We start from the raw sequence: 72,089 nt of genomic DNA on the forward strand, positions 1-72,089 counted from the left end.
GACCCTTAACGGCCAAGCATCTCCTTATTTACCCTACCTTAACTCTCAACTGTACTGCTACTGCCACCGAAACTTCACAGCCATTCTAGCCACAGACTTCCTGGCTGCCCATTGTGTTTCAAAGTGTTTGACTTTATTACTTATGCAGGGGTTGCCATTACATACAGCGCTTAGCGTAAGTGAGTATACCCCCTGTAGTCTCAGTACGTTATATAAACAGAGCTCAGCATAAGTGAGTACACCCCCTGTATTCTCAGTACGTTATATATACATCGCTCAGCGTAAGTGATTACACCCCCTGTAGTCTCAGTACGTTATATATACATCGCTCAGCGTAAGTGATTACACCCCCTGTAGTCTCAGTACGTTATACATACACCGTTCAGTGTGAGTACACCCCCCTGTATTCTCAGTATGTTATATATATAGCGCTCAGCGTAAGTGATTACACCCCCCCTGTATTCTCAGTATGTTATATATACAGCGCTCAGCGTGAGTAGACCCCCTGTATTCTCAGTACGTTATACATACACCGTTCAGTGTGAGTGAGTACACCCCCTGTATTCTCAGTATGTTATATATACAGCGCTCAGCGTGAGTGATTACACCCCCCCTGTATTCTCAGTATGTTATATATACAGCGCTCAGCGTGAGTAGACCCCCTGTATTCTCAGTACGTTATATATATAGCGCTCAGCGTAAGTGATTACATCCCCCCTGTATTCTCAGTATGTTATATATACAGCGCTCAGCGTGAGTGATTACACCCCCCTGTATTCTCAGTACGTTATACATACACCGTTCAGTGTGAGTACACCCCCTGTATTCTCAGTATGTTATATATACAGCGCTCAGCGTGAGTAGACCCCCTGTATTCTCAGTACGTTATATATATAGCGCTCAGCGTAAGTGATTACATCCCCCCTGTATTCTCAGTATGTTATATATACATCGCTCAGCGTGAGTAGACCCCCTGTATTCTCAGTACGTTATACACACACCGTTCAGTGTGAGTACACCCCCCTGTATTCTCAGTATGTTCTATATATAGCGCTCAGCGTAAGTGATTACACCCCCCCTGTATTCTCAGTACGTTATATATACAGCGCTCAGAATAAGTGAGTTCACCCCTCTGTATTCTCAGTAAGTTATACATACAGAGGTCAGCGTAAATGAGTACACCCTTCTGTATACTCAGTACGTTATATATGCTGGATGCTTCCTTCTGTCCGAAGCCGGGATGGGTTGCGCCTGTGCAGTGAGGCGCCGGAGTCAGCACGTGTGCAAACCGCACTACGGCGCCATTTTATTGAAGACGCTGTATATACGAATTTGCACAGTGTCTTTAAAAAATGGAGCAGGATAGCGCTGTATGCGCACATGCTTACTCCAGCGCCATTAATAAAATTAAAAATGTACCAATAAAATGCTCGCCACCCGGGCGTAGAACAGGTTCAATAGCTAGTTCTGATATATTGACACTATGTCTGTATTTTGAATATAGGGGTAATCTCTTTGTAGTATTTACACTGTGTCAAATATTTATTTTACCAGGTGTACCCACCTTTTCTTCATCTGTACCCCCCATCTTGTGATATTCTTTGTTATACTGATTGAATAATTTTTATGATTTATAAATAAAGATATTTTTAGACCTAATTAAGAAGTTCCTTTTTGTGGTTGTGTTGTAATTATATGATTTGCATGAATTTATTTGCAGCAAATACATTTTTTTGGTAGGATACTCCTCTCTCTGCCTATAAGCCTTAGTTTTTCCAAACTGAACAATCCCAAGTTTGATAACCTGACTTAGTATTGCATTTTGCTCATTCCCTTAAAGGGTGTGTCCATTACTAGGACAACCCCTTGTCACCCCCCATGCTTGGCCTCGATAAAATAAAAAAACACATATACTCACCTCCAGTGCTGGCGCTGTTCCCGCGGTGTCTGCACCCCTGGGCTCTTGTACAGTGTTGGGACATGTGACTACAGTGCCCAGGTCCCCGCCTTCGTATGAATTAAACATGAAGAGGAAGTCAGAGATCACCTGCAGCCCGAACTTCCTCTTCATGTTCAATTCGACAGCAGGTGGGGACCGTGACGCCAGTGCTGATTGGGCACCGGCATCAGATGTCACAACACTGCATGAGAGCCCAGGTGAGAGCGAGTGCCGACACCGCGGGAACAGCGCCAGCAGGGGAGGTGAGTATATGTGTTTTTATTTTATTGAGGCCAAGCATGAAGTATGAGAAGGGCTTGTCCTAGTAGTGGACAACCCCTTTAATAATCTTGCATTATGTCAATTATGACGGTCTTATAAACTGTACACAGTGCAGTTCATCTTAATAACAAATAACAAAGTTGTTATTCTTCATGGGATGGAATATTATCAAATCAGCATTTCTGTCACTTTTTTGCATTTTAAATTTTACATTTTATGCTATCAACCATGTGGCACAAATTAAGTGTTACAATTATTAGGTGGGTAAGTACAAATAATTTGATACTAATTTTTTTTTATTCATATTTCATTAGTTTTGTAAAATAAATACAATCTTTGAAATAAAAAAATATTTGTTTTTGATGTGCCATGCTATGACAGCCATATGTTTTACAATTTTCTATCAGCTGTATGAAGGCTTATTTTTTGTTTGGCAAGATGTAATTTTCATTAGTATCCTTTTATGGTACATATAACTTTTTGATCATTTTCATGACACTCTTTGGGAGGCAAAATGAACAAAAAAACAACAATTCTAGATTTTTCATTAACTTTTATGCACCTTTTTTTCACGTATAATTATCTTTATTCTGCTGGCTGGTATGATTACACTGACGTCAAATTTACATACAGTAGTTTTCTTTTCTGTGAGTGTTGATAGGGTGACAGAGAAAGCACTTTTCCTGTCTTAATTCCTCACATGAAATTTTGTGACTATTGGCTGGAATTTTGGGAGTTCAGCTTCTGAGATCATAGCTGGCTCCAGGCCCAGCACATGCAGCAGCAGCAGCTGGAATGGTGCAGGGTCAACTCTTGTGTCTTTGCCATCCGATAACATCACCTGTCATGTGATCGCGGCGCACCGATGGATTGTTATGACAGCCAGAGGTCTACTGATGACCCCGTATCTATCATTATGATCCGCCTGTAATTTCTACTATACATAGCACAGGCGATTATACTATCACAGTTTCAAGTCACCTAAGGAGACTATTAAATAAAGTAAAAAAAAAAAAAAGTTTTTAAAAATCTGAAAAAAGAAAAAAAAAAGCACAAAAGTTCAAATCAACCCCCTTTTGCCCAATTGAAAATAAAACAATATGATTCCCCAGGTCAGTACGAGTACGCAGATACCAAACATATATGGTTTATTTTTTATTTAAGTGATGAAAAAAAATGAAAAAATTCCGAAATTTGTATGAAAAAAAGTTTCACGAGCCGGTATTAATAGGAGAATTGTCATAACAAGCATGGGGGTCTTCTGCAAATCCCAGGCTGTCATGAGAACCCATCGGCATCCCGCGATCACGTGACAGGGGCATTGATGGGCGGCCGGAATGACACACTTCCGGATGACGCAAGTTAAATCCCGCTGTCAGAAATTGACAGCAGAATTCAACTGGTTAACAGCCGAGGGTACATCAGATTAAATCAGCTGTCATATGGGGGGAAAGATGAGGGCTCAGTGCATCAAAGTAAGGGACATGACATAGGATGTAAATAGATGTCCTATGTCATGAAGGGGTTAAGGTTTTTGTTCCGTCATCAGTCATGAAATTCCGGAGTTCAACTTCGGTGCGTTGGCAGATATTATGCCAAGGCACTGAACATGGGACCATGGGAAACGGCATGTAAGCCACTGCACAATACCACCCACCCTCACTGACCTGCGGCTCCCATACTGCTTCCCATGTGCAGTGCTGGTGCAGATACATTGACGACCTTTTTATTATTGGGCATTATCACTGCATGCATATACTGTGATTGCAAAGTTTAAAAACAGCCTGTTTCTTACTGTATCTACAATTTATTTGAGGGTTGATATATAATAAAAATAAGATCCTGGCTCACGCTGATAGGATTCACGTCCTCTATTGTATACATTTACAACAAAGTCATACTGGTGGCATGTAAAAGTTTTGGCACCCTTGGTCGAAATTACTGTTATTGTGAACAGTTAAGCAAGTTGAAGATGAAATGATCTCTAAAAGGGCTAAAACTAAAGATGACACATTTTTTTTATTTTAGGCAAAAAAAATATATTTTTAATCTTTTACATTTTAAAGACACATTTCCTTTGTATTTTCGGCAAAAAATATATATACAGTACATACCAAAAGTTTGGACACACCTTCTCATTTAAAGATTTTTTCTGTATTTTCATGACTTTGAAAATTGTACATTCACATTGAAGGCAGCAAAACTATGAATTAACACATGTGGAATTATATACTTAACAAAAAAGTGTGAAACAACTGAAAATATGTCTTATATTCTAGGTTCTTCAAAGTAGCCACCTTTTGCTTTGATGACTGCTTTGCACACTCTTGGCATTCTCTTGATGAGCTTCAAGGGGTAGTCACCGGAAATGGTCTTCACTTCACAGGTGTGCCCTGTCAGGTTTAATAAGTGCTTCACGGTGGGAACCAGGCATGTAGAGTCCATCCGTTCACCTTTTCTGCGTCGCACAAAAGATCTCAAATTTGGACTCATCAGACCAAAGCACAGATTTCCACTGGTCTAATGTCAATTCCTTGTGTTCTTTAGCCCAAACAAGTCTCTTTTGCTTGTTGCCTGTCCTTAGCAATGGTTTCCTAGCAGTTATTTTACCATGAAGGCCTGCTGCACAAAGTCTCCTCTTAACAGTTGTTGTAGAGATGTGTCTGCTGCTAGAACTCTGTGTGGCATTGACCTTGTCGCTAATCTGAGCTGCTGTTAACCTGCGATTTCTGAGGCTGGTGACTCGGATAAACTTATCCTCAGAAGCAGAGGTGACTCTTGGTCTTCCTTTCCTGGGGCGGTCCTCATGTGAGCCAGTTTCTTTGTAGCCCTTGATGGTTTTTGCAACTGCACTTGGGGACACTTTCAAAGTTTGTCCAATTTTTCAGACTGACTGACCTTCATTTCTTAAAGTAATGATGGCCACTCGTTTTTCTTTACTTAGCTGCTTTTTTCTTGCCATAATACAAATTCTAACAGTCTATTCAGTAGAACTATCAGCTGTGTATCCACCTGACTTCTGCACAACACAACTGATGGTCCCAACCCCATTTAGAAGGCAAGAAATCCCACTTATTAAACCTGACAGGGCACACCTGTGAAGTGAAAACCATTTCCGGTGACTACCTCTTGAAGCTCATCAAGAGAATGCCAAGAGTGTGCAAAGCAGTCATCAAAGCAAAAGGTGGCTACTTTGAAGAACCTAAAATATAAGACATATTACCAGTTGTTTCACACTTTTTTGTTAAGTATATAATTCCACATGTGTTAATTCATAGTTTTGATGCCTTCAGTGTGAATGTACAATTTTCATAGTCATGAAAATACAGAAAAATCTTTAAATGAGAAGGTGTGTCCAAACTTTTGGCCTGTACTGTAGATTAGGACAGAGGACATTATTCCAGGATGGGGGACATCATTACAGGATGTAGATTAGGACAGAGGACATTATTACAAGATGGGGGACATCATTACAAGATGTAGACTAGGACAGAGGACATTATTACAGGATGGGGGACATCATAACAAGATGTAGATTAGGACAGAGGACATGATTACAGGATGGGGAACATTATAGGATGGAGGTCGGGTAGGAGGACATTATTACCGGATGGGGTACATCATTACAGGATGTAGATTAGGACAGAGGACATTACTACAGGATGGGGGACATCATTACAGGATGTAGATTAGGACAGAGGACATTATTACAGGATGGGGAACATTATAGAATGGAGGTCGGGTAGGAGGACATTATTACCGGATGGGGTACATCATTACAGGATGTAGATTAGGACAGAGGACATTATTCCAGGATGGGGGACATCATTACAGGATGTAGATTAGGGCAGAGGACATTATTACAGGATGGGGGACATCATTACAGGATGTAGATTAGGACAGAGGACATTATTACAGTATGGGGGACATCATTACAGGATGTAGATTAGGACAGAGGACATTATTCCAGGATGGGGGACATCATTACAGGATGTGGATAGGACAGAGGACATTATTATCGGATGGGGTACATCATTACAGGATGTAGATTAGGACAGAGGACATTATTACAGGATGGGGGACATCATTACAAGATGTAGATTAGGACAGAGGACATTATTACAGGATGGGGGACATCATTACAGGATGTGGATAGGACAGAGGACATTATTATCGGATGGGGTACATCATTACAGGATGTAGATTAGGACAGAGGACATTATTACAGGATGGGGGACATCATTACAAGATGTAGATTAGGACAGAGGACATTATTACAGGATGGGGAACATTATAGGATGGAGGTCGGGTAGGAGGACATTATTACCGGATGGGGTACATCATTACAGTATGTAGATTAGGACAGAGGACATTACTACAGGATGGGGGACATCATTACAGGATGTGGATAGGACAGAGGACATTATTATCGGATGGGGTACATCATTACAGGATGTAGATTAGGACAGAGGACATTATTACAGGATGGGGGACATCATTACAGGATGTAGATTAGGACAGAGGACATTATTACAAGATGGGGGACATCATTACAAGATGTAGACTAGGACAGAGGACATTATTACAGGATGGGGGACATCATAACAAGATGTAGATTAGGACAGAGGACATTATTACAGGATGGGGAACATTATAGGATGGAGGTCGGGTAGGAGGACATTATTACCAGATGGGGTACATCATTACAGGATGTAGATTAGGACAGAGGACATTATTACAGGATGGGGGACATCATTACAGGATGTGGATAGGACAGAGGACATTATTATCGGATGGGGTACATCATTACAGGATGTAGATTAGGACAGAGGACATTTTTACAGGATGGGGGACATCATTACAAGATGTAGACTAGGACAGAGGACATTATTACAGGATGGGGGACATCATTACAGGATGTAGATTAGGACAGAGGACATTATTACAGGATGGGGGACATCATTACAGGATGTAAATTAAGACAGAGGACATTATTACTGGATGGGGGACATCATTACAAGATGTAGATTAGGACAGAGGACATTATTACAGGATGGGGGACATCATTACAGGATGTGGATAGGACAGAGGACATTATTACAGGATGGAGGACATCATAACAGGATGTAGATTGGACAGAGGACATTATTACAGGATGGGCGACATTACTACAAGATAAGGGCCAGGATGGTAGACATTAATACAGGATGGAGGACATTATTACAATATGGGGACAAGAATAGAGGTCATTTTTACAGAATAGGGGATACTATTACAATATGGGAAACATTATTACAGGATGGGGGACATTATTGTGGCACAGACAGCCACCTGTTCCCTGCATTGCAATAGCCATACATGCCACTAGACAATCAGAGGCCAGCAACTGGCACGCCTGATGTCACTGCCATGCACCATTCGTTTCATTCCCCCTTGCACCTGCTATGGACAAGAGAGAGGAGGCTGTTTGTCATGAGAGAGGGGACAGGTGAGAAAAAAAATATATATATTTTTATTTTAAATGTATGTGAAGAGTGCCAGTATGGGACATTAATACAGGGTAGGGAGCATCATTTCACAATGGGGGGCATTTATACAGAATGGGGGACATTATTATAGGATGGAGGACAGGTGTGGAACATTATAATAGGATGCAGTACATTATACAGGATAGGGGCCAGGATGAGAGGCACTATTTCAGGATGGGTGCCAGGATGGGGGACATTATTACAGGTTGGGGGCCAAGATAGGCGACATTGTTTCAGGATGGAGGCCAGGATTGAGGGCATTATTACAGGATGAGGGAATACAGGATGAGGGCCAGGATAGAGGATATTATTACAAGATGGGGACATTATTACAGGATGGGGGACATTATTACGGGTTGGAGGCCAGGATGGTAGACATTACTAAATGATGGGGGCCAGATCAGAGGACATTATTACAAGATGGGGGACAGGATGGTAGACATTATTAGAGTATAGGAGACATTATTACAGGATGGGAGCCAGAATGGAGGATATTATTATTACAGGGTGGGGGTCATTATTACAAGATGGGAGACATTATTACTGGATTCTAGCCATGACAGGGGACATTATTAGAATAATAATGTCAGGATGGGGGACATTATTACAGTATAGGGGCCAGAAAGGGGAACGTTATTACAGGAGGGGGTCCAGGACAGATGACATTATTACAGGATGGGAGGCAGGATAGGGGACATTATTACAGTACAGGGGCCAGAAAGGGAATGTTATTACAGGATGGGGGCCAGGACAGAGGACATTATTATATGATTGGGGCCAGGATGTGGATCATTATAATAGGATGCAGTACATTATAGTCATAGTGGATTTTGTTCAGTAACAGGATGATTGGTAAATTAAGACACTATGTTGTAATAATATATGGTCATTGTGTGGAGGTATTTATCCCTTTATGTGGTTTATTATTGGTATATTACTTTTGGAATAGCAGACTTGTTTAGTAACAATATTGTATTTGTTTATTGGTAACTGTATGACTGCTATTCAGAAGTATTACATAGAAAATTATCTCATTACAGGAAGAGGATAGGATGGATGACATTTTTTATAAGAAGGTTTCAAGATGGGGGACATTATAATAGTGAGGGGGTGCAAGATGGGGGACATTATTACAGGAAGGGACCAGAATGATGGACATTATTAAAAGGGGCCCAAGACAAGGAACATTATTACAGAAAGGGGGCCATGATGGGGGACATTATTAGAGGATATGGGCCATTACTGCAGGATATGGGCAATGACAGGGGACATTACTACATGGTGGGGGCTAGAATAGGGGACATTATTACAGGTTGGGGGCCAGGATGGAGGACGCTATTTCAGGATGGGGGGTAGAGTGGAGGACAATATTACAGGATGGGTGGCAGGATGGAGGACTCTATTACTGGAAGGCGGCATACTAGTGCACATTATTACAGGATGGGGCCAAGGTAGGGAACATCATTACAGGAATGTGGTCAGGACAAGGGACATTATTACTGGATGCGGACATTATTACAGGATGAGGGACATTCATTACAGGTTGGAGGCCAAGATGGTAGCCATTATTAGAGGATGTGGACCATTATTACAGGATGGAAGATAGGACAGTGGACATTATTACAGGATGAAAGACATTATTTCAGGATGAGGGGACAAAACAAAGGACATTATTACAGTTGGGGACGTTATTACAGGACGATTGAGCTGTGTTTTTGGATAATTCACTGCCAACATCAACCCCAAGCCCCATCACCCTGACTGCCAAAACACGAGGACACCGAGAAGAGCCAGAATTGGAGCATCTCATGTGATGTGCCAATTCTGGGGCGGCTGCAGGCTGGTATTTTTAGGTAAGGAAGGGCCTAATAACCATGTAGTTTCCCAGCCTGATTATCTATCTATCTATATCTTTGCATATCTTTAACACATAATAGTCATTTCTATTCTGTATTCTATTCCGGTATGTATCAGACGCACGGCACACGGATGTCATCTGTGTGCTGTACGTGTTTACATGGTCCCATGGATTTTTATTAGTCCTCGTCATCCATGCTGTCGGAAAAAAACCTGATATGTCTATGTGTGGGTAACACGGCCACATGTGAAGGAGGCCTAACGCTGTACACTTTATTAGTTTTACAGTGATTACCCTTTATTTGTAAAGTTTCGTACATAAATAAAAACTGCACAATCTCATCCCAATGTCATGGCTCCTGGGGCCCACGTAAAATGCCATCGGAGTGGTTTCTATAAATTAGGACACACTGATCTTCTGGCACCTGAACACGGCATAGACTCAAAAGCAACAATCACATTCTTTCATAAGTGAAACATTGTTTTATATCATAGTTGAAGTAATAATCCAGCATGTTAAAAAGAATATTTTATTAAATTAAAGACCATATAAAACAAAAGTAACAAACATTACTACAAAAAACATCAAAAAACGAATGATCATATAGGAAACAAGTACTAACATTCACGTATAACACAGCGATCAACAAGCAGGTGATCCTGTGCCTAAACGTCCTGCTTTCTATGTCTGGCAGACATTTTCACTGAGTTTTATTTCTTTTTTTTTTTTAATGCCATATACAGAATACAAACACCCAGTAATAAACGATTGCCCCCTACTAAGCCCCCTACTATAGTGAGTCCTGAGCATTTACTAGATGCTCATTACTGCACAAAAGAAATCTCTAAGCTGTACAGTGAAATACTAAGTGGCAAACAATGGCAGCTAATAACCAGTGCTCGTCTATGGAGAGACAATAGGTTGTGTTCCTAAATCACATTCAAAATGGAAGAAAGATTTTGATTTCCTTTCTAATTTTTATTTGTTTTAATCAGCGGACACCTCGGTTCTCTCTTCAGGCTTCAGCTTCTTGTCTAGTAAAATCCCACATCGTTTCTAGTTTATCCAGAGCTAGATTATCTGTTGCCAAAGTAAAGGAATTTCACTGAATTTACAAATACTTACAATATATGAATGTGTATGGAGCTGTCAGATTCCCCTTTAAATTGTAATCTTCTCAATCATACGGGACACCTTACACAATATTGTACTTTGTGCATTTATATTAGGGTACAATCCCACGGGACCATTCTGCGGTGGAAAATCTGCTGCTAAAGTTGCAGTGGTAAACACCACGGTGGATTTTGCAGATTTTCCACACATTTCACCACTTGCATTGCACTTGTCATGCTGCAAATTTGAAATTCACAGCATTGATCTTAGGCCACGTTCACATGTTCAGTATTTGGTCAGTATTTTACATCAGTATTTGTAGCCAAAACCAGGAGTGGAACAATCAGAGGAAAAGTATAATAGAAACACGTCACCACTTCTGTATTTATCACCCACTCCTGGTTTTGGCTTATAAATACTGATGAAAAAACTGACCAAATACTGAATGTGTGAATGTGGCCTTACACTGGAGATTTCCCCTTCAGTACATTATTGAGATTTAGGGGAACCTGTCACAATGAAAATGCAGTCTAAGCTACAGGCACCATGCTATATACCAGGGGGGGCTGAGCAGACTGATGTATAGTTTTGTGAGAAAAGATTTGGTATAACCTGTGTTTTAATCATTTAAAGGGAACCAGTCACATGAAAACCTGCAGCTATGGGGTTAATCTGCAACTTAATAGCATTTTGAACCAGCACGGCACCCGCACTTAGACCCCCCCTGCCAGGAGGAAATTAATTTTATTCCTCCCGGTAGCGTTCCGGTTTCAGTCACGGGGGCTGCACCAGAGCTGATTCAGTCACTGCTCTGTGTATAGAGAGTGGCAGCTGTAACCGCTCCCCCGGCACTGACTGACAGCAGGATCAGCATTAGACCCCGCTGTCAGTCAGTGCCAGGGGCACGGTTACAGCCGCCACTCTCAATATACAGAGCGGTGACTGAACCCGCAGCGGTACTGCCCGTGACTGAAACTGGAATGCTACCGGAAGGAATAAAGTTCATTTCCTCCTGGCAGTGGGGGTCTAAGTGCGGGGCCGAGCAGGTTCAAAACACTATTAACCTGCAGACTAATCCCCCATGTGCAAATTAATAGTGTTTTTTCAAGTGACAGGTTCCCTTTAATCCTCTGTTCTTCATTGGATTTTCGGTCTAGTGGGCGGTCCGATCAGTGACTGACAGCTTTCTTTGTATAACTGTGCATGTAGAGGCAGCTGTCAGTCACTACTAGGCCCGCGCACTGGACCGAAAATTTCAGAAACAGCAGAGATTTAACTGAATAAATCACAGGTTATACTGAGACTTTACTCACTAAACTATGTGTCCATCTACTCCTCTCCCCCTGCTCTATTACATGATGGCAGCAGATTGGACGACATTTTCATGGTGACAGGTCCACTTTAAGCCCCCATTAACATTACAAAGCTGTCAGCAGAACAATGGTTTGTTCGCTCATTTAGCCGGCAGCTATCTCGTCTGACTCTCCCATACTCAGGATTCTTGTTTTGCTAGGCGCTCCTGTGTTCTCTATGAGAAAGGGGTAACATTTCTCCTTGTGGAGAGTGTCATGCCAGGCCTGGCATGCCAATGTGAGGAGACTTTTAAGCCTCGCAATGCTCCTCTGGGAAATTAAATATGCAAGTTGCCTCTTCAGAGAGGAAGAAGACAAGAACTCTACCGCCACCCACTGGAAGTAGCAATATTAAAGTGACTTTTAGGATTGCTGCTTCCAATAGGTGGCAGTAGAGTTCTAGTCTTCTTAATCTCTCAAGAGGCAACTTGCATATTTAAACTCTATGAGAAAGTCGCAGCCTGACTCATCTGGCAGAGGCTTATCTCCACGAGAACAGTAAGAGGGACGTGTTAGCTCCTTATCTCCCCCGACATCATTTGTCATGGGACGCCATACACATTAGACCAAACCCATTAAGAATGGACAATGTTAGTCCAATGTGAACCGGGGCCCTTAGTGAAATCTTATTTACTGTAATACATGGTGGGAGATGCTAGGAAACCATCATAATCTTTACAAAAATAAAAAATATTAAAGGACCACAATCTAGATACTTACAGTTTTCAGACCCGGTCTATCCCCCTGCACCGATGCTGCCACCTGCCATTTACAGTTCTCTCACTACATAGTAATAGCGGGTGATATACGGGCACTGTGTTGGCAATGGTAGAAACTGGCAGAACATTACTGGGTGCATCTCAGGGAAAAGGGGACCCCGCTTCCAGTACAGCTCCATCTACACCATAAGACCACAAGTAATATTAACACTGTTCTGCATTACTGCCACACACAAGAGAAATGTAAAGGAGACGTATAACAATGGCAGACGGTTTGATTCATTGTACATTTCAGAAGTTAATGTGAATATAGTGGATTATTTACATGTAGCAGAGCGCAATTTGTCATCTGTTTTATTCACTTGGTTAAGACTTGTAATTCTATGGACAATCAGCAATAAAACACTGCGATATGATGAAGAAATGGCGACCCACAACAAACTCAGCTCTGCTACACCATACCAGTAATCTGACGCACAGCACAGTTAGACGCTGTTAAATTCGCTTTAGTCGATAACTGACTGATTGTAAATCAACATTTCATTGAAATAGGAATCTCAAGTGTCAATTTATCTATGTCCCTAAATAATACCTTGTTACAGTGCAATCAACGCCACATTAAAGAAATGGCAATAAAAAGGACCGGCACATTTTAAGACCAATATTATGAAAAGGTTAGAAGATGCCCTTTACATAATGTTAGCACAAGCTGCATCCAGCATCATGTTGTGCCATGAGCAGGGATGCACTGCCATCTGCTGGACCATGGGAGGCATTACAATTCACTAACCAGAAATGATTACTGCACAGCCCAGCTGCCATCATTCATCTGGTCACTGTGGCTGTTTCATATTCAACAATATAAAGAATTGGACAATAATAGTCAGCAGTCAAATCACAGAAACAATTAAATACAAAATAATTTCAGCATTCTTCTAGACCCAGCTGAGGACCAATTCGTGGATTCTCCCTGTCATCCAGGCGGATCATCCAGGCGGATGAGGCGTCTCCTCAGTGAGACCTACTCCCGCCCCAGATCCGGTAAAACTGTAGTTCCAGCAGGGGCTCTGTACAATAATACCTCTTGTAGGATGACTACCCAGGAGGAAGCAGCCGGTGTGATGTATCTGCACCCAGCCATCGTAATGGACTTTCAGAACAGCCGACCATTACTGGCCGAAATGTGAACAAATCACGGCCAAGGCGTCTCTGCACTGCAGCCTCTGAAGAGTGTGCACCAGGTGCAGGAGCGTACACGGCAGGTCAGAGGACAGATGAGCGTGCAATGCCTGAAATCCTGCCATTCCCTCCACAAGATGTGGCTGAACCCCCAGAGCAATTCCAATATCCCGGAAATCTTTGGCTCCAGGAGTCACAGCGTCCAGTTTTTGTGCAAGTAACAGAAGCAAAGACTCTGGAATTTGAGAGATGGAAAGACCTGGTGGAAAAGGAAATAACATTACTTGTTAGAGCCAGGCAAGAACGCTTCAGACACTAACAGTCATGATCATCACTTTATTTACTGATTTGTGTCGATTCATATCATCCATTAGTTTTAGGCCACGTTCAGTATTCGGTCAGTATTTACATCAGTATGTGTAAGCCAAAACCAGGAGAGGAACAATCAGAGAAAACGTATAATAGAAACACGTCACCACTTCTGGATTTATCACCCACTCCTGGTTTTGTCTTACAAATACTGATGTAAAATACTGACCAAATACTGAACGTGTGAACGTGGCCTATAATTGATGAAAGTAAAGCTTTGAAGTGTCCGATTTCCTTGACAGTGGGGGCTAAATAGGCAGGACAATCATTTCATAGAGACCGGAAGATGTATGTAGGTCCAAGTATAGGTCACCTTTTTTTTGTACTAGACGGCACCTTATATGTTATATTACATGTGATGTACCTAGATCACGCTGATTGTCATACTCCCGCTGCTTAACTCCACATTAGAGCCTTTTTGGCCATATATGTATTGTGTATTTCACAGATTGTGAGGCCCTCAGCTTCATCATTTCATTTTAAATGGCTGCATGATTTTAAGACTTATTTGATATAGCGTCCCATCCCCTGATGACGCCGCACATGCGGTGAAACACGTTGGGGAGACGTGTGGCTTAAACACAACTTGTCCTATTCTACTATACAAATGGTGGCACCCTCGAGTTCATCAAATTAATCAATATAGGTGGCTACTAAAAAAAAACACAATAATTGTAGGCAGATTAGGGACAATATTTTAAATACTCTTTAACTATAAATAATAAATGTTTTATGGCCCGAAAGAGAGGGATTTCTATATGGGGGTTCTTCCCTTTTTGTCAATTTTGTTTGATACATGTCAGACTCATAACCAATAAAATAATTTATTAATTTCTATCTATCGCATTGTGTGAGGCCTGATTCATGAAGGTTATTTTGCATAAGAATTTGCTCAAAAACGAAGAGAACGAGGAGTCAAACAAATTGATAATAACCAAATGACACAATGTAAGGCAATTGATCCAAGATAAGACCACCAGAAAACAACAGGTGACAGCAAAGATTGGAAAGAGGTACATATTTATAATCCTGAAAAGTGCCTGTAATAAAGTGCATGGAGATTACAATATGGAATACAAGTGGATCATGTCTCTCCATCAGTATTCTAGAGGTAATGTAGAATAGAAGTGCTCCATGCCCTTACAGTATATCAGCATTTTAGGCGGCCATATCCATCATGCGTTTCCCAATTACAACCTGCCAGTGGTTGTATCCGTATCGCTGTATCATATCGTATTGTTGGTAATCACAGTCACATTATTGTTCATATGTTTTTGACTTATTTTGTTTTTCTCACTCATTGAATATTTTAATCCATTCATGGCTTCAGTTTCACTTACACTTGCTTGTCACTTACATATTCCACTGGTAGCGCTTTAATATTGACAGGATCATGGTCAACATTGTGATAATGGTGCGGCAGTTGTCTAAGATCCGATCATATGATCAGATTGGTGCACTACTTAACATAGCACAGGAATAATCCTAACTGCCCCCTGAAGAAGCTATACATGCGAAACGCGCATTTGGACTAGTGGCAAGTGAGACTTTTGCAAGGCCATCTTAAATACTGACATAAAGGCATGGTGCTCTTGTATTGTAAATTACCTTTATAATAGATACACTTGTATTCTATATTGTAATCTCCATGCACTTTAATACAGGCACTTTTGTGGATGTCTTTATAAATATGTACCTCTTTCTCAATTTCTGCTGTCACCTGTTGTTTCCTGGTGGTCGTATCTTTGATAAATTCTGTATATCAGACAATAGGATACATATATTTTCTATTACTGAAAACTTCCCTGATGGTGCAAATATGAAAAAGGGTCAATATCAATAAGGGGGTCAATATTACCCTGAGATAAAGTGCACTGGAGAGCTTTATACAGAGGTAATATTGGGAGCTTACAGTCAGGTTCAGTTACCTTTTGTTAGTGTTTCTCTGCAGCAATCACATTATGCACACAACTCTGCTACATGAACAGTGCAAATACATACAACTCGACAGCACCTACATCACTGCTGTATGCACATACATACACACCCACAATAATGTATATACAGTGCCTTGAAAAAGCATTCGCACTGCTGCAAGTTGCGGCGCAATTTGGATGCCACTTGCGCTTTCAAGTGTATGGGTGCATGGAAAACATCGGACTGCACTCGGATGACATCCAAGTGCAGCCTGGTTTCCCCAGACTCACACAATGGAAAAGATAGAGAAATTTTGTTTTCCATCTTCTCCTCCCCTGTGCTACGATACTCTTATCCGAGAGAATCAGATCACACTAAGCTGACACTCTGATCAATCTCAAATCAGTGTGTCATTACCATAATCGATCCGATTCACCTACATTAGATAATCTACGCTGGTGCAAGTGAGCCCTAAATCACAGGATTTATCCAGGATTACACACAGTCTTCTGTTCTGAGTAAATGAGACACTTTCAGGTTCGTATTCACACTTCCACCAGAGTGTCTTCTCAGGGTATTAGGAAGAAGTTGTAATGGCGAAACGGAGTCGGGTGGATGGTCACCTCACCGCCAGTATTTTTATGTGCTATGTATCAAGTATTCATCTTGGGAGTATAGTAAAAGTCTTTTTGCGATCGTGTAATTCCATGAAGCGTCACTATTAGAGGACGTGTCCCCCTTTTATCTTATTTTCTGTTAGGTGAGATGGGGGGTGAGTGCAATGTGGGTAAAGAAAAGACTTGATATCTGTTTGCAGACACTGGTGGGAGTGTGAATATGATCGGAAATTGTCTTTGTAAATCTACTAATTAATTTTAACTATTAAGTGGCAGCTAGCCCACCCAATTCCATACAACTCAGTATATTGTTTGGACTGCAATATCAATAAAATCAATCAGTAGCGCTACAAAAAGCCAAAGTGTAGCCCAAGCCTTAAAGAATTGTCAAACTAACACACAAAGGGTTCGCTCTCACTTGTGATTAAATCGGACGAACGCAATCCGATAATAAAATCGGATTGCATTCGGACCAATTTAGTCCTATGATGGTGTGTTCAGTGGCGTTTTTTTTTTTCCAGCTCCGATCGGATTGCGATAGGGCTGAAAAAAATTCGCAGCATTCTGCGATTGCATGATGGATTCGGATCACACGCACCCATATAATCTATGGGTGCATGTGAAACATCGCACTGCACTCGGATATCACCCGAGTGCAGTGCGATTCCCGCCGATGCCAGCAACAGAGGAGATGGAGAAATTACTTTCTCCGTCCCCTCCGCAGCTGTGGTGGGATTCTCTCTGTGCGAGAGGCTCCGACTTGCAGCAGAGCAGAGTGTCATTAGCATATCGCATCCGATGCCATACGCTAGTGGGACCCCGGCCTAATTGAGGAATACACATGTTGGGCTGTCACCTTTAATTAACTCATTTAACACTTACCTAAAGTGGTAGTATTCAAGCAAGACATGAGATCATCACTTGTCTATGAAAAGAAAGAAATGAAAAAAAGTTTTAAATATTTATTTTATCAGAAAATATTGTTACAAATCCACATTTGACACATTAAATATTTATTCAAATATGTCATTACTTTAGAATTACAAGAAAGACTCCATGCATTTATAACTTATAGTTAGGATATCACCATATTTTGGGCCTTACGGATGATTTATCAACATTTGTAGAAAGGGAAAGTAGAGTAGTTGCTCATTGCGTCCCCTTAGATTACATCCTTTGGCCTCATTCAGTCGTCAGAGTATCATGTATGTGTTCATGTCTATATTATACAGCTCAAACCCACTTCAGTCTGTGGTGCAGTTCACATGTCTAGGCTTTTTTTTTGGACCGTGTATACACACAAAAAATCCTGAGGGCATGCCTGATCAGAGTCTGACAGCAAATCCGCAACATGTCATCTTCTCTTGCGGCTACGCTGAATTTTATGTGTGGATTTTTCCCATACACTTGTATTAGATTCAGAAAGTATGCAAGTAAAAAACACACATGCATTTGTAGTGTATTTCCACGGCGGAAACGTATCAAATAACGCATGTAATCCGTACATGATTATGCCAAAATTTTTTTGTCAAAGCCAAATACCAGGAAGTATCAAAACAAAGGATCTTTGTTTAAAACATGACACCAACAAGAGAAAAAAAACTGGAGCATCAAAAATGCAATAAAAACACATGTAAAAAAAATCACTCAATCTGATCTAAGCTAAAGGCACTGAGATAGCTCGAAGAAGTCCACTCTGTCTTACAGATATAATACTTGAGATACCAGGAGTGCTGAGGTAAGAAGAGGCTGCTCACACTGCTGTCCAACCCTGTCTTACAGATATAATACTGGATATACCAGGAGTGCTGAGGTAAGAAGAGGCTGCTCACACTGCTGTCCACACTCTCTATTTGATCTAATACTCAAGATACCAGGAGTATTGAGGTAGGAAAGGGCTGCTCACACTGCTGTCCATCCTGTCTATCTGATCTAAGACTTGTGCTGAGGTAAGAAGAGGCTGCTCACACTGCTGTCCACCCTGTCTTACAGATATAATACTGGATATACCAGGAGTGCTGAGGTAAGAAGAGGCTGCTCACACTGCTGTCCACCCTGTCTTACAGATATAATACTGGATATACCAGGAGTGCTGAGGTAAGAAGAGGCTGCTCACACTGCTGTCCACCCTGTCTTACAGATATAATGCTGGATATACCAGAAGTGCTGAGGTAAGAAGAGGCTGCTCACATTGCTGTCCACCCTGTCTTACAGATATAATGCTGGATATACCAGGAGTGCTGAGGTAAGAAGAGGCTGCTCACATTGCTGTCCACCCTGTCTTACAGATATAATACTGGATATACCAGGAGTGCTGAGGTAAGAAGAGGCTGCTCACACTGCTGTCCACCCTGTCTTACAGATATAATGCTGGATATACCAGGAGTGCGGAGGTAAGAAGAGGCTGCTCACATTGCTGTCCACCCTGTCTTACAGATATAATACTGGATATACCAGGAGTGCTGAGGTAAGAAGAGGCTGCTCACACTGCTGTCCACACTCTCTATTTGATCTAATACTCAAGATACCAGGAGTATTGAGGTAGGAAAGGGCTGCTCACACTGCTGTCCATCCTGTCTATCTGATCTAAGACTTGTGCTGAGGTAAGAAGAGGCTGCTCACACTGCTGTCCACCCTGTCTTACAGATATAATACTGGATATACCAGGAGTGCTGAGGTAAGAAGAGGCTGCTCACACTGCTGTCCACCCTGTCTTACAGATATAATACTGGATATACCAGGAGTGCTGAGGTAAGAAGAGGCTGCTCACACTGCTGTCCACCCTGTCTTACAGATATAATGCTGGATATACCAGAAGTGCTGAGGTAAGAAGAGGCTGCTCACATTGCTGTCCACCCTGTCTTACAGATATAATACTTGATATACCAGGAGTGCTGAGGTAAGAAGAGGCTGCTCACACTGCTGTCCACCCTGTCTTACAGATATAATGCTGGATATACCAGGAGTGCGGAGGTAAGAAGAGGCTGCTCACATTGCTGTCCACCCTGTCTTACAGATATAATACTGGATATACCAGGAGTGCTGAGGTAAGAAGAGGCTGCTCACACTGCTGTCCACCCTGTCTTACAGATATAATGCTGGATATACCAGGAGTGCTGAGGTAAGAAGAGGCTGCTCACATTGCTGTCCACCCTGTCTTACAGATATAATACTGGATATACCAGGAGTGCTGAGGTAAGAAGAGGCTGCTCACACTGCTGTCCACCCTGTCTTACAGATATAATGCTGGATATACCAGGAGTGCGGAGGTAAGAAGAGGCTGCTCACATTGCTGTCCACCCTGTCTTACAGATATAATACTGGATATACCAGGAGTGCTGAGGTAAGAAGAGGCTGCTCACACTGCTGTCCACCCTGTCTTACAGATATAATACTGGATATACCAGGAGTGCTGAGGTAAGAAGAGGCTGCTCACATTGCTGTCCACCCTGTCTTACAGATATAATACTAGATATACCAGGAGTGCTGAGGTAAGAAGAGGCTGCTCACATTGCTGTCCACCCTGTCTTACAGATATAATACTGGATATACCAGGAGTGCTGAGGTAAGAAGAGGCTGCTCACACTGCTGTCCACCCTGTCTTACAGATATAATACTGGATATACCAGGAGTGCTGAGGTAAGAAGAGGCTGCTCACACAGCCTTCCACCCTGTCTTACAGATATAATACTGGATATACCAGGAGTGCTGAGGTAAGAAGAGGCTGCTCACACTGCTGTCCACCCTGTCTTACAGATATAATACTGGATATACCAGGAGTGTTGAGGTAGGAAAGGGCTGCTCACACTGCTGTCCACCCTGTCTTACAGATATAATACTGGATATACCAGGAGTGTTGAGGTAGGAAAGGGCTGCTCACACTGCTGTCCATCCTGTCTATCTGATCTAAGACTTGTGCTGAGGTAAGAAGAGGCTGCTCACACTGCTGTCCACCCTGTCTATCTGATCTAATACTGGAGATATCAGGAGTGCTGAGGTAAGAAGAGGCTGCTGACACTGCTCTCCACATTGTTTTATGAATATAATACTAGAGATGCCAGGGGTGCTGAGATAAGAAGAGGCTGATCATACTGCTGTCCAAACTGTCTTTTTGATATAAAACTGCAGATAACAGGAGTGCTGAGGTAAGAAGAGTCTGCTCACATTGCTGTTCACGCTGTATTTTGGGATAGTAAATTTCTGCTGTGAGCAGGAAACAGCATGGTATGGGTTATTTCCAGGTCACATGAGATGAGCTTCCTACTACACATGCTCGACAGGCACCTGTCCTATTAGCATGCTTAGGAAGCCTTTGCAGGTGTTTTTTGTTAATTATTCTAATTTACTGAGATAATGACTTTTGTGTTTTCATTGGCTGTAAGCCATAATCATCAACATTAACCGAAATAAACACTTGAAATAGATCACTCTGCTTGTAATAACTCTATATGATATGTGAGCTTTACTTTTTATACTGAAGAACTAAAATAAATTAACTTTTTGATGATATTCTAATTTAGTGAGATGCACCAGTACTTACAAATTCAGGTTATGAACAAATCTATTGAACCCTTCTAGTCTATAACCCAGGGACTACCTGTACCTACAGTAATATGCACTAAAGTTCAGCTTGAAACACTCCTGGTATATACATCTGATGTTCCCATTGGCCAAGTATATGCCAACAAAGAGTGCTCCTTTGTCATACTTTAGGTATGTGATCATCAAGTCACCTTTGTCTCAAAGGTACTGACCTCCACAATTGGCTGTGAGGCTGTTAGTTCAGGTCAGAAGATCTGCAGTTGAACCAGACACTGCGACCATAACATGGACTATAAAATAAGGTTGTGTGAATGCCCCTTTATCCAACATAAGAATTTCATACAGAATAATACAAAATCTGTTACACTGGACTAATCTAGGATTTCTCACAGCAGTCCAATACTCCAGAAGACTTTAAGGGGTTTTCTTTTTTTTCAGGAAACAAACTCTTTACTTATCCTCCCTCGGTCCAGTGCTAAGTGTCTGCCGCTGCTTCCTGTGTCTGTTATTGTCACACCAACAGCGCTGCAGCTAATCAGTGAGGTCAGCTGCTCTAAGTGACTCATATCTTACCTCATCCTGGGCACTTGTGCTGGATGTGGCGGGTGGGGTACAGGAACAGGTTTGCTGGCTCATGCTCATTCTTGAGTGAGACTGATTGGGGTCTTCTGAGGAGAAGTTCTCTAAATCCAGCTCGGTGCATTCAACTGGTGCATGAGACCAGTGCTGCTTCTCTGATGCACAGGAATGAGTCTGGGCTGGAAGCGGCTCTACCACACCTTGGTTGGACTCCGCAGAAGCTCCACAGCCAGAGAAGCAGTCACTGCAACCTGAGTTTCGGATCAATGGTTGAGTCTCCGATACACTTCGGGAATAGTGAGACTTCACAGGTGGAGGAGGTATGGCATAAATCTCCACGGATGGTGGCAGGGAACATGACGCGGTGGAAACAGTGCAGGGGTTTGAGGTATTGCTCTTTGATATCACATTTACTTCTTCTACTTGCCCTGCTATGAAACACATTAAAACATTTTTAAAATCTTTACAATAAATTTCCATTTCCTCTCTTGTATTACTGCTAAAAGATCAAATTCATTTCATACTCTAGATGGGGCCTCTGCACATTTAAAGGGAACCTGTCAGGTCTGATAATGCTATTAGCCTGTAGATATAGGGTCAATCTATAGGTTATGAAGGTGCATGGCCGCTGAACTGAAAGTGCGGCACCTGAGAGAAAAAATTATTTCTCCCATGACCCGCCAGCTTTCAGTCATGGAGGCATGCCCAGAGTTACAGTCACAGCACTGACTGACAGTCGGCTCTACAGTGCAGGTGGCTGTCAGTCAGTGTTGGTGCGTGCTCACATCCGCCATTCTCATTGCAATCAGCTGTGACTGTTATTCCTCCGTACACGCCTCCATGACTGAAAGCCAGGAGAAATAATGTTCATTTTCTCCCAGGGGCTGCACTTTCAGTACTGCGGCCGGGGCACCTTCATAACGCCTGCAGATTAACCAATTTAAAAGTTGCCCGTATCTCTGGACCTGTATGGAGGATTTACAAAGAAAGAAAAAAAAAAAAAATCAAGGGAGCAACAGGTATAAAATAAGAGTAAAAACTGTCAGCTTCTGACCTGGTAACAGGTCCTCTTTAGAGAGGTTTTGTTGTATGCTGTTTATTGCAAAAGAGCCCCAGCCACATAGGGTTTAGCTGCAATAACGAAGACAAATGTAATAATATGTTTAGTAAAAAGAAAAAATAACACATTTTTGTAATTTCTCAAACCGCCTTTTGCTGACTGATGTTGCAGATAGATCATTCCATTCTAACTCCCCCACCTCCCAAAATGTAAAGGGGTTGTCTCATCCCAAACAATGGGGATCAATGGGGATAAGAATAACTTCTTTTATTCGACAACCCTATTACACAGATGTGATAGCTAACACTATAGTAGACCACAGAGTCCAAAACACATTGCGGAGAAGTCAATTCTGCCTTTCTCATGTAGTATATGACGTGTAGTGCAGTTGTGAAGACCTCAGAAATGCTTGGAATGGGCAAGAGAAAAGTGAAAGCCTCACCTAGTACTTGTCCAGAAATGCCAGCTGTTCCAAAACAGCATGGGGGGATTTGTTCACTAGGGCTGTGTGCACACTCCCCTCGCCCTTCATCCAACTGACCAGGTTGCCCTACAAAATCCTGTGACCTTCGGAAAGCTGCAAAATAATATGCTGAACAGTGTAAGTTTACTCAGGTCATGACATCTTTTACAAGGTTACAATTGTTCAATGCAAAAAAGGATACCCAAAAGAAAGTACTAGTAACAAAGAGGTCATTTTATGGAGATAAAGACCATAACTCAGAGCCACGTTATTGTATGTAATCCATATGTATAATAAGATGCGTTATGGCCATGATTGCAGCAGGGAAATAGGTAGGGAGGACAATGTGAGGGGCTTAAGAAGGACACACAGATTCACACAAAACCAGAGTCTATCATCTGAGCACAAGCCGACCTCGTCACCAGCTGACCTTGTCTGCTACATGTCCTCTACTAGATATCTACATCCGTGCTGGCCCAAACAATGACACAACGCTATTCAAATATGTATATATATATACATACATACACACACGCGCGCATACATATATACACACATACAGTTGAAACCAGATATTTCCATACACTATATAAAAAGACACAGATCCATGTTTTTCTCAATATCTGACATGAATTCAGAATAAACCTTTCCAGTTTAGAATAATGAGAGAGAGAGAATGTTTTAAGGCATTTTTATTACTTACTGCAAAGTCAAAAGTTTACATACACTAAGATTACTATGCCTTTAAACAATTCTGGACTGACCATATGAAGATGTCATGTGTTTGGAAGCTTCTGGCTTTTTTGGCAACATCTGAGTTAATTACAGACACACCTGTGGATGTATTTTAATGCACACCTGAAACACTCTGCTTCTTTGTGCAGCATCATGGGAAAGTCTAAAGAAATCAGCCAAGATATCAGGAAGAGAATTGTGGACTAGCACAAGTCTGGCTCATCCTTGGGTACAATTTCAGGATACCTAAAGGTGCCTCATTCATCTGTACAAACAATTATATGCAAGTACAAACAAGATGAGAATGTCCAGCCATCATACCACTCAGGAAGGAGACGGGTTCTGTGTCCCAGAGATGAGCATGCTTTGGTCCGACAAGTGCATATCAACCCAAGGACAAAAGCAAAAGACCTTGTGAAGATGATGGTGGAAGCTGATAAGATTGTATCAATAACCACAGTGAAACGAGTACTGTATCAACATGGGCTGAAAGGCCACTCTGCCAGGAAGAAGCCATTACTTCAAAAGAAACATAAAAAGCCAGTTAATGTTTGCAAATGCACACAGGAACAAAGTACTTAATTTTTGGAGAAATGTCCTGTGGTCTGATGAAACTAAAATTTAACTTTTTGGGCATAATGACCATCGTTACATTTTGAGGAAAAAGAGAGAAGCTTGGAAGCCTAAGAACACCATCCCAACTGTGAAACACGGGGGGTGGAAGCATCATGTTGTGGGGTTGTTTTGCTGCAGGAGGGACTGGTGCACTACACAAAATACATACGCATCTCACTAAATTAGAATATCATCAAAAAGTTAATTTATTTCGGTTCTTCAATGCAAAAAGTGAAACTCATATTATATAGAGTCATTACAAACAGAGTGATCTATTTCAAGTGTTTATTTCTGTTAATGATTATGGCTTACAGCCAATGAAAACACAAAAGTCATTATCTCAGTAAATTAGAATACTTTATAACACCAGCTTGAAAATTTATTTTAAAATCCGAAATGTTGGCCCACTAAAATGTATGTTTAGTAAATTCCCTCAATACTTGAATCAATTACTGCATGAATGCGGCGTGGCATGGAGGTGATCAGCCTGTGGCACTGCTGAGGTGTTATGGAAGCCCAGGTTGCTTTGATAGCAGCCTTCAGCTCGTCTGCATTGTTGGGTCTGGTGTCTCTCATCTTCCTCTTGTCAAAACCCATTGATTCTCTATAATAGATTCTCTATGGTGTTAAGGTCAGGCAAGTTTATTGGCCAATCAATTATTGTGGAGCCTACTGAAACAGACTAAGGGACCTTTTTAATGCTTTGGAAGCCTTTGCATGTATTTTTTGTTAATTATTTTGATTTACTGAGATAATGACTTCTGTGTTTTCATTGGCTGTAAGCCATAATCATCAACATTAACAGAAATAAACACTTGAAACAGATCACTTTGTTTGTAATGACTCTATAGAATATATGAGTTTCACTTTTTGTATTAAAGAACTGAAATAAATTAACTTTTTGATGATATTCTAATTTAGTGAGATGCACCTGTAGATGGCATAATGAGGAAAGAAGATTATGGGGCAATACTGAAGAAACATCTCAAGACATCAGCCAGGAAGTTAAAGCTTGGGCGGAAATGGGTCTTCCAAATGGACAATGACCCGAAGCATACTGCCAAAATGGTAACAAAGTGGCTTAACACTAGAACTACTGATGGAGTCATTTTGACTCCTTTCGTTTTTTATTTCTCTTCTGTGACTACATTGTTCAGAATTCCGGCTTGAAACTCGGTGACTTTTCCTCAAATATGATGTGAAAAAAGATTTTGTGAGAATAAATAATTTTGGTGAAAAATTTGCGCGTTTTTTTCAAAATTTACCAAGAACTACTGAAGGGAGTCATTTTGACTCCCTACTATATTTTGAGGTCCTTTTGTCACTAAATGTTGCTATAAAGTTTTGTGCATAATTTTTTCACTCTGTCTTATTTACCCTGATGTTCATATAGATGTAGTTCAATTTACATGTCAACTTTTCACATTTTCCTTGTGTTTTACCTGCTTGTATTACTGTGTAATGCTGAACAAAATAGCTTGTTTACTCTAGGCTCTTATCTTATGCTAATGAAGGGTGGTGTTTTTCTAAGGTCCTAGCAGGAGACAGTATTCTGGATAGTAACTTTACTTTCAGTTCAGCTGAAGAGACAAAGAGAACAGACGCAGACATACGAGCTCTGAAGACTCATACAGGTATGAATTGTTATGAAATAGTTTAGCTGTCTGTCAACTGATTCAGCCCACCTACTTTTGAAGGTGGCAGAACAGTTATTATTTCTTTTAGTTTTCATTTCATTTCTATTTTTCAGCAGGGAACTATATAGAATTATGGAATTTGTGAGGAATATGGAGAGAAGACGTTTGATAAAGCCTCAGGATATTCTGGCTACTTTGTAATCCATACCGGAGGATGAATCGGAATCCGAATTGCAGGAACATGTATTTGATTCTGACAGTGATGAAGATTTCATTCCTCAGAACATATCAAGTGAATCTGAAGACTCAGAAGGAACAAATCCAGAAGGTAAGTAGTTATGTGTATTTATTTGTTCTTCCACACACTGAGTTAGGGCCTGTGCACACTAGCAGAATTCTGGCTGAATAGCCATCTGGATATTCTTGCCGCAATACAGGCCGTACCTGCCCGCTCATGCCTGAAGCTCCGCTCCAAACCCCGGGCTGGAGCCGCTGTCAGGGAAAGAGCAGCGCTTGCTTACGCGCTAGCACGGCTCCGTCCCAGACAGCGGCTCCAGCCCGGGGTTCGGAGCGGAGCTTCAGGTATGAAACTCCACTCTGTACCTGAGCGGGCAGGTACGGGCCGGATTGTGGTGAGAATATCCGGTCGGATATTCCGCCGCTAATCCAGCCAGTGTGCACGGACCCTTACAAAACAAAAATTCTAAATATTCATCAACTTTTTTACAGATATTCCAAGCACATCAACTGGGGATCGGGCTCATGCAGTTATGTTGCCTCGTGACCATCCTCCTGGTCGTGGACAGAAAAAATCAGCAAAACGTCCCAGAAATGAAAGAACAACAGATAACGATGGCGGCGAAGGTAATGCAACAACAAACACCAGAGAAGGCGAATCTGAAGGAATACTAGTTTCAGCAGATGGTATTCAATGGAAACCTGTTGAAATTGGAGAACACTTGCCTGCTAGGCGTGACAGCCAAAATATTCTTCGAGAAGCACCTGGCCCTACAGGATACGCCAGAAGAAATATCATTATCGATAGTCCTTTGAGCGCATGGCGTTTATTTTTTGATTCATATATATTGACACATATAAAGAACTGTACGCTTGCAGAAGCATGCAGGAACAATAATTTACAGTTTACTCTATCTGATGAGGAGCTAGATGCATTCATTGCGATATTCTATGCTCGTGGAATATCTGGCACGAACCGTCACTCGATTAGCAGTATTTGGTGTAATGACTGGGGAATACCGTTTTGCAAAGCGACAATGTCTAGGGACCGCTTTGTTGAAATTATGAGGTTTCTCAGATTTGATGAGAAATCTACTCGATCGGAGAGACTGCAAACGGACAAGTTTGCTCTATTTTCTACTGTGTGGGACAGGTTTATTGAAAATTGTATTGCGTGTTACAAACCTGGCCCATACATAACAGTGGATGAGCAACTTTTCCCAAGCAAAACTAGGTGTCCATTCACGCAGTACATGCCTTCCAAACCAGATAAATATGGCCACAAATATTGGCTAGCTGTTGATAAGAGGAGCAAATATCTGGCAAATGGCTTCCCTTATCTAGGCAAAGATGACACACGCCGTGCTGAGGACCGTTTAGCTGACCATGTGGTAATGAAGTTATTGGATCCGTTTTTGAAAAAAGGTCGCAATGTTACAACCGATAATTATTTTACTTCAGTAAAATTAGCTAAACAGCTAAAAAGCAAAGGAACAACCATCGTGGGAACACTGAACAAGATAAGGCGAGAAGTGCCTAAAGAAATAAAATCCATGAAAGAGGAATTGTACAACACTAAAGTGTTTAGAAATGAAGACAATTTTACACTTACAGTATATCAAGGAAAGCCCAACAAAAATGTTGTCATTTTGAGTTCCGTCCATCCAGATGTTGTTGTTGCGTCTGATTCCGCTAAAAAAACTCCAGAAACGGTAAAGTTTTACAATGAAACAAAATATGGAGTAGATGTAGTGGATCAGATGGCACGGAAATATACCACACGAACATGCACAAGGAGATGGCCTGTTCATGCATTTGAAAATGCCTTAGACTTTGCGGGTATAAATGCATGGATAATATTCAAGGAGATTACCCACCAAAAAATGTCACGCAAGGCATTTTTGCAAACGCTTGTGAGAGAGTTGAGTGGTCCTTATGTCACAGATAGGGAAAAGGGTTCCACGTCCCAAGTTTCTACATGCTCAGAAGTGATGGTTCAAACAAAATTTTGCCAGATCAAAGAAAAGTGCAAGAAAAATAGATCTGTCGGAAATTGTAAGACTTGTGGTAAGTCTTTGTGTGGGCAATGTACTGCCATAAATCAAAGGCAATGCCTAAAATGCGAAACACCAAATGTTTAGAAGGTGAATTCTGCGCCATATTTTCATTTTTATGCTCCTCCACCTACATTTTCTCTGCTTTTTGTTCTTCAGTTGTTGTTTATATGTGTGCACTTGAATAAAAAAAAATGTTTGAAAAACGTCTATTATAATTATTGTTATTTTCTGTAGAAAAATAAGAAAAGCAGAAAAAAAACAATCAAAAGCATTACTGTTGGATCTCACAATAATAATACATTACAAAAAATATAATTATTAATAAATAACCACAAATGAAACTCTAAAAATAAACGAAAACAAGCAAGGAGTCAAAATGACTCCTTTCAGTAGTTCTAGGCGGGGTCACGAGTCCAGTAGTCCTAGTGTTAAGGATAACAAAGTCAATGTTTTGGAGTGGCCATCACAAAGCCCTGATCTCAATCCTATTGAAAATTTATGGGCAAAGCTGAAAAGGCAGGTGCAAGCAAGGCGACCTACAAACCTGGATCTGTTACACCCGTTTTGTCAGGAGGAATGGACCCAAATTCCGACCAACTATTGTGAGAAGCTTGTGGAAGGATATCCCAAAAGTTTGACCCAAGTCATTCAGTTTAAGGGCAATGGTACCAAATACTAATGAAATGTATGTAAACTTTTGACTTTGCAGTAAGTAATAAAAATGCCTTAAAACATTCTCTCTCTCTCATTATTCTGGCATTTGGCAAATATTAAAAATTATGGTAATCCTAATTGACCGAAAACGAGAAAGGTTTATTCTGATTTCATGTCAGATATTGAGAAAAACCTGCATATGTGTCTTTTTATATTGTGTATGTAAACTTCTGGTTTTCACTGTATATACAAACATACATATATATATATATACTGCTCAAAAAAATAAAGGGAACACTTAAACAACAGAACATAACTCCAAGTAAATCAAACTTCTGTGAAATCAAATTGTCAACTTGGGAAGCAACACTGATTGACAATCAATTTCACATGCTGTTGTGCAAATGGAATAGACAATAGATGGAAATTATTGGCAATTATCAAGACACCCTCAATAAAGGAGTGGTTCTGCAGGTGGGGACCACAGGCCACATCTCAGTACCAATGCTTTCTGGCTGATGTTTTGGTCACTTTTGAATGTTGGTTGTGCTTTCACACTCGTGGTAGCATGAGATGGACTCTACAACCCACAGAAGTTGCTTATGTAGTGCAGCTCATCCAGGATGGCACATCAATGCGAGCTGTGGCAAGAAGGTTTGCTGTGTCTGTCAGCGTAGTGTCCAGAGGCTGGAGGCGCTACCAGGAGACAGACCAGTACACCAGGAGACGTGGAGGGGGCCGTAAGAGGGCAACAACCTAGCAGCAGGACCGCTACCTCTGCCTTTGTGCAAGGAGGAACAGGAGGAGCACTGCCAGAGCCCCGCAAAATGACCTCCAGCAGACCACAAATGTGCATGTGTCTGCACAAACGTTTAGAAACCGACTCCATGAGGGTGGTATGAGGGCCCGACGTCCACAGATGGGGGTTGTGCTCACAGCCCAACACCGTGCAGGACGCTTGGCATTTGCCACAGAACACCAGGATTGGAAAAGTCGCCACTGGCACCCTGTGCTCTTCACAGATGAAAGCAGGTTCACACTGAGCACGTGTGACAGACGTGACAGAGTCTGGAGACACCGCGGAGAGTGATCTGCTGCCTGCAACATCCTTCAGCATGACCGCTTTGGCAGTGGGTCAGTAATGGTGTGGGGTGGCATTTCTTTGGAGGGCTGCACAGCCCTCCATGTGCTCGCCAGAGGTAGCCTGACTGCCATTAGGTACTGAGATGAGATCCTCAGACCCCTTGTGAGACCATATGCTGGTGCCGTTGGCCCTGGATTCCTCCTAATGCTGGACAATGCCAGACCTCATGTGGCTTGAGTGTGTCAGCAGTTCCTGCAAGATGAAGGCATTGAAACTATGGACTGGCCCGCCCGTTCCCCAGACCTGAATCCGATTGATCACATCTGGGACATCATGTCTCGCTCCATCCACCAACGTCACATTGCATCACAGACTGTCCAGGAGTTGGTGGATGCTTTAGTCCAGGTCTGGGAGGAGATCCCACAGAAGACCATCCGCAACCTCATCAGGAGCATGTCCAGGCGTTGTAGGGAGGTCATACAGGCACGTGGAGGCCACACACAATACTGAGCCTCATTTTGACTTGTTTTAAGGACATTACATCAAAGTTGGATCAGTCTCTAGTGTGTTTTTCCACTTTAATTTTGGGGGTGACTCCAAATCCAGGCCTCCATTGGTTAATAAATTTGATTTTCATTGATTATTTTTGTGTGATTTTCTTGTCAGCACATTCAACTTTGTATAGAACAAAGTATTCAATGAGAATATTTCATTCATTCAGATCTAGGATGTGTTATTTGAGTGTTCACTTTATTTTTTTGAGCAGTGTATATTATATATATATATATATATATATATATATATATATATATATATATTATATATACACACACACACACACATATATACACACAAACACACGCTCATATAAATATATTTGCATTTCAGCTCAGCGGGTGAGAAGGTCAGCTTGTGCTTAGTTGACAGACTCTGGTACAGTGAGATTTCAAGGTTCAGCAACACATTGTATGGGTTTGTGTGAATATTATATATATATATATATATATATATATATATATATATATATATATCCTAGATGTATGTACTGTTACAGAGCTAACGCAGGGGGCTGGTCCCAGGAACAGGATGGGCCCCATATACCTATCATGTCACTCCTCCTACTCCATTTGTTTTTCATCATTGTTTATTCTTTTGATGTAATTACTTGTTTGTTATATTTCGTAATATGTTGGCAGAATATGTTGGAGCTATAAAAATATGAAATATCATTCTAATATCAATATTTAGATTTCACACACACTAAATATACTTTTTTTTACTGTATAACTGATTAGTGCACGTTTTAGGGACAGGCTGTCTTTCTTTGGTTAACAAGTAGCACAAATATAATAAGGATGCAAATTTCTGAAAGTGGAATCATAAAAGAAGTGTTTTTAAAAAGTGTTTCAACAATGTCTCTTCTCATTTTGTATAGCCAGGCATCTACCAAATATTATGGCTTTTTCTGTACAGTTTGATACTGCTGTAGGGCATGCCAAAGATTATTTGCCATCATGCCATAATCATGTATGAAAGTCTATTTACTTTTCTAATGTGTGAAAGCATCAACACTTCATAACAGGCCTATGGGGATTTAGGTGTGTAAGCACTGTGCCTTTTTGCTAGTTATAGAGTCCTATTAGAGGTTTTTATGTCCTACCACAGACTGACTGATAACCTTGATTAATGCAGCTTAAATGTGAACAGTGACTGGCGAGCAATATTTTGGTACGCAGAAACAACTCCACTAGAACATCGCACAAAACATAATAATATAACTTACCGCGGTGGAACTGACTTTTCAAGAAGCGTCCACAACAAATGACTGAGAAGGTCACCAAAGTAACCAAAATTAATGACAGGGCCACCATTATAACAGCCACGAGAAGTATAGGATCCCGAGGAGGAGGGGTAGTACTGGTAGTACTGATAGGCTGCCCTGGCCCAGACTTAGGATAACCTGAAATATTACAAATGATTCAGACGTCAGTCTTATAATGTAATCCCACGATTAGTCCATTATACATAGATAGAGTACTTACACTGACTCTCTGTACGAGGAGTGTGAGCTGTACATGGGAAGCACTCAAGCTCACGAAATCCACCAATCCGGGTTTTACTATAAAACCTGAAAAAAAAAATGAAATTAGGTCTAAAAGGTGTAATCCATACTCAAATGTGAGCTTTCTAAACATCACCACATTTTTGATGTACAAGCCACAGTGGCGGACCATGCAGCTGCTCTGGGTCCCCTGGGTGGGGGGATCCAGACCTTTTTTACAGCTGGGTTACCCGGCTAAAAAAAAATTAGTTACTAAAGCTATAAACTCTGATTGCTGGCAGGTCCTCAGTTTCTATCTGACAAAGGACAGTGTTCCAAGTGTCGGCACTTAAAAAGAGCAGTGTGTGGATGCATCTAGCAATACTTACTGATTAAAGGACATTAATCTACAATTTTTTCAATAGGGTAACCCTTGTAATAATATCTCATTTTCTATTAATATTGAAACCGAATCGGAAAAAGAGCGGTAATTCCCGGGCGTGCCTGAGCAGTGGAATCGGAGATCTGCGCAGGCGCGCGTCATGGTACCCTACACGTCATCTACTTACATACAGTTAAAACAGGCGGCGTTTAAAGGACCAGGGTGGCTTTGAAAGGACCGGGGCGGCACTGATCACAATCTCGAAACACCCATCGGACCAGACCACACAATTTACATGCAGTGCGTGACAAGTATAAAACACTTTTTCTGAGGTATGCAGGGCACGTCTAAGGATGTAAAGGGGTTGCAGGAACCCCATTCTTATGATCTTAAAGGTGATGGGCAGGGTTTATAAGTGACAAAACTGGTGACAGGATCCCTTTAAAGGTGATTTGCTGGAAATACAGGGAGGTATAATATCTACAAAATAGACTTAGTTGATATTTTCAAATTCTGAAATTAATGTGTAAATTTTTACTTAGTTCAATGTAAGTAGTAAAAGTAGTGGTGGCTGCAAGTTCTGCAAGCAGCCAAGTTGTCCAAACTTATCTTCCTGTTCGGATATGGCGACTGACTAAGCTGGGACAGCACCATTTAACTCCTATGGTAGGGATTTGGAGCTCAGTAAAAAAAACAAAAACAGTGCTCTTATCCTTTTATAATGTATTACAAAATTAGCAAAAAACGTAAAAAAAACAAGGAGCCGAAAGCAGAACGATAATTAAAATGTATGAAAAGTGATCCTTACCCTGGCAGACAATCTCCACAGATAGCGTTAGACAGTAAGGAGCAGTTCGCTTTCAGACTGCGGTTAATTACTGCACAATTGAGGCAGCGCAGGCAGTGGTGATGTCCTCGCTCTTCTTTGTATCTCCCTGGTCTACAAGGCAAACACTGACTTTCTCTCCCACTGCCGCAGTCCTACAAGTAGACAGGCAAACAGTAATACACGTGAGAGTGCCGCAATACACGTGAGAGTGCCGCAATACACGTGAGAGTGCCGCAATACACGTGAGAGTGCCGCAATACACGTGAGAGTGCAGCAATACGTGTGAGAGTGCAGCAATACATGTGAGAGTGCAGCAATACATGTGAGAGTGCAGCAATAAAAGTGTGAGTGCAGGAATACGTGTGAGAGTGGAGGAATACATGTGAGAGTGCAGCAATACATGTAAGTGAGAGTTAAATATTTATTTAGGTTGAAAACAGAAGCCGTACATCCATCAAGTTCAACCTTTCTCCACTAGAATTATTTATAATGCCATTTGTTGTGAGTAAAGCATCTAATTTTTTTTAAATGCTGTTATAAATCTGCCATTACTACCACTTGAGGTAGGGCATTCCACTGCGCTAACTGTAAAGAATCCTTTCTTGTCTACATGCCTTTCTTCCACAGGTAATGGAATGTCCCGTGGTTCTTTGCAAAGTATTTGGCTACTACTTTGTATAGCCACAACATGCATTTCTACATGTAAATGATATCCCCTCTGAGGTGTTGTTTTTCTAAGCTAAACAAGCCCAACTTTTTCAACCTCTCATCATATGAGAGGCCTTCCATCCCTTGTAAAAATCTAGTTGCCCGCCTTTGAACTCACTTTAACATCTCAACATCATTTTTAAAATGTGGAGCCCAAAACTGGATCCCATATTCCAGATGTGGCCTCATAAGTGATTTACAGAGAGTTAATAAAACATTTGGATCGTGAGACTTTATTTTTTTTTATATACCCTATTATCTTGTTTGCTTTTGCAGCTGCTGCTTGACATTGAGTATTGCTGCTCAGCTTACTTGTAACCAGAATACCCAAGTCCTTCTCCTGTTCTGTAGTCCCGAGTATAATCCCAATTAATGTGTATGCAGCAATAGGATTGCTCCATCTGTGGTGTATCACTACATTTTTCAACATTAAACCTCATCGGCCAAGTGTTTGCCCAAGCAGACATCTTATCCAGATCATTTTGTAATATTACACAATCTCTCTCAGTTTTAATTATCCTATATAGTTTTGTGTCATCAGCAAATACTGATAATATACTCTCAATTGAATCCAGAAGGTCGTTAAAAAAACAGATTAAAAAGAATTGGTTCTAACATAGATCCTCGTGGTCCCTCACTGCTCCTTGTACAGATCCTTGTGGTCCCCACTGCTCCTTGTACAGATCCTTGTGGTCCCCACTGCTCCTTGTACAAATCCTCGTGGTCCCCACTGCTCCTTGTACAAATCCTCGTGGTCCCCACTGCTCCTTGTACAGATCCTCGTGGTCCCCACTGCTCCTTGTACAGATCCTCGTGGTCCCCACTGCTCCTTGTACAGATCCTCGTGGTCCCCACTGCTCCTTGTACAGATCCTCGTGGTCCCCAATGCTCCTTGTACAGATCCTCGTGGTCCCCAATGCTCCTTGTACAGATCCTCGTGGTCCCCAATGCTCCTTGTACAGATCCTCGTGGTCTCCAATGCTCCTTGTACAGATCCTCGTGGTCCCCACTGCTCCCTGTACAGATCCTCGTGGTCCCCACTGCTCCCTGTACACATCCTCGTGGTCCCCACTGCTCCTTGTACACATCCTCATGGTCCCCACTGCTCCTTGTACACATCCTCGTGGTCCCTACTGCTCCTTGTACAAATCCTCGTGGTCCGCACTGCTACTTGTACACATCCTCGTGGTCCCCACTGCTCCTTGTACACATCCTCGTGGTCCCCACTGCTCCTTGTACACATCCTCGTGGTCCCCACTGCTCCTTGTACACATCCTCGTGGTCCCCACTGCTCCTTGTACACATCCTTGTGGTCCCCACTGCTCCTTGTACACATCCTTGTGGTCCCCACTGCTCCTTGTACACATCCTTGTGGTCCCCACTGCTCCTTGTACACATCCTTGTGGTCCCCACTGCTCCTTGTACAGATCCTTGTGGTCCTCACTGCTCCTTGTACAGATCCTTGTGGTCCCCACTGCTCCTTGTACAGATCCTTGTGGTCCTCACTGCTCCTTGTACAGATCTTTGTGGTCCCCATTGCTCCTTGTACAGATCTTTGTGGTCCCCACTGCTCCTTGTACAGATCTGTGTGGTCCCCACTGCTTCTTGTACAGATCCTTGTGGTCCCCACTGCTCCTTGCACAGATCCTTGTGGTCCCCACTGCTCATTGTACAGATCCTTGTGGTCCCCACTGCTCCTTGTACAGATCATTGTGGTCCCCATTGCTCCTTGTACAGATCATTGTGGTCACCATTGCTCCTTGTACAGATCTTGGTGGTCCCCATTGCTCCTTGTACAGATCTTGGTGGTCCCCACTGCTCCTTGTACAAATCTGTGTGGTCCTCACTGCTCCTTGTACACATCTTTGTGGTCCTCACTGCTCATTGTACAGATTCTTGTGGTCCTCAATGCTGACTTCATCCCATTTAGAGAATGTAGCATTTACAACTGTTTATTTCCTGTCCCTTAACCAGTTTTTTACCCATCTACATACAGTGCCCCCTAGTCCCTGCTTCTGGAGCCTCAGTATAAGGCTGTTATGGACACATCTGATGTATGTACAAGGCACTTTCCTGGTCTGGCGCATACAACAAGAATCTCTGCAACCTCCATCTGAAAAGAGACTTTGATAGTCTTTCAATAAGATACAAGTATCTACTGTACATGCACGTGGTCTACAGAATCCTTACCTCAGAAAGCTCATAACCTGCTCCACATTGCTTGCATGGGACACATTTTCCTTGGTCATTCTCAAATTCACCTTCCATACAGTCTGCGGCTTCTGAAGTGACCATGTACAGCTGTAATAAAACAAGAAATAGGTTGTACCTTTAGTGTCTAGTCTGCCAACTCAAGCAAGTCTGAATTTATCCTCAAGATGTAACCACCCATGGTAACTCAGAACAGGGTCAATGGTGACTCAGAAAAAAATAGGTTGATTGCTGGGACCCCATACTGTAGATGATTTAAAGGGACCCTGTCAGCACAGAATGACTGTTCAAACTAAGTCCCGCCGCTAGTGCTCAACAGCGGGGCCAATCATTTACACATGTGGTCAAAATTGTTGGTACCCCTCGTTTAATGAAAGAAAAACCCACAATGGTCACAGAAATAACTTGAATCTGTCAAAAGTAATATTAAATTAAAAATCTATGAAAATGAACAAATGAAAGTCAGACATTGCTTTTCAACCCTGATTCCACAGAATTTAAAAAAAAATTAAACTCATGAAATAAGACAGAAATGATGGTACCCCTGAAAATAATGTGACAAAGGGGACATGTTAAATCAAGTTGTGTCCACTAATTAGCATCACAGGTGTGAATCTTGTAATCAGTCAGTGGGCCTGTATATAGGGCTACAGATACTCCATGTGCTGTTTGGTGACATGATGTGTACCACACTCAACATGGACCAGAGGAAGCAAAGGAAAGAGTTGTCTCAGGAGATTAGAAAGAAAATTATAGACAAGCATGTTAAAGGTAAAGGTTATAAGACCATCTCCAAGCAGCTTGATGTTCCTGTGACTACAGTTGCACATATTATTCAGAAATAAGATCCATGGGACTGTAGCCAACCTCCCTGGACGTGGCTGCAGGAGGAAAATTGATGACAAATCAAAGAGACGGAAAATAAAAATGGTAACAAAAGAGCCCAGGAAAACTTCTAAAGAGATTAAAGGTGAACTTCAAGCTCAAGGAACATCAGTGTCAGATCGCACCATCCGTCGTTGTTTGATCCAAAGTGGACTTCATGGGAGACGACCAAGGAGAACACCATTGTTGAAAAAAATCATAAAAAGCCAGACTGGAATTTGCCAAACTACATGTTGACAAGCCACAAAGCTTCTGGGAGAATGTCCTATGGACAGATGAGACAAAAATGGAAGTTTTTGGCAAGGCACATCAGCTCTATGTTCACAGACGGAAAAATGAAGCATATCAAGAAAAGAACACTGTTCCTACTGTGAAACATGGCGGAGGCTCTGTTATGTTCTGGGGCTGCTTTGCTGCATCTGACACAGGGTGTCTTGAATCTGTGCAGGGTACAATGAAATATCAAGACTATCAAGGGATTCTAGAGAGAAATGTGCTGCCCAGTGTCAGAAATTTTGGTTTCAGTCGCAGTTGATGGGTCTTGCAACAGGATAATGACCCAAAACACACAGCTAAAAACACCCAAGAATGGCTAAGAGGAAAACATTGGACTATTCTGAAGTGGCCTTCTATGAGCCCTGACCTAAATCCTATTGAGCATCTTTGGAAAGAGCTGAAACATGCCGTCTGGAAAAGGCAACCTACAAACACGAGACAACTGGAGCAGTTTGCTCATGAGGAGTGGGCCAAAATACCTGTCTAGAGGTGCAGAAGTCTCATTGACAGTTACAGGAATCGTTTGATTGCAGTGATTGCCTCAAAAGGTTGTTCAACAAAATATTAAGTTAAGAAGAACCATCATTTCTGTCCAGGCCTACTTCAGGAGTTGATTTTTTTTTTTAAATTCTGTGGAAGCAGGGCTGAAAAGCAATGACTGACTTTCATTTGTTCATTTTCATTTTGTAAATATTTTCCCAGCAATATGCGCTCCTGAAGGATAATGATGGAACTCAATATTTGGATTCGAAGATAATTTTTATTTCAAACTAGAATACAACCGGTTTCGACTTCTTTGAGCCTTCCTCAGGTATAATATCATGCATATAAACAGATCTATCTAAACACATTTTATAGGAGATATCCCTGCTTGTTATTTTGGGTGGGGACTGAAACATCTATTTTTTAGACACACCCAGATACTCAGATATGCAGGATTTTGCACTCTGAGGAATCTAACAAAACCCATATACTAAATGACTTTTATGCACATTTTTTCCCCTTCCCCTTTAGAAAAGAAAAAACTTTCTGTGTGAAAATTTTTTGTGCAAAAAAATTTTTTCAGAGAAAAAAAGGAAAAGGAAGGGAAGAAAAAGAGGGAAAAAAAGGGAAGGGGGAAAAACTTAATTTATTATTACTTTTGTCAGATTCAAGTTATTTCTGTGACCATTGTGGGTTTTTCTTTCATTAAACGAGGGGTACCAACAATTTTGACCACATGTGTATATTCACCTTCCCGCTTGCTTGTTTTCCTTCTACCTCCACTCCCCTCGTCTTTGATTGACAGCTCTGTCTTCATAGAGCCAGAGAAGGGTGGAGATAGATGGAAACCAAGCAGGATGGAAAAGATTGGCTCCACCATGAAGGACCGAGCACCTGGACTTGGCCTGAACAGTCATATTCTACTCTACATATTCTTAGATCTAGAGTGGCCACTGTGTTCTCACTGAAACCACAAGACAGACGTGAAGATAGCATCAGAAATCTCAAGTTCAGCCAGCAGAGCCAATACTTTGGTAATGCTAGTAGCCACCATGACCCCCCCGTGTCAGAAGCAGCTGCCCTATCAGTTTTCTGTACCTATATGGGTATTACTTAAAGGGGTTGACTCATTTTCATGAAAAGGTAAAATTGGAAATGACTTGTACAAACAACCAACTTTGCAATCCACCTCTTATTAAAATTTCTCTCTGTTCTCAAGATTGGGCAGGATTTGTAATTCTGTTGTGTATAGCTTATTTCCTAGTTCACCAGCCAACCTGCGGTCTCAAAAGGGCGGGTCTCCTAGGCGAGGCGAGGGCGCCACTTGCAGGCAGTTGGCTTTAGCTCCTGAAAGCGCCACTCTGAAGCTGGTCAGATCACTAGGTCCGGCCAGTATCCGCGCCTTTGCACTTTGCTGCACTCCAGAAAAAGAGAAGATGAGACAACGCATTTAAGCGTGGGTGGGACATGGGAGCCACATTTAAGATTCAGGTCTGTATTAGGGCTAGGTTTTGATATCATAATCTCATAGATTGGAGACTGTTCACATACGTAGACCATCCATACCTGAAAGATGAGAAGAATAAAGATCAGCTGATAGAAATGGGCCATGTTCCAGGGGTATAAGGATTTGAAGAGCCAGACGGGAACTCAGCAGAGAAAATCCACGATGATCTCTGTCTAAATCTGTAAATATCAAAGAACACTATATAGAAAAACGTTCCACATAATTCCAATCTCTTCACCCCTTACACATAAAGCTGACTTCAAAGGGGGATTCCAATCTGAGTAAGTGATAACATTTCGCAATGATATGATCGCTGGGTGACTTACCTCTGGGACGCCCACTGACACTGAGAATAAAGGGGCTATAGAGTAGCTTCAGCGCAGCTTCCCCTTCCAAATTTATACTTTGCACATGGGTGTTGCTGGCCACCCACTGCAGTGTGGCTCCATACAAGTGAATGCCGGATGGTCAGGAGCGCTGCAATGCAGGGATGAGGCTGATGTTGTTCCCACTGAAATTGTGGTTTTGATGGACTTTCAAGGGAACCTGTCATCAAGATTTACACTAGGAGTCATTAGGATCACTCTATCAGCCTCCTTATACCCTCCTTAACCCCTTTACCCCCGAGGATGGTTTGCACGTTAATGACCAGGCCAATTTTTACAATTCTGACCACTGTCACTTTATGAGGTAATTACTCTGGAACGCTTCAACGGATCCCCCTGATTCTGAGACTGTTTTTTCGTGACATATTGTACTTCATGATTGTGGTAAAATTTCTTCGATATCACTTGCGTTTATTTGTGAAAAAAAACGGAAATTTGACGAGAATTTTTAAAATTTAGCAATTTTCAAAATTTGAATTTTTATGCCCTTAAATTAGAGAGATATGTCACACAAAAGAGTTAATAAATAACATTTCCCTCATGTCTACTTTACATCAGCACAATTTTGGAGCCAAAATTTTTTTTTGTTAGGGAGCTATAAGGGTTAAAAGTTGACCAGCGATTTCTCATTTTTCCAACAAAATTTACAAAACCATTTTTTTAGGGACCACATCATATCTGAAGTGACTTTGAGGGGCCTTTATGATAGGAAATACCCAAAAGTAACACTATTCTAAAAACTGCACCCCTCAAGGTGCTCAAAACCACATTCAAGAACTTTATTAACCCTTCAGGTGCGTCACGGGAATTTTTGGAATGTGGAAGAAAAAAATTAACATTTAACTTTTTTCACAAAAATGTTACTTTAGACCCAATTTTTTTTATTTTCGCAGGGGTAACAGGAAAAAATGGACCCCAAAATTTGTTGTGCAATTTCCCCTGGGCACGCAGATACCCCATATGTGGGGAAAAAAACACTGTTTGGGCGCACAGCAGGGCTCGGAAGGGAAGGAGCGCCATTTGACTTTTTGATTGTAAAATTTGCTTGAATAACTAGCGGACGCCATGTTGCGTTTGGAGAGCCCCTGTGTGCCCAAACATTGGAGCTCCCCCACAAGTGACCCCATTTTGGAAACTAGACCACCCAAGGCACCTATCTAGATGCATAGTGAGTACTTGGAACCCCTAGGTGCTTCCCAAATTGATTCGTAAAAATGAAAAAGTGTTTTTTTTTTCAGTTTTTCATTTTTACGAATCAATTTGTGAAGCACCTAGGGGTTCCAAGTGCTCACTATGCATCTAGATAGGTGCCTTGGGGAGTCTAGTTTCCAAAATGGGGTCACTTGTGGGGGAGCTCTAATGTTTGGGCACACAGGGACTCTCCAAATGCAACATGGTGTCCGCTAACAAATTGAATGGAAAATCGGCTCAAATTGTTAGCGGACACCATGTTGTGTTTGGAGAGACCCTGTGTGCCCAAACATTGGAGCTCCCCCACAAGTGACCCCATTTTGGAAACTAGACCCCCCAAGGCACCTATCTAGATGCATAGCGAGCACTTGGAACCCCCAGGGGCTTCACAAATTGATTCATAAAAATGACAATCAGCTGACACCCGGCGGCGATCGCGCCCGCACAACCTGTGTGCGGGCGAAATCGCCAGGGCGTACTAATACGTATCAGGTCCATAAGTCCCAGGGCAGATACGTATTAGTACGCCTTGGGTCAGAAAGGGGTTAAAGGGGTTTTCCCATGGCCAAAAGTTCATTTTAATCAATAAATCTTGGATTAGTAATAATTTCCACAATTGGATGTGTTTAAATAAAATGTTCCTGTGCTGAGATAATCTTATAAATGTGCCCCTGCTGTGTACTGTGTAATGGCTGTGTCTAACCATGCAGGAACATGGTCTGATCATACCACAGCTCCTGAGAAAGGATGGTTGAGGGGGGGGGTAAAAACCTATACAGACAGGACAGCAGGGGATCACAGCTGATTCTTTTTGTGAGGTAAAACATTTTCCTGCCTGTTTTCAAACAATGTTTTACCTCCAAGAAAGAATCAGCTGTGATCTCGAGCTGTCCTGTCTGTATACTCTTTTGCTTCCTGTGGTATGATCAGACCACGTTCCCGTATGGTCAGACACAGCAATTACACAGTAGGGACATTTATAAGATTATCTTAGCACAGGGACATTTTTTTTAAACACATCCAATTGTGGAACTTATTATTATTCCAAGATCTATTAATTAAAATTAACTTTTGTTCATGGGAAAATCCCTTTAATGATGTATTTATTAGACTTAGACACTAAATTTAAGTGTTTAAAAATCAAAGTTTAATTGCATCTGCTGTACCTGCCTGTGGTCACCAGACTAGTCCAGGACTGCTGTCAATCAATGCCACTGCATGGGGGGAGCACGCCACAGCAAAGTGACTGACATCCCACTCGTGTGCAGAGAGAGCTGGAGAAAAAAAAACAAACTATCTCTCTTCTGATCCTCCGTCCCCGAAACACATAATTGCAAAGGGTCTATACTTATGCCACCTTAGCACTCAGAATTTGCAGCAGCAATATACAACTCTGAACAACTTTTGGTAGTATATACAAGTATAAGGTTATGTTCACACATCATGTTTTTTTTTGCGTCACAAATCTGCAGCGCAACTTTATCTTCAGGGGGCATTTTATTCAGTGTTTTTCTTGCAGTTTTGGTGCTTTTTTGATGCGTTTTTTCAGCGCTTTTTTCACTGTCTCTCTGTCTCTATTTATGAATGTACATCAAGTTCTGTCTAAAAAAAGAACCCTATTCCATTTTGCCAACAAAATGTTTCTACTTTTCCTTACACCTACATCATTATTATAGGTAACCTGTTATTTCTCACCGTACACACCGAAATGTCGCAGCCATTGTGAGAACAGATGATAATATTCAATCTTAAAGTGACACAGGGATTGTACCTGTAACATATCCTAATCCAGGGCTTTCTGGTTGCTGGGTCTCAATGTTCTGGGTTCACAAGTGTAGGCAGCGGAAAGCCAAGAAAGAGGTGAAAGGACTGCAATGGATATGTTTTAAAAGTTTGTGTAGGCGACGCAGGCTATGTACTAATTCTATACTGCCAAAGGCTTTATAATCTTATTACTAAATATCTGGATATCTATGGACATTTATAAATGGTCTAGAACAATTCACCCAAAATGATGCTAAATACTAGTTTTCATCCTAGACTGTCTAAGGCTGTGTGCCCACGATGCGTTTTTTAAGCATTTCCGCAGCAGCAATTCCGCTGCAGAAACACTTAAAAAGTGCATGATATAAGGCCTGCAATGTTCCCCAATGATAATCCGCATGTGTTGTGCACATGCTGCGGAAATTTCCGCTGCGGATTATTGTGGAAAAAAACGCAGCACTACCAATTATTTTGCGTAAACGCAGCGTTTTCGCCACCATTGACTTGCATTAGAACGCATGGATTACTCATCACTGGATTTGCAGGTGCGGATACCATGCGTTTCAATGTGCGGATGGTACCCGGGTCTAGAGGACAGGAGACTCTACTCCAGACCAGGGTACCATAGAAAACTGTAAAAAACAGAATAAAATAAAAAATAAATGTTATATTTACCTTCTGATGGCCCCCGGTCTCCTTGTCTTCTCTTGTCGGCAGCTCGCGGTAGACTAAAGGACCTGCGTTGATGTCATTTAGTCATGTGACGGCAGGTCCTTCAGTGTACCGCGGGCTGCCAGCAAGCCAGGAAGGAGCAAAGCAAGACTTCGGGGGCCATCAGAAGGCAAGTATAGATTTATTTTTTTATTTTTTACCATTCTTTACGGTCACACTATATAAATCCATGCATGGATTTATATAGTGTGACCAAGTTGACAAGCACTTTCCAAGTGATGCTAAAATCGCTTGGAAAGCGCTTGTCAACCCGCATGCAGAAATGGATGTGAAGAACGCTTCACATCCGCATGTCCCTGGCAGGAAAAACACATGTACAATCCGCATGTACAATCCGCATGTACAATCTGCATGCGTTTTTTCTGCCAGGGAGATGCAGAAACGCTCAGGAAAAAATCCTGAACATTTCTGCATCGTGGGCACATAGCCTAAGGCACAAGAAAAGTGTGTGAAGCAACTAAATACTGCTGGTATACTGAAGTTACTATATAAAAAGCATTACTAGAGCACTAATGGCAAAAGGCACACACTGCCGGCACATGTTAAAAGGCTCCAATGCCAATCTCAAATGCAGAGGTTCCATAGCTGTATACCGTCATACCCTCCCATAAATTAATAAAAGGATCTGCATTTCTAAATAGTAATTACACTTACTTTCAAAGATAAACTATAATGACATTTATTAAAGAAAAATGCCTCTTTCCCAATTTATAAGTCCTTTTATGTGTCCTCAACTGATACTTCACTCTCAAATATTGCTCAAGTCTGTCTACAAATCTGTCTGCAGAGTAGGATCAAAGAGCTCCACTACACTGGCTGGGGTTTGGGTGGTCTGTCAGGTGCCATCAGCCTAGCATTAATGTCCTTGGCTGAGCTGACCGAGGTGTGGTTTCCCTTGAATTTCAAAGTTCAATTTTTGTAGAGCAGAATATATAGTGCTCAGTATAAAAGAGCACACCCCAAAAGATTTGTCAGAAAACCTTTAGAGTTTCCTTTCAGAATCAACATTTTTCTATGGAATACCATACTACAAAATACCACCATAAATGTGGGTTATTGATTGCAAACAAGATTTGTTATTTGCACACCCAAAAAAGGTAATTTTCCTAACAAGTTCATTCCAGACCATGCTGCAAAAGCGATCACAATGAAAGTCTTAGGAGCAAAGCTAAAGTTTAGACTACACAATTCCAATTAAGAAGAATTCAACCACCGATAAGTCTAATTATTTATTAAACAGGTGTCCAGCCGACAGGTGACTTATGTCATGTGACAAAGTATCTCAAAAAGGGCATTACTTAGCATTAAATGGGATGGGTTTTTTATTGTTATCAGCAATGGCACCACATGGAAGAGAAATGTCACAAGACCTCAGAAGGAAACTAATTTCTTTACACAAGAAAGGTGAAGGCTAGAAGAAGATCAGCAAAGCTTTACTTATCAGAATACTGTAGCAAAAGGGATACAAAAATGTAACAAAGCTGGAACTGCAACCAACTCACAGAGACGTCCAGGCTGACCATGGAAGCAAACACCTAAACAAGAGCATCTTCTGATGAGAAGGGTTGAAGAAAGTCAACATGGAAGCTCTTAAAAATTATGGCGGTCAAAGAAAATACTGATGTATTAGTTTATGATGTGGGGTGCATTCAGTGTTGCATCAATTAATTTGGAGCAAACTGATGATTTTATAATGAAAGTTATATTATTAACCATATTTTCATGTTAGGAGTTAAAAAAATGTTTTATGAAACTCAGTCTTGTCAAAATTTTGGAAATTGGTTCAGTGATATGTTGAATCTTACTTTTCAAAGGGGTATACTAACAGTCATGTGGCAAAGTATCTCAGGAAGTGTAGAGTGAAGCAACCGCTGATTGGCTGCAGGGCTCACATGACATAATAACGTCACATGAGCCCTCGTGCTGCTGGCACGGCTAATGGCTAAATTGTTGCAGATTTAAGATGCAGATTACTCAGCGCCAATCCACCGAAATTTACAGTAAATACAAGTAGCTGGGATTTCAATGCCACAACCAAATGCAGCATTAACATTTTAAGGCTGGGAACAGTCTAGCGTATGCCATGAGAAAATAATCACAGTTATGAGCCGCCCTATAAAATAACACTGGTCCGAGTGCTATGCGATGTTGTTATATGGTAGAGTGACTCCGGCCTAAAATGAAACATTTGTATGCTAGTCTTCATTTCATTAGGACATACAGTTATATGAAAAAGTTTGGGCACCCCTATTAATCTTAAGCTTATTGTTTTATAAAAATTGGTGTTTTTGCAACAGCTATTTCAGTTTGATATATGTAATAACTGTTGGACACAGTAATGTTTCTGCCTTGAAATGAGGTTTATTGTACTAACAGAAAATGTGCAATCTGCATTCAAACAAAATTTGACAGGTGCATAAGTATGGGCACCTCACCAGAAAAGTGACATTAATATTTAGTAGATCCTCCTTTTGCAAAAATAACAGCCTCTAGTCGCTTCCTTTAGCTTTTAATGAGTTCCTGGATCCTGGATGAAGGTATTTTTGACCATTCCTCTTTACAAAACAATTCCAGTTCAGTAAAGTTTGATGGTCGCCGAGCATGGACAGCCCTCTTCAAATGATCCCACAGATGTTCAATGATATTCAGGTCTGGGGACTGGAATGGCCATTCCAGAACATTGTAATTGTTCCTCTGCATGAATGCCTGAGTAGATTTGGAGCGGTGTTTTGGATCATTGTCTTGCTGAAAGATCCATCCCCTGCGTAACTTCAACTTTATCACTGATTCTTGAACATTATTGTCAAGAATCTGCTGATACTGAGTGGAATCCATGCGTCCCTCAACTTTAACAAGATTCCCGGTGCCGGCATTGGCCACACAGCCCCAAAGCATGATGGAACCTCCACCAAATTTTACTGTGGGTAGCAAGTGTTTTTCTTGAAATGCTGTGTTTTTTTGCCGCCATGCATAACTCCTTTTTGTATGACCAAACAACTCAATCTTGGTTTCATCAGTCCACAGGACCTTCTTCCAAAAAGAAATTGGCTTCTCCAAATGTGCTTTTGCATACCTCAGCCGGCTCTGTTTGTGGCGTGCTTGCAGAAACGGCTTCTTTCGCATCACTCTCCCATACAGCTTCTCCTTGTGCAAAGTGCGTTGTATAGTTGACCGATGCACAGTGACACCATCTGCAGCAAGTTGATGCTGCAGCTCTCTGAAGGTGGTCTGAGGATTGTCCTTGACTGATCTCACCATTCTTCTTCTCAGCCTTTCTGATGTTTTTCTTGGCCTGCCACTTCTGGCCTTAACAAGAACTGTCCCTGTGTTCTTCCATTTCCTTACTATGTTCCTCACAATGGAAACTGACAGGTTAAATCTCTGAGACAGCTTTTTGTATCCTTCCCCTGAACAACTATGTTGAATAATCTTTGCTTTCAGATCATTTGACAGTTGTTTTGAGGAGCCCATGATGCCACTCTTCAGAGGAGATTCAAACAGGAGAACAACTTGCAAGTGGCCACTTTAAGTAGCTTTTCTCATGATTGCATACACCTGGCTCTGAAGTTCAAAGCTCAATGAGGTTACAAAACCCAAAAAAGTGCTTTAGTAAGTCAGTAAAAAGTAGGTAGGAGTATTTAAAACAAGAATATGCTAAGGGTGCCCATACTTAAGCACCTGTCAAATTTTATTTGAATGCAGATTGCACATTTTCTGTTAGTACAATAAACCTCATTTCAAGGCAGAAACATTACGGTGTCCAACAGTTATTACATATATCAAACTAAAATAGCTGTTGCAAAAACACCAATTTTTATAAAACATTAAGCTTTAGATTAATAGTGGTGCCCAAACTTTTTCATATAATTGTATGTGTCAAACTCTGACCCGTGGTCCAAATGTCGCCGGCAGGGTGATTAAACTTGGCTTGCGACGCAGTCACGGCCTTCCCCCCACCTGGCATTGCGCTTTCAATTATATTGGCATCCTGGATACCAATACAGTTGCAAGCAATGATGGAAGAGGGAAGCAATCATCTCCCCCATCATTCTCCCTCTGCATCTGACGTCTCAGTGCAGCGCGTACAATGAAGTCACTATTTCATGCCCGCTGCGCAGAGCAATGAAGAGCTTCAGAGCACTCGCTGCTGAGACCAGAGCAGCGGGGGAACTAGGAGAGTATTTTTTTTTTTTAATGTGGATCTAATTATATTATATGGAGGACTATGTGAGGCCCATTATTCTGTATGAAGGACTATGTGAGGCCGATCATTCTGTATGGAGGACTATGTGAGGCCATTATTCTGTATGGAGGACTATGTGGGACCATTAGTTTGTATGGAGGACTATATGAGGCCCATCATTCTGTATGGAGGACTATGTGGGGCCATTATTCTGTATGGAGGACTATGTGAGGCCCATTATTCTGTATGGAGGACTATGTGGGCACCATTATTCTGTATGGAAGACTATGTGAGGCCCATCATTCTGTATGGAGGACTATGTGAGGCCCATCATTCTGTATGGAGGACTATGTGAGGCCATTATTCTGTATGGAGGATTATGTGGGGCCCATTATTCTGTATGGAGGACTATGTGGGGCCATTATACTGTATGGAGGACTATGTGAGGCCATTATTCTGTATGGAGGACTATGTGGTGCCAATTGTAGACATTTTTTTAAATAAATATCAAGGTTGGCTAGTGACTTTGCAAAGTTTTTAATTTTGGTCTTTTGTGTAATTGAGTTTGATATCCCTGCATTAAGACTAAAATTCAATAAAAAAATCGTCAAAAAAAACAGTACATTCCTGCAAAAAAGTTTCAAAATACAGTGGCACAAACCACACAAAACTTTCATTTTTCAATCCACATAGCCGACTGAGGGCTTGATTATTGGGGCACAAGTTGTAGTTTTAATGATGTCATTTACCGTAATTTACCATTTAATGAACTGGAAAATGAGAAAAAAAATTCCAAGTGCTGTAAAATTTTGTAAAAAATGTAATTCCACAATTTTTATTTTCCAGCATTCATTGCGCGATAAAAATAATTAGGCAACATAATTCTCCAGGTTAGCACAATTACGGCGATACCAAATGTATAGTTTTTTTGTTTTTTTCAAGTGGTGAAAAACAAAATCAAAAGTTCATAAAAAGAAAAAAAATTGCTTGTGTCGCCGAGCTAGGAGAACCATAATGTACTTTTCATTTTTCACTTCATTATGTGGCATAATGACGTTTTTATTGATACCTCATACATACTTCCAAGCGACAGCCTCAAAATCTGAATGATTTAGAGATGATCTGCAAAGAGGAGTGGACCAAAATTCCTCCTGACGTGTGCAAAACCCTCATCATAAACTACAAAAAACATCTGATTGCAAGGGTTTCGCTACCAAGTATTGTTTGCCAGAGGAATCAAATACTTATTTCTCACTGCAAAATGCAAAGAAATGTATCTAATTTATACAATGTGATTTTCTTGATTTTTTTGGGGGATATTCTATCTCTCAATGTTAAAATTAACCTACCCTTAAAATTATAGACTGTTCATGTCTTTGTCAGTGGGCAAACTTACAAAAACAGCAAGGGATCAAATATTTTTTTCCTTCACTGTATGTACCAATATGGTATCAACAAAAAGTCAGCTCAGGGCGCAAGAAAATAAGCCATCACCAAGCCCCAGATCAGGAAAAATGAAAATGCTACGGGTCTCAGAAGATTTCTTTACGCCACTTAAATAAAAAAAACTAATCTATACATATTTGGTATCTGCATACTCGTACTGACCTGGAGAATCACACTGCCTGGTCAGTTTTACTATGTAGTTAACATGGTAAATAAAAAAAACTCAAAAAACAATTGTGATTTTTTTTCCCGCTTTCCAGTGCATCACATGATACTGTAAGATGAATGGTGCCATTCAAAAGTACAACTTGTCTCGCAAAAAAAACAAGCCATGTGGCTATATTGTCGGAAAAATAAAAAAAGTTATGGCTCTTGGAATAAAGGGAGATAAAAATGAAAGCACAAAAACAGAAAATCGCAAGGTTACGAAGGGGTTAACTGATCCTCTCCGCCCTCTCCTCCTCTCTAAAGCCACTCACTTCATCTCTGGGTGGCGTCTGTCAGGAGGCAATGACCTCATAGATTGTGAGCCCTCGTGAGCAGGGTCCTCGCTCCTCCTGTACCCATCGGTGACTCGTTTTGTTAAGATTATTGTAAGTGTTTTTTCTATGTGTTTCCCCCTTTTTCACATGTAAAGTGCCATGGAATAAATGGCACTATAATAATAAATAATAATAATGAAAGGGGAGCCCACCTTTGATTCACTCATAGCCAGGGTAAGCGAGCGCTAACAATCAGAGTCAGAGGAATTGCTCAGCATGCAAATTGAGGGGGGGCATAAAGATGGCCACATGAATGGTGCACCAAATCCCCCTCAGCTGCATACAGGATAAAAGAAGATTTAAAAGTAATTACAGTAATGGGCAGCACGGTGACTCAGTGGTTAGCACTGCAGCCTTGCAGCGCTGGGGTCCTGGGTTCAAATCCCACCAAGGACAACATATGCAAGGAGTTTATATGTTCCAACTGTTTGTGTAGGGGTTCTCCGGTTTCCTCCCACACTCCAAAGACATACTGACAGGGAGTTTAGATTGTGAGCCCCAATGGGGACAGTGCCCTTAATGCCTGTAAAGCGCTGTGGAATTAATGGCGCTATACAAGTGAGCATAATGAAATATATATTGCTTATATGATTTTTAAATAGACTAAATTCCCCATATAACTGTTTAATCAGTTTAGTTTGTATTTCAGGAGTAAGAGACGCCGGCGTGCATAGGCACAACGAAGATTGGTGGTAAGATCTCCGGACCAATGGAGCTGAAGATTTAGTGTAACCGGGGAGATTTAGTGTAACGTGGGAGGGGATTATTTAGTGTAACGGGGGGAATGTATGAGAGGAGGATGGGTGCAGACACAGTATGGTGAGTGGGGGATTGGTGGGGACACAGAATGGGGAGGATGGGTGCAAACGCAGTATTGGGAACAAAGGGGGGGAATGTATGCGGACACAGTAGGGGAAGCAAGTGGGGAGATGGGTGCAGACACAATATGGTGAGTGGAGAGGATGTGTGAGGAGGTAGCATGAGTAGCGAGGGGAAAAATGTATGAGGACATAGTATGGAAAGCGAGGGTGATGGGATGTGTGCAGACACAGTATGGGGAGCGAGGGTGATTAGATGTGTGCAGACATAGTATGGGGAGTTGGAGGGATGTTTGAGGAGGCAGTATGGAGAGTGAGGGGTAAATATATGAGGAGACAGTATGGTTAGCAGGGGGGGATGTGAGAGGAGACAGTATGAGGAGGGAGGGGGAATAATGTGAAGAGACAGTATGGGGAGAGAAAAGTGTGAGTGGGCACAGAATAGAGACTGAGTAGTGTTGGGGGGGGGGTAGCATGGGGGGACAGTGTAAGGGCACAGCCAGGAGGGGACAGTAAGCCAAGGAGGGGGGAGCTTGATGAGGGGGCACAGTATAGAGACTGGGCCTTATAGGGGGGACACAGTGTGAGAGGACAGTGTGAAGAGGGGGCCCAGTATGAAAATGAGAGGGCAGTGTGGAAGGCATGTACCATAAGACGGACAGTGTGGGGGCCATATATTGTGCAGAGAATCTGGTGAGGGGAAATTATCTATTCAGGGGCTCAGTGTAGGGCAGATATTTTTATTCAGGAGCATTATAATGACACTGCTATCTTTAAGGGCATTGTGTGGGGATGTGCTGCAGAAGACCGGAGAAGATGGAAGTCTGCTGAGACGAGCTGTGGATGAGAAAACTCATCATGGAATCTGGACAAGATGAAGAAAAGAAAGAGAACGACTCCTGATACAACATCATCAGGTACCTGGATGTTATTGTTTTTTGTGATACTAATTCTCGTATTTTTATTTATGTTAGGAACATTAAAGGGGTTGTCCAGGTTTGTGATGAGTCTGCAGTCATTGTGACTGCAGACTTCTGAATTCTCACAGTGCGCACTGCACGCTGTCAGGATTCTCTCGTGCCAGCGATTTCTATACAAGCGGTCACATGCTGACTAGAAATGCGTGGCCTCACTCAATGAAAATGAATAGAGCGAGGCCGGACACGTCTAGTCAGAATGTGGCCAGAAGTATACAAATCTCATACTTGTTGTGACACGACCGTCCACTCTTGCCACTGGCAAGGGAGGATCCTAAAAGTGTGCAGTGCATGCGCTGTGAGAATTCAGAAGCATGCTGTCACATAAGAGTGACTGCAGACTTTCATCTTAAACCTGGACAAGTCCTTTAATTATAAAATGAAGCCCTGTGGCCAATCCTAACGGCGTGTAATATACTCACTGTCAGGATTCAGCTCTGCTTGCAGGTCCCAGTCATCACATGGCCACTTCACTCATATGTGATTTTCATACTTACGGTCACGTGACAACGAGCTTTTCTTTCTGCTTCCCTCAGTTTTTCACTGAACATTGAGAGAATTAGGGAGAGCAGCTTGTCAGCACGAGACTAAGTGTACAAATCGCATATGTGCTTAGGGGGGGACCCCAAACTGAATTCTTGCCCCGGTGCCAGAAAACCTAGATACACCTCTGAAAGAGGGAAATGGTTTCCTCATTAACTTCATCTGCCCAAGACTGTGATTGTGTGGTCCTGTATGTTACCATGGTAATCCAAGGTGCGGTAATGGCCACAGGGTCTCCCCTCTATGGTGGCCAGTTAGAAAGTTAGAAACACTGGCGTTAATTCCTATGAAGTCTGAACACTTTGAAGAGTGCAGTTTTGAAAGTGGTATCACTTTTGGGGGTTTCCAATACATAGACCTGCCTTAAAGACACTTCAAAACTGGTCTCTAAAAATATATGCTTTGTATATTTCTTTGAAAAAAAATTGCTGTTAAACTTTTAAGGCTGCGTGCCCACCATCAGGAATAGTAGCGTTTTGGACGCAGCGTATTTTCGTTGCATCCAAAACGCTGCGTTATACATTGCATCCATAGTGGAAGGGATTTATAGAAATCTTCTGCCCACTGTGCTTCTTCTTTACGCGGTGCGGGTTTCCAAGCCGCAGCATGTCAATTTCTCTAGTGGGAACGTTCTGTCGTCTATGCGAGCTTTCCCCATAAACTTGCATTAGGTGCGGTAAATACTTCATGTCTCATGCGCAATGACGCTATTTTGTTACTGACGTCATCGCTCGTGAGACATGACCGGGAGAGACCTGTGAACTGTCGTTCTCAGAAAGACGCTCCGTAGGTTGCTGTACAGAATCGCTGGACGTCGTTGGAACCCCAATGGATTATGTCGGAGCTGCGGGGATTATTACTAATAATAAATTGGTGAATGAGGGAGTGTTTCTTGTTTTTATTTAATTCTCTTCTTAGGTCTTTCAAGTTCCCATTTTTGGACTACTTCGGATTCGCTGGATTACGTCGGATCTTCATGTTTTTTTTTGCTTTTTAATAAATTGGTGAACGAGGTATGGGAGAGTGTTTTTAAAATAATCCATTTCCTGTGTGTGTGTTTTTATTTTTTGATTACTGGGTTAGTAATGGGGATGTCTGATAGACACGTCTCCATTACTAACCACTAGGCTTGATGCCAGTTGACACTGCAACGCTGACATCAACCCCACACCACAAACTATTAGCCCGATTGCCACGACACTAGCGCAATCGGGAAGAACTGGGCAAAGTGCCCTAAGTGGCACATCTAATGGATGCGCCATTTCTGGGGCGGCTGCGATCTTGTATTTTTAGGCTGGGAAGGGTCCAATAACCAGGGACCTTCCCAGCCTGATAATACAAGCCCGCACCTGTCTGCTTTACCTTGCCTGGTTATCAAAAACGCAAACGTCTTGAAAAAGGTTCTCAGTTTAACCGAAACATCGCTGAGCCTCAATGGGCTATTAAAATCACAATTTCTTCTTTTTTCTAAATGGTGTGCTGCCTTCATATTTTTGGAATTATCTATCTCATATTTATGTATCCCATATCTATCTATCTATACTATACCACATGCGGCAAAAACTCAAGCAGAATTCAAACGGAAATTCACCTGCGTCAAAGACTGAACAAACACTGATTGTGTGCATATACCCTAAAACTTCCAACATTCTAACAAAATAAAAGGTGAAAAATGATGCTGATGTAAAGTAGACACGTGGGAAATGTTGTCTATTAAAGCACCACTCCAGTGTGTTTCTTTTACTTTACACCTGGAGTGGTGCTTCTAAGTCCCCTCCCCTTTGTGTTATGCTCACCTTCGGGCGTCTTCATCGGTTATCACTGCTGCACCCATTGGAGTTTGTGACCTGATGGCTGCTCTAGTGTTTGCTGGGCGATCCGGAGGTAACAACTGAATACAAGTCTATGAGACCCTTGTTCTGGCTGTCATAGACTTACATTTAGAGCTTGTGAAGTTCAGGTGCATCTCACAAAATTAGAATATCATCAAAAAGTTAATTTATTTCAGTTCTTCAATACAAAAAGTGAAACTCCTATATTATATAAAGTCATTACAAACAAAGTGATCTATTTCAAGTGTTTATTTCTGTTAATGTTGATGCTTATGGCTTACAGCCAATGAAAACACAAAAGTCATTATCTCAGTAAATCAAAATAATTAACAAAAAATACCTGCAAAGGCTTCCTAAGTGTTTAAAAAGGTCCCACAGTCTGTTTCAGTAGGCTCCACAATCATGGGGAAGACTGCTGACTTGACAGATGTCCGGAAGGCAGTCACTGACACACCCCACAAGGTCCTAGAGTCTGAAGGAAGGGTGGAGAGGCCACAATCCCAGCTGCTTGAGGACTAGTGTGAAGTGTCCACAATCAGTGATGGTTTGGGGAGCCATGTCATCTGCTGGTGTAGGTACACTGTGTTTTATCAAGACCAAAGTCAGCGCAGCAGTCTACCTGGAAATTTTAGAGCACTTCATGCTTCCCTCATTCTCCAGCAGGACTTGGCACCTGTCCACACTGCCAAAAGTACCAATACCAGTACCAATGATAATACGCATGTGCTGTGCACATGCTGCGGAAATTTCCACTGCGGATTATCATTGCGGAAAAAAACGCAGCACTACCAATTATTTTGCGGAAGTGCTGCGTTTTCGCCGCCATTGACTTGCATTAGAAGGCATGGATTAAGCTGCATCTGTATTCCATGCGTTCTAATGTGCAGATGGTACCCAGGTCTAGAGAAGAGGAGACTCTCCTCCGGACCTGGGTACCATAGAACCTGTAAAAAAAAAAAGAATAAAATAAAAAATAAATATATATTTACCTTCTGGCAGCCCGCGGTGCGCTCCTCCTCGCATGCTGGCAGTTCGCGATGGACTGAAGGACCTGCACTGACGTCATAGTCATGTGACGGGTCACGCGACGCTGACGTCGGCAGGTCCTTCAGTGTACCGCTGCCGGCAAGGGAGAACGGAGGGAAGCAAGACTCCGAGGGACATCAGAGGGTAAGTATATATTTATTTTTTTATTTTTTACCATTCTTTCGGTCACAGTATATAAATCCATGCCGTTTGCATGGATTTATATAGTGTGACCAAGTTGACAAGCACTTTCCAAGTGATGCTAAAATCGCTTGGAAAGCGCTTGTCAACCCGCATGCGGAAATGCATGTGAAGAACGCTTCACTTCCGCATGTCCCTGGAAGGAAAACGCATGTACAATCCACATGTACAATCCGCATGCGTTTTTTTCTGCCAGGGAGATACAGAAACGCTCAGGAAAAAATCCTGAGCATTTCTGCATCGTGGGCACATAGCTTCACTTGGTCACACTATATATGCTGGTTGCATGGATTTATATAGTGTGACCAAGTTGTCAAGCACTTTCCAAGTGATGCTAAAATCGCTTGGAAAAGTGCCTGATAACCCGCATGCAGAAATGCATGTGAAGAACGCTTGAGGCTGTGTGCCCACGTAGCGTTTTACAAGCGTTTTTGATGCGGAATTTCCGCAGCAGAAACGCTTGTAAAACGCTTGGTAACCCGCACCCCATGATCCCCAATGGGTTTCCGCAACTTCTATGCACATGCTGCGGATTTTTCCGCAGCGTTTATGCTGCGTTCAAAAATCCGCAGCATGTCATTTAATTTTGCGTTTCCGCAAGCGGAATTGCCTTTGTCCAATGCATAAAAAATGCAAGGCAATTCCGCATGTGGAAAACGCGTGATAAACGCGCGAAAAATGCGCGATAAACGCGTGCGGAATTCCGCATGCGTTTTTCCGGGAGAGGACTTGCAGAAATGAAGCAGAAATTTTCTGCTTCATAAATGCAACGTGGGCACATAGCCTTATGCAGCAGAAATTTTCTGCTTCATAAATGCAACGTGGGCACATAGCCTGACAAACGCTTCTACCTGGCAGGAAAAACGCATGTACAATCCGCATGTACAATCCGCATGCGTTTTTCCTGCCAGGGAGAAGCGGAAAAAATATGCAGCATTTCTGCATCGTGGGCACTTAGCCTAAGGCTATGTGCCCACGTTGCATTTATGAAGCAGAAAATTTCTGCTGCATAAATGCAAGTCCTCTCCCGGAAAAACGCATGCGGAATTCCGCACGCGTTTATCGCGCATTTTTCGCGCGTTTATCAAGCGTTTTCCACATGCGGAATTGCCTTGCGTTTTTTATGCATCGGACAAAGGCAATTCCGCTTGCGGAAACGCAAAATTAAATGACATGCTGCGGATTTTTGAACGCGGCATAAACGCTGCGGAAAAATCCGCAGCATGTGCATAGAACTTGCGGAATCCCATTGGGGACCATGGGGTGCGGATATACATGCGTTTTTCAAGCGTTTACGCTGCGGAAATTCCGCAGCATATACGCTTGAAAAATGCTACGTGGGCACACAGCCTTACGCTGCGGAAATTCCGCAGCATATACGCTTGAAAAATGCTACGTGGGCACACAGCCTAAGAGTAGGGGCAGGGTTTTAGGTTTAAAGCATCACTCCGCTAAAAAAAACAAAAAACTCATTGGAGTGGTGCTTTATCTTTATTTTGAAGTATGACTATCTGGTTTACAAGTATAGATATTTAAAGTTTGAAAATTTTTATTTGTTTATGTTTTTGTCAAATTTCTAACATTTTCATAAGTAACTACAAAACGCATGTGTTGTGTCCGGGAAAATAACAGATACCACCCGTACGGGAAACATGGACGTCTGAGTGAGGCCTTACAGAAAGTACAACATGTCACAAATCATCAGTCTCAGGATCGCTGCGATATGTGGAAGCTTTCCAGCGGTATTGATAAGCAGTAATAATGGTCAGATTTTAAAAAAGTGTTTTGCAATTTTGTAATCAGAAATATATCGGCTACAATTGACCCACACAAAAAGACAACAAGAAACACAACTGTTACTAAGGCCTTGTTCACACACCAGGCTTGCATGTTTCCCCTGATCACACACGGACATGTTATATTACTAGAGGACTATTCACACGTCCGGTGTTTCCTTGTTGCTGCCGAGTGCTGGAGACCTCCATGTGTACGCAAGAAAAACCGATGACACAAGGATGGTGAAAATGGAAACAGACCAAAAATGAATGAAAATTGGTCTGTTTTTTGGCTGATGAGAAAAAAAATACAAGCAGTCCAATACACTAGTAATGTCCCATACACCAGTTATGTCCCCGTACGCCAGTAATGTCCCATACACCAGTAATGACCCATACACCAGTAATGTCCCCGTACGCCAGTTACATCTCCGTACGCCAGTAATGTCCCCGTACACCAGTAATGTCCCATACACCAGTAATGTCCCATACACCAGTAATGACCCATACACCAGTAATGTCCCCGTACGCCAGTTACATCTCCGTACGCCAGTAATGTCCCCGTACACCAGTAATGTCCCATACACCAGTAATGTCCCCGTACGCCAGTTACATCTCCGTACGCCAGTAATGTCCCCGTATGCTAGCTACGTCCCCGTACGCTAGTAATGTCCCCGTACGCTAGTAATGTCCCCGTAAGCCAGTAATGTCCCCGTAAGTCAGTAATGTCCCCGTACGCTAGTTACGTCCCCATACGCCAGTTACGGCCTCCTTACGCCAGCTACGGCCCTATACAACAGTAATGTCCCCGTAAGTCAGTAATGTGCCCGTACGCCAGTTACGTCCCCGTACGCCAGTAGTGTCCCCGTACGCCAGTTACGTCCCCATACACCAGTAATGTCTCCATACACCAGTTACTTCCCCGTACGCCAGTTACGTCCCGGTACACCAGTAATGTCCCCATACGCCAGTTACGTCCCCATACGCCAGTTACGTCCCCGTACACCAGTAATGTCCCTGTACGCTCGTTACGTCCCCGTACGCCAGTAATGTCCCCGTACGCTAGTTACGACCCCGTACGCCAGTAATGTCCCCGTACGCTAGTTACGTCCCCGTACGCTAGTTACGTCCCCATATGCCAGTAATGTCCCCATACGCCAGTAATGTCCCCGTACGCCAGTAATGTCCCCGTACGCCAGTTACGTCCCCGTACGCCAGTTACGTCCCTGTACGCCAGTGTTGTCTGGCCCGTTTATGCTGGAGTTCTGGATTTGTCTCCAGGCGCAGTCCAGTACTAACCTGGGAACAGAATAGAAAAACCAGGTCCACAGAAACGTGGCCAAAGTGCCCCCTGCCCAGGCTTCCATGCCCAGACAGGTGACACAAGAAGAAGCGGGTGCCCCCAGGACGCCTCCCCATCTGTCTATATATATCTGCTCAGCAGCCCCCACAGGTCCCCACATACTTCACATGTTTGCCCACACGCCCACCACCTTCCATGCCAGGCAGGCACATAGCTGAGCAGTGGCTCACAGCCGCCTGCCATCATCCTGAGCGCAGCGCCGGCACCAGCCGCCTACAAGCCCCGACTTGTCCACAGCACATGTCCCGACCCCGCCGCCGCCTCCTCAGCCTAAAAATACCGGCCCGCAGGACGGAGCCCGGGCACATGAGTCAGCAGCCCGGCACATGCTGTACTGGACCAGCCGGGCATTCACTGTACTGTACCAGCCTGGCACACCGGGCATTCACTGTATACCGAGCAGCCTGGCACCGCGGGCATACACTGTACCGTACCAGCCTGGCACCCCGGGCATACACTGTATACCGAGCAGCCTGGCACCCCGGGCATTCACTGTATACCGAGCAGCCTGGCACCCCGGGCATTCACTGTATACCGAGCAGCCTGGCACCCCGGGCATACACTGTATACCGAGCAGCCTGGCACCCCGGGCATTCACTGTATACCGAGCAGCCTGGCACCGCGGGCATACACTGTACCGTACTCGGACCACACCACACTGACCACCTGGCACAGTAAGCACTGCACAGTACTAGTCTATGGTGGCACACAGGTGACTGGCAAACTGGTGACTGACACCTCTGCAAATTCAGGGCACACGTCCACCATCCATGGCACACAGGTGACTGGCACACACACACACACACGTACCAGTGACTGGCACACAGGTGGTGCACGGTCCGGGCATGTCCCTCGCTGCGCTGCCCCATGGCATTACTTTGCGCACTCCCGGGCACACTGTCACGTACCTGGGGGAGGAGGCGGCGGAGCTCGGAGCCTCGGGGGATCCCGGTCACTGCTGGTTGATGAAATCCCAAGAAATCGTCAGACATTGGAGTCACATGGACAACACAGACCACGCCCCCGTGCGAGGGAATGGGCGGGGCTATTTAGATAGGACAGGAGGCTGTGTAAACAGTAAACAAAGAAGCGTGGTGCGGTGAGGGGAGGGCGGAGCCTGCGTCACTACACGGGGGACACACAGCACTCAGTGCACAGCATACACAGCATACACAGCATACACAGCATACACAGCATACACAGCATACACAGCATACACAGCCTCCATCCACAGCACACACAGCATACACAGCCTCCATCCACAGCACACACAGCATACACAGCCTCCATCCACAGCATACACAGCCTCCATCCACAGCATACACAGCCTCCATCCACAGCATACACAGCCTCCATCCACAGCACACACAGCATACACAGCCTCCATCCACAGCATACACAGCCTCCATCCACAGCATACACAGCCTCCATACACAGCCTCCATCCACAGCATACACAGCCTCCATCCACAGCACACACAGCATACACAGCCTCCATCCACAGCAAACACAGCCTCCATACACAGCCTCCATCCACAGCATACACAGCCTCCATCCACAGCACACACAGCCTCCATCCACAGCATACACAGCCTCCATCCACATCACACACAGCCTCCATCCACAGCACACACAGCCGCCATCCACAGCGTACACAGCCTCCATCCACATCGTAAACAGCCTCCATCCACATCACACACAGCCTCCATCCACATCATACACGGCCTCCATCCACAGCACACACGGCCTCCATCCACATCACACACAGCCTCCATCCACATCACACACAGCCTCCATCCACATCACACACAGCCTCCATCCACAGCATACACAGCCTCCATCCACAGCATACACAGCCTCCATCCACAGCATACACAGCCTCCATCCACATCACACACAGCCTCCATCCACATCACACACAGCCTCCATCCACAGCGTACACAGCCTCCATCCACATCACACACAGCCTCCATCCACAGCATACACAGCCTCCATCCACATCACACACAGCCTCCATCCACATCACACACAGCCTCATCCACATCATACACAGCCTCCATCCACATCACACACAGCCTCATCCACAGCATACACAGCCTCCATCCACAGCATACACAGCCTCCATCCACATCACACACAGCCTCCATCCACAGCGTACACAGCCTCCATCCACATCACACACAGCCTCCATCCACAGCAAACACAGCCTCCATCCACATCATACACAGCCTCCATCCACATCACACACAGCCTCCATCCACATCATACACAGCCTCCATCCACAGCATACATAGCCTCCATCCACATCACACACAGCCTCCATCCACATCATACACAGCCTCCATCCACAGCATACACAGCCTCCATCCACATCACACACAGCCTCCATCCACATCATACACAGCCTCCATCCACAGCATACACAGCCTCCATCCACAGCATACACAGCCCTCCATCCACATCATACACAGCCTCCATCCACAGCATACACAGCCTCCATCCACAGCATACACAGCCCTCCATCCACATCATACACAGCCTCCATCCACAGCATACACAGACTCCATCCACATCACACACAGCCTCCATCCACAGCATACACAGCCTCCATCCACAGCACACACAGCCTCCATCCACATCACACACAGCCTCCATCCACAGCATACACAGCCCTCCATCCACATCATACACAGCCTCCATCCACAGCATACACATCCTCCATCCACATCACACACAATCTCCATCCACATCACACACAGCCTCCATCCACAGCATACACAGCCTCCATCCACAGCACACACAGCCTCCATCCACATCACACACAGCCTCCATCCACATCATACACAGCCTCCATCCACAGCATACACAGCCTGCATCCACAGCATACACATCCTCCATCCACATCACACACAACCTCCATCCACATCACACACAGCCTCCATCCACATCACACACAGCCTCCATCCACAGCGTACACAGCCTCCATCCACATCACACACAGCCTCCATCCACAGCATACACAGCCTCCATCCACATCACACACAGCCTCCATCCACATCACACACAGCCTCATCCACATCATACACAGCCTCCATCCACATCACACACAGCCTCATCCACAGCATACACAGCCTCCATCCACAGCATACACAGCCTCCATCCACATCACACACAGCCTCCATCCACAGCGTACACAGCCTCCATCCACATCACACACAGCCTCCATCCACAGCAAACACAGCCTCCATCCACATCATACACAGCCTCCATCCACATCACACACAGCCTCCATCCACATCATACACAGCCTCCATCCACAGCATACATAGCCTCCATCCACATCACACACAGCCTCCATCCACATCACACACAGCCTCCATCCACATCATACACAGCCTCCATCCACAGCATACACAGCCTCCATCCACAGCATACACAGCCCTCCATCCACATCATACACAGCCTCCATCCACATCATACACAGCCTCCATCCACAGCATACACAGACTCCATCCACATCACACACAGCCTCCATCCACAGCACACACAGCCTCCATCCACATCACACACAGCCTCCATCCACAGCATACACAGCCCTCCATCCACATCATACACAGCCTCCATCCACAGCATACACATCCTCCATCCACATCACACACAACCTCCATCCACATCACACACAGCCTCCATCCACAGCATACACAGCCTCCATCCACATCATACACAGCCTCCATCGAGAGCATACACAGCCTCCATCCACATCACACACAGCCTCCATCCACATCACACACAGCCTTCATACACAGCCTCCATCCACAGCATACAGAGCCCTCCATCCACATCATACACAGCCTCCTTCCACATCACACACAGCCTCCATCCACAGCATACACAGCCTCCATCCACAGCATACACAGCCCTCCATCCACATCATACACAGCCTCCATCCACAGCACACACAGCCTCCATCCACATCACACACAGCCTCCATCCACAGCACACACAGCCTCCATCCACAGCATACACAGCCTCCATCCACAGCATACACAGCCTCCATCCACAGCACACACAGCCTCCATCCACAGCATACACAGCCTCCATCCACATCACACACAGCCTCCATCCACAGCACACACAGCCTCCATCCACAGCACACACGGCCTCCATCCACAGCACACACGGCCTCCATCCACATCACACACGGCCTCCATCCACATCACACACAGCCTCCATCCACAGCATACACAGCCTCCATCCACAGCATACACAGCCTCCATCCACATCACACACAGCCTCCATCCACAGCGTACACAGCCTCCATCCACATCACACACAGCCTCCATCCACAGCATACACAGCCTCCATCCACATCACACACAGCCTCCATCCACATCACACACAGCCTCATCCACATCATACACAGCCTCCAGCCACAGCATACACAGCCTCCATCCACATCATACACAGCCTCCATCCACATCACACACAGCCTCATCCACATCATACACAGCCTCCATCCACAGCATACACAGCCTCCATCCACATCATACACAGCCTCCATCCACATCACACACAGCCTCCATCCACATCATACACAGCCTCCATCCACAGCATACATAGCCTCCATCCACATCATACACAGCCTCCATCCACAGCATACACAGCCTCCATCCACATCACACACAGCCTCCATCCACATCATACGCAGCCTCCATCCACAGCATACACAGCCTCCATCCACAGCATACCCAGCCCTCCATCCACATCATACACAGCCTCCATCCACAGCATACACAGCCTCCATCCACAGCATACACAGCCCTCCATCCACATCATACACAGCCTCCATCCACAGCATACACAGCCTCCATCCACATCACACACAGCCTCCATCCACAGCATACACAGCCTCCATCCACAGCACACACAGCCTCCATCCACATCACACACAGCCTCCATCCACAGCATACACAGCCCTCCATCCACATCATACACAGCCTCCATCCACAGCATACACATCCTCCATCCACATCACACACAACCTCCATCCACATCACACACAGCCTCCATCCACAGCATACACAGCCTCCATCCACATCATACACAGCCTCCATCGACAGCATACACAGCCTCCATCCACATCACACACAGCCTCCATCCACATCACACACAGCCTTCATACACAGCCTCCATCCACAGCATACACAGCCTCCATCCACAGCATACACAGCCCTCCATCCACATCATACAGAGCCTCCATCCACAGCACACACAGCCTCCATCCACATCATACACAGCCTCCATCCACAGCATACATAGCCTCCATCCACATCACACACAGCCTCCATCCACATCATACACAGCCTCCATCCACAGCATACACAGCCTCCATCCACATCACACACAGTCTCCATCCACATCATACACAGCCTCCATCCACAGCATACACAGCCTCCATCCACAGCATACACAGCCCTCCATCCACATCATACACAGCCTCCATCCACAGCATAAACAGCCTCCATCCACAGCATACACAGCCCTCCATCCACATCATACACAGCCTCCATCCACAGCATACACAGACTCCATCTACATCACACACAGCCTCCATCCACAGCATACACAGCCTCCATCCACAGCACACACAGCCTCCATCCACATCACACACAGCCTCCATCCACAGCATACACAGCCTCCATCCATATCATACATAGCCTCCATCCACATCATACACAGCCTCCATCCACAGCATACACATCCTCCATCCACATCACACACAACCTCCATCCACATCACACACAGCCTCCATCCACAGCATACACAGCCTCCATCCACATCATACACAGCCTCCATCGACAGCATACACAGCCTCCATCCACATCACACACAGCCTCCATCCACATCATACACAGCCTCCATCCACAGCATACACATCCTCCATCCACATCACACACAACCTCCATCCACATCACACACAGCCTCCATCCACAGCATACACAGCCTCCATCCACATCATACACAGCCTCCATCGACAGCATACACAGCCTCCATCCACATCACACACAGCCTCCATCCACATCACACACAGCCTTCATACACAGCCTCCATCCACAGCATACACAGCCTCCATCCACAGCATACACAGCCCTCCATCCACATCATACAGAGCCTCCATCCACAGCACACACAGCCTCCATCCACATCATACACAGCCTCCATCCACAGCATACATAGCCTCCATCCACATCACACACAGCCTCCATCCACATCATACACAGCCTCCATCCACAGCATACACAGCCTCCATCCACATCACACACAGTCTCCATCCACATCATACACAGCCTCCATCCACAGCATACACAGCCTCCATCCACAGCATACACAGCCCTCCATCCACATCATACACAGCCTCCATCCACAGCATAAACAGCCTCCATCCACAGCATACACAGCCCTCCATCCACATCATACACAGCCTCCATCCACAGCATACACAGACTCCATCTACATCACACACAGCCTCCATCCACAGCATACACAGCCTCCATCCACAGCACACACAGCCTCCATCCACATCACACACAGCCTCCATCCACAGCATACACAGCCTCCATCCATATCATACATAGCCTCCATCCACATCATACACAGCCTCCATCCACAGCATACACATCCTCCATCCACATCACACACAACCTCCATCCACATCACACACAGCCTCCATCCACAGCATACACAGCCTCCATCCACATCATACACAGCCTCCATCGACAGCATACACAGCCTCCATCCACATCACACACAGCCTCCATCCACATCACACACAGCCTTCATACACAGCCTCCATCCACAGCCCTCCATCCACATCATACACAGCCTCCATCCACAGCATACACAGCCTCCTTCCACATCACACACAGCCTCCTTCCACATCACACACAGCCTCCTTCCACATCACACACAGCCTCCATCCACATCACACACAGCCTCCATCCACAGCATACACAGCCCTCCATCCACAGCATACACAGCCTCCATCCACATCACACACAGCCTCCATCTACATCACACACAGCCTCCATCCACATCATACATAGCCTCCATCCACATCATACACAGCCTCCAACCATATCATACACAGCCTCCATCCACAGCATACACAGCCTCCATCCACAGCATACACAGCCTCCATCCACAGCATACACAGCCTCCATCCACATCACACACAGCCTCCATCCACAGCATACACAGCCTCCATCCACAGCATACACAGCCTTCATCCACAGCATACACAGCCTCCATCCACAGCACACACAGCCTCCATCCACAGCATACACAGACTCCATCCACATCACACACAGCCTCCATCCACATCACACAGAGCCTTCATACACAGCCTCCATCCACAGCATACACAGCCTCCATCCACATCACACACAGCCTCCATCCACAGCATACACAGCCTCCATCCACATCACACACAGCCTCCATCCACATCATACACAGCCTCCATCCACATCATACACAGCCCTCCATCCACATCATACACAGCCTCCATCCACATCACACACAGCCTCCATCCATATCATTAAAGGCAGTGCACACAGCCTCCATCCACACCATACACAGTCTCCATTCACATCATACACAGCCTCCATCCACATCATACACAGCCCTCCATCCACATCATACACAGCTTCCATCCACATCACACACAGCCTCCATCCACATCATGCACAGCCTCCATCCACAGCATACATAGCCTCCATCCACATCATACACAGCCTCCATCCACATCATACACAGCCTCCATCCACAGCATACACAGCCTCCATCCACATCATACACAGCCTCCATCCACAGCATACACAGCCTCCATCCACATCATACACAGCCTTCATCCACAGCATACACAGCCCTCCATCCACATCATACACAGCCTCCATCCACAGCATACACAGCCTCCTTCCACATCACACACAGACTCCATCCACAGCATACACAGCCTCCATCCACAGCATACACAGCCTTCATCCACAGCATACACAGCCTCCATCCACAGCACACACAGCCTCCATCCACATCACACACAGCCTCCATCCACATCACACACAGCCTCCATCCACATCACACACAGCCTTCATACACAGCCTCCATCCACAGCATACACAGCCTCCATCCACATCACACACAGCCTCCATCCACAGCATACACAGCCTCCATCCACATCACACACAGCCTCCATCCACATCATACACAGCCTCCATCCACATCATACACAGCCCTCCATGCACATCATACACAGCCTCCATCCACATCACACACAGCCTCCATCCATATCATTCAAGGCAGTGCACACAGCCTCCATCCACACCATACACAGTCTCCATTCACATCATACACAGCCTCCATCCACATCACACACAGCCTCCATCCATATCATTCAAGGCAGTGCACACAGCCTCCATCCACACCATACACAGTCTCCATCCACATCATACACAGCCTCCATCCACATCATACACAGCCCTCCATCCACATCATACACAGCTTCCATCCACATCACACACAGCCTCCATCCACATCATACACTGCCTCCATCCACATCACACACAGCCTCCATCCACATCATGCACAGCCTCCATCCACAGCATACACAGCCTCCATCCACATCATACACAGCCTCCATCCACATCATACACAGCCCTCCATCCACAGCATACACAGCCTCCATCCACATCATGCACAGCCTCCATCCACATCATACACAGCCTCCATCCACATCATGCACGGCCTCCATCCACATCATACACGGCCTCCATCCACATCACACACAGCCTCCATCCATATCATACACAGCCTCCATCCATATCATTCAATGCAGTGCACACAGCCTCCATCCACATCATACACAGTCTCCATCCACATCATACACAGCCTCCACCATATTATACACAGCCTCCATCCATATCATACACAGCCTCCATCCACATCATACACAGCCTCCATCCATATCATTCAAGGCAGTGCACACAGCCTCCATCCACATCATGCACAGCCTCCATTCCACATCATACACGGCCTCCATCCACATCACACACAGCCTCCATCCATATCACACACAGCCTCCATTCACATCACACACAGCCTCCATCCATATCATACACAGCCTCCATCCATATCACACACAGCCTCCATCCACATCACACACAGCCTCCATCCACATCACACACAGCCTCCATCCATATCATACATAGCCTCCATCCACATCATACACAGCCTCCATTCACATCATACACAGCCTCCATCCACATCACACACAGCCTCCATCCACAGCATACACAGCCTCCATCCACATCACACACAGCCTCCATCCACAGCATACACAGCCTCCATCCACATCATGCACAGTCTCCATCCACATCATGCACAGCCTCCATCCATATCATACACAGCCTCCATCCACATCATACACAGCCTCCATCCATATCATTCAAAGCAGTGCACACAGCCTCCATCCACATCATACACAGCCTCCATCCACATCATACACGGCCTCCATCCACATCACACATGGCCTCCATCCACATCACACACAGCCTCCATCCACATCACACACAGCCTCCATCCACATCATACACAGCCTCCATCCACATCATACACAGCCTCCATCCACATCATACACAGCCTCCATCCACATCATACACAACCTCCATCCACATAATACACAGCCTCCCATCCACATCATACACAGCCCTCCATCCACATCATACACAACCTCCCATCCACATCATACACAGCCTCCATCCACATCATACACAGCCTCCCATCCACATCATACACAGCCCTCCATCCACATCATACACAGCCCTCCATCCACATCATACACAGCCTCCATCCACATCACACACAGCCTCCATCCACATCATACAGAGCCTCCATCCACAACACACACAATCTTCATCCACACCATACACAGTCTCCATCCACATCATACACAGCCTCCATCCACATCATACATAGCCTGCATCCACATCATACACAGCCTCCATCCACATCATACACAGCCTCCATCCACATCAAACACAGCCCTCCATCCACATCATTCACAGCCTCCATCCACATCATACACGGCCTCCTTCCACATCGCACACAGCCTCCATCCACATCACACACAGCCTCCATCCACATCATACACAGCCTCCAACCATATCACACACAGCCTCCATCCACATCATACACAGCCTCCATCCACATCACACACAGCCTCTATCCACAGCATACACAGCCTCCATCCACATCACACACAGCCTCCATCCACAGCATACACAGCCTCCATCCACAGCATACACAGCCTCCATCCACAGCATACACAGCCTCCATCCACATCATACACAGCCTCCATCCACATCATACACAGCCTCCATCCACATCATACATAGCCTCCATCCACAGCATACACAGTCTCCATCCACAGCCTCCATCCACAGCATAAACAGCCTCCATCCACATCATACACAGCCTCCATCCACATCATACACAGCCTCCATCCACATCATACACAGCCTTCATCCACAGCATACACAGCCCTCCATCCACATCATACACAGCCCTCCATCCACATCATACACAGCCTCCATCCACAGCATACACAGCCTCCATCCACATCACACACAGACTCCATCCACAGCATACACAGCCTCCATCCACAGCACACACCGCCTCCATCCACAGCATACACAACCTCCATCCACATCACACACAGCCTTCATACACAGCCTCCATCCACAGCATACACAGCCTCCATCCATATCACACACAGCCTCCATCCACAGCATACACAGCCTCCATCCACATCACACACAGCCTCCATCCACATCATACACAGCCTCCATCCACATCATACACAGCCCTCCATCCACATCATACACAGCCTCCATCCACATCACACACAGCCTCCATCCATATCATTCAAGGCAGTGCACACAGCCTCCATCCACACCATACACAGCCTCCATCCACATCATACACAGCCTCCATCCACATCATACACAGCCCTCCATCCACATCATACACAGCCTCCATCCACATCACGCACATCCTCCATCCACAGCATACACAGCCTCCATCCACATCATACACAGCCTCCATCCACATCATACACAGCCTCCATCCACATCATACACAGCCTCCATCCATATCATACACAGCCCTCCATCCACATCATACACAGCCTCCATCCACATCACACACAGCCTCCATCCCCATCATGCACAGCCTCCATCCACAGCATACATAGCCTCCATCCACATCATACACAGTCTCTATCCACATCAAACACAGCCTCCACCATATCATACACAGCCTCCATCCACATCATACACAGCCTCCATCCACATCATACACAGCCTCCATCCATATCATTCAATGCAGTGCACACAGCCTCCATCCACATCATACACAGTCTCCATCCACATCATACACAGCCTCCACCATATCATACACAGCCTCCATCCACATCATACACAGCCTCCATCCACATCATACACAGCCTCCATCCATATCATTCAAGGCAGTGCACACAGCCTCCATCCACATCATACACAGCCTCCATTCCACATCATACACGGCCTCCATCCACATCACACACAGCCTCCATCCATATCACACACAGCCTCCATCCACATCACACACAACCTCCATCCATATCATACACATCCTCCATCCACATCATACACAGCCTCCGTCACATCATACACAGCCTCCATCCACATCATACACAGCTGTGCACACAGCTTCCATCCACATCATACACAGCCTCCATCCACATCACACACAGCCTCCATCCACATCATACACAGCCTCCATCCACATCATACACAGCCTCCATCCACATCACACACAGCCTCCATCCACATTATACACAGCCTCCATCCACATTATACACAGCCTCCATCCACAGCATACACAGCCTCCATCCACATCATACACAGCCTCCATCCACATCATACACAGCCTCCATCCACATCATACACAGCCTCCATCCACATCATACATAGCCTCCATCCACAGCATACACAGCCTCCATCCACAGCATACACAGCCTCCATCCACAGCATACACAGCCTCAATCCACATCATACACAGCCTCCATCCACATCATACACAGCCTCCATCCACATCATACACAGCCTCCATCCACATCATACATAGCCTCCATCCACAGCATACACAGCCTCCATCCACAGCATACACAGCCTCCATCCACAGCATACACAGCCTCAATCCACATCATACACAGCCTCCATCCACATCATACACAGCCTCCATCCATATCATACACAGCCCTCCATCCACATCATACACAGCCTCCATCCACATCACACACAGCCTCCATCCCCATCATGCACAGCCTCCATCCACAGCATACATAGCCTCCATCCACATCATACACAGTCTCTATCCACATCAAACACAGCCTCCATCCACATCATACACAGCCTCCATCCACATCATACACAGCCTGCATCCACATCATACACAGCCCTCCATCCACATCATACACAGCCTCCATCCACATCACACACAGCCTCCATCCATATTATACATAGCCTCCATCCACATCATACACAGCCTCCATCCACATCATACACAGCCTCCATCCATATCATACACAGCCTCCATCCACATCACACACAGCCTCCATCCATATCATACACAGCCTCCATCCATATCATTCAATGCAGTGCACACAGCCTCCATCCACATCATACACAGTCTCCATCCACATCATACACAGCCTCCACCATATCATACACAGCCTCCATCCACATCATACACAGCCTCCATCCACATCATACACAGCCTCCATCCATATCATTCAAGGCAGTGCACACAGCCTCCATCCACATCATACACAGCCTCCATTCCACATCATACACGGCCTCCATCCACATCACACACAGCCTCCATCCATATCACACACAGCCTCCATCCACATCACACACAACCTCCATCCATATCATACACATCCTCCATCCACATCATACACAGCCTCCGTCACATCATACACAGCCTCCATCCACATCATACACAGCCGTGCACACAGCTTCCATCCACATCATACACAGCCTCCATCCACATCACACACAGCCTCCATCCACATCATACACAGCCTCCATCCACATCATACACAGCCTCCATCCACATCATACACAGCCTCCATCCACATTATACACAGCCTCCATCCACATTATACACAGCCTCCATCCACAGCATACACAGCCTCCATCCACATCATACACAGCCTCCATCCACATCATACACAGCCTCCATCCACATCATACACAGCCTCCATCCACATCATACATAGCCTCCATCCACAGCATACACAGCCTCCATCCACAGCATACACAGCCTCCATCCACAGCATACACAGCCTCAATCC

The 72,089-nt window shown here is 44.1% G+C and overlaps 1 protein-coding gene and 1 long non-coding RNA gene across 5 annotated transcripts; one reads left to right on the forward strand and one right to left on the reverse strand.

Annotated features, from left to right (window-relative positions):
- Nucleotides 1-10,122: 10,122 nt before the first annotated feature.
- Nucleotides 10,123-59,664, reverse strand: EDA2R (ectodysplasin A2 receptor). Of its 4 annotated transcripts, none has more exons than XM_073640910.1 (10): nt 59,546-59,664; nt 39,918-40,037; nt 36,687-36,797; nt 33,768-33,940; nt 32,579-32,664; nt 32,320-32,496; nt 23,497-23,631; nt 21,989-22,422; nt 17,756-17,798; nt 10,123-14,229 (listed from the first exon to the last, which is right to left on the reverse strand). In XM_073640910.1, the coding sequence occupies exons 2-10, from the start codon at nt 39,960-39,962 to the stop codon at nt 13,961-13,963; spliced, it is 1,473 nt and encodes a 490-aa protein (XP_073497011.1). In that variant the 5' UTR covers nt 39,963-40,037; nt 59,546-59,664; the 3' UTR covers nt 10,123-13,960. The 4 variants fall into 4 exon arrangements, with proteins under 4 accessions (XP_073497011.1, XP_073497009.1, XP_073497010.1 ...); XM_073640908.1 differs by having other exon boundaries at nt 21,989-22,425; XM_073640909.1 differs by having other exon boundaries at nt 21,989-22,425; nt 59,448-59,575.
- LOC141154645 (uncharacterized) lies at nt 26,308-27,432 on the forward strand. Its single transcript, XR_012247458.1, has 3 exons — nt 26,308-26,501; nt 26,618-26,832; nt 27,234-27,432. It is a non-coding gene; the product is annotated as an uncharacterized lncRNA (long non-coding RNA).
- Nucleotides 59,665-72,089: the final 12,425 nt, after the last annotated feature.

The sequence above is a fragment of the Phyllobates terribilis genome, unplaced genomic scaffold (assembly GCF_046119375.1).
Source record: "Phyllobates terribilis strain yellow unplaced genomic scaffold, ASM4611937v1 Scaffold_7__3_contigs__length_470593459, whole genome shotgun sequence".
NCBI classification, from domain to species: Eukaryota; Metazoa; Chordata; class Amphibia; order Anura; family Dendrobatidae; genus Phyllobates; species Phyllobates terribilis.

Coding starts and splice junctions, on each gene's coding strand:
- EDA2R (XM_073640908.1), bottom strand. CDS start 39,962: ATGGCCCATTTCTATCAGCTGATCTTTATTCTTCTCATCTTTCAG. Junction 17,799..21,988: donor GCACAAGTGCCCAGGATGAG/GTAAGATATGAG, acceptor TTCTTTTCATAG/ACAAGTGATGATCTCATGTC. Junction 14,230..17,755: donor CTTGAATACTACCACTTTAG/GTAAGTGTTAAA, acceptor CTTTTCCACCAG/GTCTTTCCATCTCTCAAATT.